General features: G+C 40.4%; 1 protein-coding gene and 2 long non-coding RNA genes across 4 annotated transcripts; 1 reads left to right on the top strand and 2 right to left on the bottom strand.

The window, feature by feature from the left end:
* Window positions 1-21,705: 21,705 nt before the first annotated feature.
* On the bottom strand, window positions 21,706-28,212 carry POU3F3 (POU class 3 homeobox 3). The gene is made up of 2 exons (XM_067563588.1): window positions 25,928-28,212; window positions 21,706-24,642 (listed from the first exon to the last, which is right to left on the bottom strand). Exons 1-2 carry the CDS (start codon window positions 26,966-26,968, stop codon window positions 24,580-24,582), a joined length of 1,104 nt encoding a protein of 367 aa, XP_067419689.1. The 5' UTR covers window positions 26,969-28,212; the 3' UTR covers window positions 21,706-24,579.
* A 3,487-nt stretch (window positions 28,213-31,699) lies between these two features.
* On the bottom strand, window positions 31,700-36,879 carry LOC137163354 (uncharacterized). Its single transcript, XR_010922694.1, has 3 exons — window positions 36,750-36,879; window positions 34,287-34,346; window positions 31,700-31,831 (listed from the first exon to the last, which is right to left on the bottom strand). It is a non-coding gene; the product is annotated as an uncharacterized lncRNA (long non-coding RNA).
* A 2,014-nt stretch (window positions 36,880-38,893) lies between these two features.
* LOC137163400 (uncharacterized) lies at window positions 38,894-61,433 on the top strand. Of its 2 annotated transcripts, none has more exons than XR_010922707.1 (3): window positions 38,894-38,956; window positions 39,242-39,285; window positions 55,419-61,433. It is a non-coding gene; the product is annotated as an uncharacterized lncRNA (long non-coding RNA). The 2 variants fall into 2 exon arrangements; XR_010922706.1 differs by lacking the exon at window positions 38,894-38,956 and adding an exon at window positions 42,014-42,626 and having other exon boundaries at window positions 39,149-39,285.
* Window positions 61,434-72,089: the final 10,656 nt, after the last annotated feature.

Here is a 72,089-nt window from a genome sequence, read left to right as displayed (position 1 = left end):
TATATACTTCCTAGCGTGGATGCAGCTTATACCAGAAAAAGAGTGCCTTTGCTGGCATAGCTCATATCAGTTCCCTGAACAAAATAAGCTATAGTAACAAAAGGACTTCCTTTCCTATATAAGCTGCGCCTACACGAGATCTTTTGCCAGCATAGCAGTTAGGGGTTTAATTTTTTTCACACTCTTATCCGACGTGGCTATGTGGCAAATTTTAAATTGTGTTGACCAGACCTCAGAAATCTTCAGGGTGAGCTGGCCCATACATTTCTGATTGTAGGAGTGGCCTAGTTGTCTCATTTAGCAACTTGTATGTAGAGGATGAAGTGTTGTTGTAACTATATCACTGGAGGTTTGAGGGAGCATATTTTGAAATTGTCCAGACTGACAGTTATTGCTGAACTTTCTTTAACAGCACTCAGTGAAAGAGAAGAGATGACGATATGAGAAATTCCCGCAATGTCAAAATAAAATATACTTTGATGGACTCAGTTAAGTATGACTGGATATTTGTAGGACTGATTGATGGGGAGGTTTGCGGAGGAGAGGATCACAAAAGTCTCCTTTCAAAATTCAACTTCTCTTCATCTGACCTTTTAGATGCTTGTCTGTCCCTAACTCAATTCCACACCTTTGCCAGCTTGCTCAACACTAATTGTAATATAAAGATCTGGGTGAAACAGAAAGTAGAAGACAAGCCATTAGTCATGGAAAAAGTCAAATGAAAATGTCTGTATGTTTATTTTTTTAGCATGAGTCAGTGACTCAAGCTATAGATTCTTTACATTCTTCCAAAAGAACTACTGCCATTTTCATGCAAATGCATGTTTTTATATTGTTGGAGTTTACGCTAGTTACTGGGATACAGCAATAAACATGTGATTCTGCAGATACCTTCTTTTGATCGTATATGAGTGAGCCATATGATTAACATTTGGACTGACAGAACCCCATGTACTCTTTAAAATAAAAACTACTCACTTTTTTCCACCTGCATTCCCATCACAGTAATAAAGTGATAGAGAGATGGCAGGAAGCTATCAAGTACATCCTCTTGCATCTTCACCCAGGAATGTTCTCATTTCACTATCTAAGCTTTCATTACATCTGCTTTTTAAAAAAAATTGCATTAACGTTCCAGAGACAACAGAAAACAGTTCTTGACAGACCTCTTCCAATAACCCTTAAACCTATGAAAAAATTTAGAATAAATGATGGTTTTTTACTTCTTGTGAAATAGTACAATAAAATGCTGTTCAAATGATATAAACTAATACATTTTCTTTGATTCATGCATGGAATTCTAGGACTTAACACTGGGCATTCCCCATTCGGCACACAAATATGGGTGTCCAGAGGGAACATATTCTCCTCTCACACTGTCCAAAATCAGGAGTAACTCTATTTGAGTCAGTTAAGTTACAATGACATAAAATTATTGTGAGTGAGAAGAGGATCAGGCCCCTACTTGCGTAATGGAGCGGTATAGTACTCTTCATGATTACATGCAGAGAAAAGACATACCCTGAAATATGAAAAAGAGCAAATATTGTTATGGAGGACAGAGGGGTGTGGTCCTAAACTGTTCATTGTTTGTACCATTGTTGGCAATGGAAGTTTGAAAACAAGAGGCTGTCTGATTCTTCTCTTACTTTTGCCTACTTTACACTCGTGTAACTCTGTGGACTTCAGTTGTGACATGGCCACATTTTGAAATGGCTCCAATTTGAGCAGGCAGATGGGAATGCAGTGTTGCTAGCACTGCACTTGCAATGCTATCATTGTGTCGGAATTTGGAGGTTGCTTGGAATATCACCAGATGACACAGGGTATTTTGCCTGAACCGCCTACAGTTTCCACCTTGGCTGATAGAGGCTGCCGTGCTTCTGGCAACCATAACAGCTTGCTTCTGCTCTGCCCGCTGAGTAGACAGCAGAGCTGACCCTCTGAGTTTCAGAGCTGGGGCCTTACCGCACCCTGCCTAGTACATGCAGGTGGAATTGGGAAGCCACTCCTCCCCCTACAGGCTGGAGACAGCTGCTGGAGCCTGCCAGAGGACTGGGGACTAGGGATTTGAAAGGGCTACAGGAGATTACTGAGGGGAAGTGGGCTGGGGAGGGGAGGAGGCAGGACCTTGCTGGGTGGGAGGGCACAGCTGCAGGAGCCTGCCAGATTGGGGAATTGGGGATGGCAGGAGCCTGTTGAGAGGAATGGAGGAATAGGGAGGGCAGTGGGTGGGAGGGGAAGAGTCAAGGAGAAGGTGCATGGGGTGCTGTGGCCTGCATTCTTGTGTGCGTACATTGAAAGTTGAATTGTCAACCTATGACTGTTTCACACACACTGGAAGTGAGGAGGGCAAGGTCAGAAGACAGAGAAGAAAGAAAGAAAATTAATGGAAAAAGCACAAATTATTTATTTTAAGCAAAACTCATGATTTTAGGCCAATCTCTTGATTTTGGGTTCTGGCTCATGATTTTTTAACTCATCAAGTTGGCCACACTAGGCATGTGAGCCATTTGCAAACACGCAAGTAGGAGATTCTTTGAAAATTTTCCCCTGAATGTGCTTTTGCTTTTGACAGAGCAGAAGTCAAATTTGTTTCCTTGTACTCCCTTGTCTGTCTGTATCCATCAGTTGTCTCCTGTTTAATACTTAGATTGTAAGGCAGGAATGGTTGTTTTGTTCTGTGTTTGTACAGCACCTAGTACCTGGGCTCCAGGTCTACGGTAGGTGCTCTGGCAATACAAATAACAATAAATAATAAAGGCTAGTAAGTGTGTGAGGGGCGGGGAGTTCCCAATATGAAACACATTGCCCCTCATTTCTAGAGATACTGAAAACCTGCAGCTCCCAGTGACTTCATTGGAGTTGTGTGTACTCAGCACGCTTGAAAAGCAAGCTGGTCATCCCAAGACTGAGACACCCCATTTCAGTAGCCAGTTTTCCAAATACTGGCCTTTATTTTTGCTGCCTTTTGAAACTGAAAAGAGAACATGGGTATATTATAGCTTTTGTGATAGCTAAGGGTTGGCCACAATTTTCTCCTGCTTCCATGTGCTCAGAACTTTCTTAAATATTCTCCTTGCCAGCTGAAATTTCCCATCGTGATGCCAGGAGATGAATATTTCTTTTAAACTTTGAGCTAAATCCATCCATCAATTTTTGAGTAATGAAAAGATGAAGAAAATGCACTTTTAAGTGCAATTTAAAACATTGTTTTGCTCACACATAGCTCAATAACAACTATACTTTACCATTTGAAATATTAAGACTGGATAAGCCATGCCTGGAGAAGTAGGTTGTTCCACTATTCCCCCCCCATTCCTCCCCCCCTCCACACACAGAGTGAAAGATAATGAATTTGTAAGTATTTAAACTTTGCTTTATGCTTAGGCAGCGCTAACTTTTGCCAGTGACTGGAGCTGTGATACTAACTGCAGAGCTATGGGCTTGGACCTGTTCCCATGGAAAGCGATAGGAAATCTCCCATTGACAGCTGGGAGTGAAGTGTATCCTAATCCTCAGGAAGCAGACCAAGATCTTCCTCAGAGCTGATCAGGTGGGCATTTTCTCCAACAATAATCAACTAGATTCTCTTTGGCTCTTGGAATCCAGTTCCCTTTGCCCCTTCCCCAGGAGGCTGAAGTACCATGGAGGAAATTTGTTGTAAAGCATAGAGGTGACAAGGTCTCTGAGATGTTCTGTTCACCAATCTAGTGAATGGTTATTTTGGTTTCCCTTGCACTACTGTTGTGCAAATCCGTCTCTTCATAAGCTTTGTGCTGGGCCTCTGCACTGGATGAATTTTATGATTTTAACACAAGTCTCGCTATATTTGGTGTTTTTCTTCAAGCCCAGCTCCTGGGACCATGTGAATTTGTGAAAATCTCAGCTTTCACTTTTTACAAAATGAAGTTTCTTGCCCTCAAGATTGTGGAGAAAAGCCTAAACACAAAACGCCCCTTAAAATTTCGGAAACCAGAAGGCAAATAAAAGAACCCCATGTTTATTATTATTTTTAAATGTAATGCTTTTTTAAGCCAGTGTCAGGATTTGGTGGGGGCTGACTTGTGATTTTTGATCACTTGGGTTGGCAATACTGTATGTTTAATAATTTGGGTTACATGACATGATACTGACCACAAATTTGCGTTCAGTGTCTACAAGGACAAATCATGTTCAGCTTCATGACAGCTAGTCATGATGAAACCTTGTCCTAGTTATGCTGAACACAACTTGTCCTTGTCTACATTGACTGGAAAGTCACAATCAGCATTGGGTCATATTTCCAAATGAAGACAGGGCTTTAAGAGAAAAGGCAACCTTTGCTTTTGTAACTTATTTCACAAATTGTTATTGTTAACCTTCTTTTGTTTCATGTCATTTTTTCCAAAATAGGTAGTCCTAAAAGGTGATATTGATATTTATTGTGAAATTATATGATTGCTAAATGAATATAATTCTTCAGCAAGGCTATTTTAACTGCCAGGTTATGTTTATAAAGAAGAAAAACATGTTGTATCAGTGCATCCATAACACAATGCACATGCTGTCTGTTGACTATCAAGATAGACAAGCTCTAAAAACAGGCTCCACTGGGTTAGATTTTTTTTTCATACCGAAGAAATAAAAACAGAAGGTTGTTCTTTATTAAAATCAGAATAGTCTTTTGTGCAGTGTATCTGATTCAAACCATATTGCTAGCAAGGTGGAACATTGAACTCATTAAGATTTTTCTGTGATAGAGGTTTAAGATTAGAGGGGCCTGAGGAAACAGAACACATGGGCCAAAATTTTCAAGCTTGTGTACCTAACGTTAATCACCTAAATCCATACATTGACATCTATATAAAAAGTGTCTGATTTCCAGAAGTAGTAAGCACCCACCACTCTCATTGCATCACTTGTTGCTGCAAGTCCTTAACACCTCTGAAAATCAACCCACTGTTATTCCAATGCCTAAATATGGATTTAGGTGGTTTACAAAGCTCTTATGATCCCCACCCTACTGTGTGGGGCTGAAATGTGGACAACATACAGGAGACATCTTAAAGCACTGGAGAAGTATCATCAACACTGTATGCATAAGATTCTTTGAATTAAATGGACTGACATCAGCATCCTCTTGCAAGCCGATATCACAAGCACTGAGGCAATGATTATCTATCATCACCTTTGCTGGGCGGGTTATGTTGTTTTGGATGTTTGGATTTTGGATGCCTGTTCTTAACTCAGGCAAGGTAAACATGCTAAAGGAGGGCAGAAAAATGCTACAGAGACATCCTCAAGGCTAATATGATGAAATGCAACACTAACATCAACTTGTGGGAATGTATAGCCCAGGACCAACAACAAATGAGGGAATTGCTTGAGGCAGGGAACTCAGCACTTTGAGATGCGACTATATGTAACAGAAAAACGGGAGTGACAAAAAGAATGTGCCATGGCTCGAACCAACATCCCAGGTTCACCCACCCTGCTCAGAAATATGTGTCTGCAATGTGACAGAGTCTGTGGCTCTAGAATAGACTCACAGGTAACCTGAAATGGACAAGCCATGAAAGACAATGAAATAGACAATCCTCAACTTGGGGGATCGCTGATGAGGTGTAGCAGTTGTAGCCATGGAGTTCAGAGCCTCTTTGGTCTGCTGGAGTGGCACCAAGAAACTACACTTGGGAGAACCTGTCCCCTAATCTTTCTGCAGGAAGGCAAGAAGGATAACGTACGTTTGTGGACGTTGACAGATTATTATTTCTCAACTCAAATATTAAATGAGCTCTAGAAAAAACCATAAGGACCAATCAGATACCTCAGCAACGGGCTCTATCAAAAGAACTTAAATAGAATAGAATCCTGTTGCCATCAACTTCAGTGTAATCTGGATCGGAGCCTTCAGATGTTCTAACCTAGGGATCGTAACAGTGTAAGGTTACCTTTGCTTTGACCTCCCCAGCTGATCCTGCTTGTCTCCCTTCTGGGACCAACTGGGATATCTAATCTGCCTTCAGTTTCCTTTAGGAGTTGCACTTATCTTCTGAGTATGTGAAAACCCACAATGTTGAAAGAATTTCTGAGCTGTATCTTAACTTGTTTCAGTGACAGAGAAAACACAGAAGTACATCAGATTATATGAGCAAAAGAAAATAGGTGGCATATTTTAGGTCAAGTTACAATTTTATTTCCTATCTGAGTAAAACAAAATACTCTCTGAATGGCTGCTTTACAGCTAAAAGTATCATGCCTGCACCAAGTTCAGGTTGGACCTTTCTTATTAAATTGGAAATTATGAGAAAGTCCATGCCAGTAGCCATCCTCCTGGATTCAGACTCTTAGAAAAGAGAAAACTGAAAAATAATTATAAGAAATGTGTGATTTGAACAACATGTGGATAGAGTATTTCTGGACAGCTTTCCTCATATTTATTCCTCATTTAAGAGAGCAAAAGATATATTTGTTTTACAATTTAAAAGATAACCTCATTTGAGATATGTAATATATATCTCACAATGGAGCTGGTACATTTTTAGAGAATTGTCTGGATCTTCAGGAATAAATTTCTGGTTCCTAATATTGGGATTCTAGGCACCTGTCAAAGCATGAACTTTTCAGACCAGGACAAAGGATGAAAAAATGTCATCTCCACACCAAAATAAATGTGAATTGTGGTTTAGCTTATGATAACTCATCATGTAAAACACTGGTAACATCATCTGCTGTCTAAGGGTTAGAATACATTACTAAAAGCCTGAACTCTCTTGTATGCCTCATTCTGCACTGATTCACTTAAGTGGCTTTGGATAAGTCACTAGCCTTCTTTGGACTAATTTTTCACAGTGACGAATGATTTGGGGAATCTCTGTTTTTTAGGGCCCCCTCTGAGACACCTTGAAGGAGCCTGGTTTTCAGAGGGTAGCTGCTCTGCAGTTGCTGAAAATCAGGCCTCTTTAAGGAGTCTCAGTTTGGGTACCCACAAACCCTGGTGTGAAAATCACTAGTCACTTTTGAAAATGTAGGCTCTGTCTCAATTTTCTCATCTATAAAATAGGATTAATAATAATACCTACTTATTTGGGTGCTGTGAAACTTCATTTATATTTGCAAGATTCAGTGAGATGCTGGGAGGAAAGGGGGAAGGCACATGCTTTGTTATTAGTCAGCAATGTCCGTAAAATATCAGAAGATCTCACAGAACGATGGTTGTTATAAATCACTCCTATACCTCTGATAGTGCAAACACCTTACATAAAATTTGGCCACACAACATGGAATGATTTGGTTGAGCAGTTATGATGATGATGAACTGTCTGTCTAATACAGTGCAGTCTGGAGTAGCATCATCAGAAGAGATGCACTTTTGATCATTTCCCTTTTAGTTGCTTATCTAGAGCATTACATTATATTGTCCTTTATCAATTCAATGATGGTTGTCCTCCTGGACACGATGTAAGACGTTTTAACTGTACATGATATAGCAGACAAGAACTCCACAAAGATCTGCTTCCAATTGTCACAGAAGTTCAGAGATGGACTCTAAGTAAATATGATTTGAAGAGTTAACTGATGTAAATACAATTCTTGATACTTTATGTTACAATGTCCAGGGTGTAAAATACCTCAGTGTGTGGAAAGAATACTTTCTGCCTTCCTTTAGGACTATATACACACACGCAGTAGATAGAGATGAATGCAGCAGAGTCCGTTTGTCTTACAGGACAGGTGACACTAGACCATTGTCTATGTTAAAGGTGGGCTTTTCAAGGATGCTGTGTTGACCTAACTCTTTACCTAAATGGGAGCAGAGTTAAGCTAACCCCGAATGCTTGTGAAAATCCCACCCTAAATTTCCTCTGGTGCTGCTACTTACTATTGGTTCAGCAGAAAATGCCCAGGGCTCAGCCACATCCAAAACCAAAAGGCCCTCTTGCTGCTGGTTTATATACCCAACATATAACTTAATCCTAAACACCAGCATTCATTCAGGCCAAGGTGGTATTTGTTCATTCCTCTTTTTTTACCTCAGGGAAGGAGCTGATCTGCCAGCTCTTCACAGCTGCAACTGGGAGAGGGAAAAAAAAGCTGAAGTTCTCATATAATCTGCTGGAAATTCCTGGGGTTTAAAGCCTCTACTAGGTTACAAAACACAGTTGGACCTTTGAGCAGATATTGTACAGAGGATTAACTCCCCTTCTCTTACTACAGATACCCCCTTCAATGTCAAGAACTTTGCTGTATAATATTTTCAAGTAACAATGATTCCTACATGTTTACCTCCCCCCAAAAGGATCCTGAAAGCCATTTCTTGTAGGTTAGAAGATCGCCTAACACTCACCCCAGTGTTATAACGCTCATTACTTTACCAGCACAGCTCAGTTTTCCACTCCTGAATCAGATTAAAGAGGGCTGGGGGAAGAAGAAAAGAAAAGTTTCAGACGCTTAATTACTTTATAATGTACCTGTTGAATTTAAGAAAAACATGTATCTTGTATGTTAAAAATGTACTGTACTTTGCATCCCACGCCAGCAAACGCTTTAAAGAAATCAGGCTACCATTAGGACTTGCTCCTGATATTTTCTTCCATAAAGGTGCAAGATTGTAGCTAATTTTCTGCATTCAGAGATCTCTAAAAGTAGAAGCAGGTGTCTCTTAGGCAAATGGATAGAACTAAAAAAAATTCAACTGAATAGGTACTGTTTGGAACAATTGAGTCCTGTTGGTTGTCTTTGGAGCAGTTTGCAATTCCATAAAGGGAATCAAGATAACACACTCCAGTATCTCGTAATAATTTGTATTTTAACAAATAAATAGGTAATTGGCAATTAGAAAATAGAAAATGAGCAGGAAAAACGGAGCAAAACTGAACAAACCGCTTATTAATTAGCCATATTCTCTGTGGAGCAGAAAGACTTATTGCTCCCGTTAGATGGCGCTAAAGACTTTACAACCACTTGTGAAAATATGCTGTTGTCCGAAACAAAAAGAAATGACACCTAAAAGGAGAGAGAAAATATCGGATCCTAAAACAGTAGATTGGAAGAGCTGAAGAAAAAGATGAACATGAGTGGTAGGGAAGATAGGGATCTCTCAGGCAGCGTTTATGTCTCATGTGGGGACTTCTAATATCAACATATCGCTGACTGAAATTGTCTAGCGAGAGCACTTTATTGCAGTGAGTTTGCAACATTGGGTGTGTGTGAGAGAGAGAGAGAGAGAGAGAGAGAGCACGAACTGCAGTCTTTACTCAGTCAGAACCGCTATTGACTTAAACCTGAGTAAGGCTTTCAGGATCGTGCTCTTAGTAAACACATCGGGGAAGATATGGCTCTAGATAAAAGTAAAACCACTTGTAAAAACTTCAACCTGTCCTAGATGTGCTGCCAATCCATTTCAGAGCTGTGCTTCCAGCTGAAAAAAAAAGTATAAGTTTGGCTAAATATTAATTGCAGAACTTCTGTGTGTGTGTGTGAGTGTGTGTGTGGGTGAGAGAGAGAGAAAGAGAGAGAGCGCGCATCAAAATGGAAAGTTTGATCAAACAAATATTCAACCCCCTTGTTCATCAGTGATCTCTCCATTCAAGAAGCTGCCAAGAAAGCACGCACTTGTATGGATTTTCTTTTCCATTTCTAAGGTTACATTTTGCTCTCATCTAGAATCGGATGTTTTAGAAACCTGGTATTTGTAAACAAATAACGACATGGCAGCAGCGGGAGGGTGCTAAGGCTGAGACCGTGGGATTCCCGTAGGTGCACAGAAAGTCTCGTGCCCCTCAGACCTCTCTCAGCAACTCAGGGCGCTCCCTGGAGTGAAAATATGGATGCGTTTAAATGAAACTCAAATTCTAATGTTCGCTTTTTGATTGTTTCCCCCACCCAGGCTACATTAATCAGAAGTAGAAAGGGAGGATGATCTGTGCAGCTCTGTGGGCCGGCTGCGTATTTAAATTAACACTTGAGGAAAGTATTAGAGCTCTGCAGATGAAAACGAAAACCCAGCACGTCTCTGTTCCTACCGTTTGGCTGTGAACTTTCTGTCCGGGTAAGTTCTCCTTTAAGAAATGCACTGTTCCCTATGCATATTGAACGCTGTTTCTCTGCAGTATCCAGATGACGCGGGGCTGGAGCCTCACATGCAGGACCTGAATGATAGTGGAGTAAATCAGCCACCGTTTAAACGCACTCTCAGCAATGGCTCTAGTTGTGAGCCAGTTGCTACTACTATAAACTTACGTAAGTCAAAACAGGGGAGGAGGGGTGAATCCTAGTCTTGGGGATGAGTAGGATATTTTGTTCATTTCCATGACAGACCTGATAACACAGCTGGAAGCAGGATTTCTTGTCCTGGTACCCTTTTTTTTTCTTCTTCTTCTAGACTCAGAGCTCTGAGCCCTATGTGTATGCGTTTATCTTGTGCAGATAAAATGTTGATTTCAGATTTTCCTTTAAATGTGACCGATTTCCTGTGTGTGTGTATGTGTGTGTGGAGTGGAGAGCAGAGGACCACCGCCAGGGTAAGTGAACCGCTTGTTTCTGGGGTGGAGGATGGAGGGGAGGATGAGGAGACTATAATCACACATTCATCAGAAGGCTAGTCCACTACGGTCGTGGTATGATCTGGCAAATCATGTTTAATATGAACGTGTTGTAAACCGAGACACTTAACTACAATGCGCTTGTGTTGGAAAAATCAGCAACTTGGCAAAGTGTTCATGTATACAGAGAGAAACGTGAAGCCTTCCTCTGTAGATCTTCAAGTGGGAGGGAGAAACTACTCTTAGCGGTTTCCTGGCTTTAAAGTTAACTTGTTCAAGTGTGTTATTCAAAATGTGGTCCAATAGCTATGCCTTCAGATTCAGTTGCTTTTCGGTCCTCGCTGTGAATAGCAGACATGTGTCTTCAGCTGTACTCTGTGTATGTGTACATATATATAGAGGCATTTTATGATTCCATGTGGTGAAATTCAAAGCCCAGAGCTATAATGTTTATTCTTACATAGTTTACCAAAAAAAAAAAAAAAAAAAAGTGTGTGGGGGGAGACCGGGGAGAATGTGTGAAACTCGACTCCAAATAGAACCCAAGTGCTTTCCCTTTTGGTTGAAAAGTTACATGCAAACGGCTTTATTTTAACATTATCCACATTGTACTTTTCAGGAAAGCTTTAAATGGAGCTAGTGATGAAGCATCAGTTTTATGTATTAATGAATTCATTATTATTATCGGTGCTGAATTGACCTGATGTGCTTTGGAGGCCAAACAACTTCATGTGAATCAGTTACAATTAATTTCTTTTCAGGTGTTGTTTTAAATACAGTGGGGCGGGCGGGGGAGGAGGACCTGGAAAAGGAAGGGAATGAATTTCCAAAGGTGTTCCCACCAGGTACCGTCAGTGTAAACATATTACTTTTTCTATATGTTTGCTGTTACTTTGCATAAACAAACGAAATTTAGCTGCTTCTCTGTTAGTGTCAGGTCACACAAAGGTGTCGATGGCAAGTTTAGTTACAACTTGTGTTTCTCATTCCTAATCTGCTAACATTAGGATTTTAATAAACGAGTTTTGCAATTAATCTGCCTGGGAGCCCTGATGAGCTGGTTTTGCAATGTATTTTGTGCTATGAACAGGCCAGCTGCCTTTGTTCGTTGGTAAAGACAAAGAGGCATCAGTGGGAAGTTAGGCTCAAGTGTTCTTTGCAGGCTGCTCTGACTAGTGTTAATTCCCCTCCCAAGTACCCCCAAGTACCATGCAGGCCATACCCAGTATTAGGAGGGGTGTGTGTGTATATAAGGAACAGTAGCTGGGTAGCTGCTGGACTCTGGAGAGGACTTTGCATGCCAGGAAGCCAGGGGCAGCTCCCAGAGGCCTGCAAGAGTCACTCTGAAACAAGCAATGGGCAAAATGGGCGTTCAGAAAAGAAGCCGAAAGATCCATGGGGCTGAGGTCAGCTCTGCACTTCACATCTCAGCACTCCACAGCTGGCTTCTTAGGCCATGGAATGCGGTGGGGGCAAGGCACCCACAGTTGTTGCGCTGTATCCAAATCTTCTGCGCCAGAGACACGTCAGGTCTCCTTGATTGTTGTTTATGTGTTTAGCTGACTGCAATAAAAATGGCCAGGCTGAAATGCAGAAATACATATCGGGACCTAAGTCCAGAGATTTGTTAAGCTGTGGGAAAGTTTAGGTAGTTTGACAAACTCTGGGAAATCTTCCCATGGCCAAATACTCCGAAGTGCGATCATGATGATTTCAAGACTGGCTGTAGCTGCATAATATTAACGTGTCATGCATCTATCACAGTAAAATGCAAGCAGCGCAATACAATATCTACTGGTAGATAGTGATCTATTTACAGCCGAGTTGTATCAGTTCCCATCAAATTCACTTTTGTATGTGAAATTTGAGATAAAAATTGTTCTCTCACACACTATAGAGCGTGTGTGCACACACAGTATTTATATCCTTTAAGTGATGAGCTAGCCCTCATACAGAGTAATATCTTCCACAAAGGTGTGAGAATCGCACTCCAGGTGTGAGCATACCATGTTATTTTAATACTTTGCAAAACCAACCCCCAAAACAGCGCCTCCAAATGTAACGCTTTCTCCCTTCTTTGGAAAGCACGGGCCTGTGCCCCCTGGGACTGACGCACACTCGCCGGAACCCCATACAAAAAAGCCCCCATCTCTGGGAAAAAATCGACAAAATACCTAATCATTTTTTACACCTGAAGTTTTCAAAATTGAAGACTCAGTGAAGAAGGCTGGAGGGCGTGCTTTTGTTTTGTTTGTGATTACTTGACTCATACATTGTCCCGCTTGGCTACCCACTTGTGGTGTATATAGTCATAGCAAACTCTTAAGTCCAATAATACTTTAGTCACCATCACATGCCATCTTTCTCTGCGTGCGTATACACAGATTGCATGTGTGCATATTTCCCCGGTAATCAATTACACTAAGTATTTAGAAAAGGACAGTGGGTGTTTATTTTTTTTTAAAGGACTGCTATTGTTAAAGTGTTCATGTTTTACATTTTATAAGACCAACACCTTTTTCTCTCTTTTATATTTCCTCCTTAGACTATAACGTAGCGGGTAAGAAACGAAACACCCATTTATCCTTACTGAGGAAACACTTTTTGCTTATGTATGTGTCTCACAGAAACCGTCTTCCCTTTGCCACCATGTTGCCTCTCTCACCTTTTGGTTAAAGGTGTTTTACTCATGCAAAACCAGGCAACCATGCTTTATTATGAAGGGCCCCTGCAAAAATCAGCCTTTGTCTGGAAAGGAAGATAATGTACAAAATTAAACACATCTCTGCATCAGAGCCTGACACAATTCAATGAAACTTGAGGCCAGATTGTTTCAATTTAATTTGATGGGGAACAGAAGAAATAATATTTCGCTGGGATCCCAAGCACACAAGAAACACGTATCTTGCCCATCTTGCGTGGAATCCTTTTGTCCAGTTGGACCTGAGTTGGCATTCCCGCCATGGTATCAGGAGGCAAATTAAAAAGGTTGGTCTGCTGCTACCAAAATAGGAAGTCTGAATGGATTTAATAAGCCATGCTTCTTAACCAGCTATTTGCCATGTGTACTTGTTCTACATGGATGAGGAACCTAGGTGGGAAAAATACCGTTTAATAGGGGGAGGGACATTATCGTCTGGACAACACACTCTTTGTCACTGGCGAAGATTTGTATATACAGCTGCAAAACCACAACTCACTGCACACACCGAGCCAAGTCTAGTTCACCATACGCGCAAAGGGAACCCCATTAACTTCGGGGTGGAAACTGATGGGTGGGAGAGCACTTCCACCGGGGGAGGCTGCTCCCGGAAGGGGGAAGGGAGGAATGCGGGCAGAATTGAGCTGGGTTCCCCATTGAAGTCGATTGGTGCGTTGTCACTGTTTTAACCTGGGGGGAGATCGCGCCCAGACGATGATGTCCTGAGTCTAACTTGAACTTGAAGAAGGTATCTGACATTGGGTTGTAGCCTGCAGCTCTCTGGAAAGCTGTCTGAACTCGTTTTTGTCAGAGCTGTAGCTCGATCGTCTGTAGGGGTAGATCTACAATCCCTGCTAGAAAGAAATGCAATCAGATCTGATGATTTCACTTGCCACCTTAAAAAACAACAACAACAACAACAAAAGAAGCTTCTAGTGTAAATGTGCCGCGGAAAGAGAAACGGAGGCGGATTCCCAAACTTGCCATTTTCAGGGCTTTGAAATTGCCAATGTTTGTGAATTGTTTTTCTCTTCAACCTCAAAGTATAATTGGCCAGCGTTTGAGGAGAAAGCCCTGGCCCTTTGAAGCAGAAACTTTAGGCTTAGAGCACTTCCCTTCATCTCCATCCCTCACCAGCCTAGTTCTCAGCCTGGATTCGGATGCATCTGGTATTGATGCCTCTGTTTCCTCAGAGGTTTTTGTACCTCGGGCTATGCCACCAGAGCCCCTTAATCTTCTCCTGGAGAGCCAGGCAAGGGTCGGGGGAACCAGCAAGGCGGGGTTTTTCCTGTCTTGAACTCCAGCAAAGCGGAGCCCAAACGTAAACAAAAGATGGCCCTAGAATAAGAGCTGAGAGACAGTGGGCTGGGTACCACACCACGCCAGCCGCAGCTGTTTTGTTGTTTTTGTTTTACAGAGTCACTCTCCCTTGTGCAGAACGGAGCAAATGAGCGACTTGAAAACTTGCGTGCTGGCAGCTTTCAGTGGGTGAAACGCTCGTTCCCGTCCAACTCGATAATAGGGAGCAAGGAGAAAAATCGACCACGATGGGACCTTGGCAGAGAACAGACACGTGCAGTCCGCGTCCGATGCTTTGGCCGGATGACACTGATCTGCGTGTAGTTGGCACCGAATTGCTACGGCTGGTGGCAGGCCCTGGGGCAAGTTCTGGCTTCTCTGCGCGGCCCGCGACTCCCCCGCCGAGGCGGCCGAAGCGGGTCGTTCGTGCGCAGCGATGCGCCTGGGGAGGGAGGGTCAGCGGTCACCGTGTCCTCCCCCCGCGCCCCTCTCTCTCGCTGTCTCTCTCGGGACGTAGCAAAGAGGCCCCTCCCAAGAAGAGCTAGCCCTCGAGGATGGAAGAGCGAGCATCCCCCATCATCCAGGCCCCTGTCCCCCGAGGGACTCAGTCTCCAGGTGCTTTCGCCACCCCTGCACCCGTGAGACCAGCTCTCCTAAGACAGCCCTGCAAGACCAGCAGAGCCACCCCCGCTCACCTTCTCTCCCCCCCCCCCCCAAACAACACGTCACTCTGCCATTGTTAGACTGCAAGGGGGCCGCGGTCTGTGGCTGCCCAAAAGGGAGAGTCACCAAATCCTATCCATGGGCGGGCAAGGTCGGCAGAGACGACGCTGCCAGGCCCCCGGCTCCGTGCCTTCAGGTGTGAGCAAGCACCGCTGCCATAGCCGGGGAGTTCGCTGCTGGGGAAGGCTGGCTGGAAAGGCAGCTGCCAGCAGAGGCACGCAGGAAGAGGCCCCCCTCCATGCACTGTCTCTCACTTGATTGAAATCCTCAACCTGGGGCCAGCCTGATGCCCCAGATAAGCCATTCCTTATTAACGCCTTCAGAGAGAGCTTTCTGCGAGCCCTAATTAGGGTCCAGCTGCAAGTGCACAGTGCTGCATTCTCCCAGTCTTTACACTCCTGCTGCCCACGTGCAGTGGCGTCTATTAAAGAGATAACGCGATAACCCTTCCAGCAGCCACCGGCGTTGCTGCACGGCAGAGCGTGGTACCCGCCGGCCCACGAGTCTGCTGAGGAAGTCAGACGCATGCCCCATGCCCAAGTTTTCTTCCCCTCAAGCTGTGAAACCGGAGTCTCAGGCTGGGGAGCAGAGAGCTAGGCAGGCTCAGCTATTGTACGCGAAACGGGGGAAAGGCTGGTCTAAAACGTGCCGTGGTTCTGAGAGAATCGGTACAAAATATGTGCAAAAACTCTACTAGATGGCAAAACAACTCAGAACAGAGTTACAGGGTGAGGGTTTTTAGGGGACTTGTGCCAACAGTTTGGAATGGGTTATTCATTCCCGTAGGGCACTGTTTTCCCACATGGGCTCTAAGGTGAAGTGCAAGGCTCAGGAACAAAGCGGGCATCTAATGTCAAGGTAACTGTTCCCTCTTCTTTCTTCACTCTTTTGTTAACAACAGGATTCTGCTCTAGAGAGGTTGGCATGCTGACCTTCCTTCGCTATACTTGACAATTTAAAAAACCCCCATACAAACCCAACCAGCTTGTACTTCAGGTAAATATGTGTCGTGTGTTCTACTTAGAATGACATTCCTCATTTCGCCCAGCACTCAAAAAATAATAAAACAACAACCCCAAAAAACAACAATACACAGGCACCACTAGTAGTATTTAAATCGTCATTTCAGCTATTAATAATTACTAGATGCACTCTAACCCTCTAGTTTTAGTTTCAAATAAAAAGGGGGGGGGGGAAGGCAATCTTTTCAAGTACACTGTAACAAGCTAAAGAGAGTCCTGGCTAAAAAACTATGGTTTTTTTAAATAAACAAAATAACTTTTAATCACAGATGTAAAGCGGTGAGCGTATCAGGAAACTGAATGTTTATTTATTTTCTTCTTTTGAGGGACCGATAGTATTTAATCTTCGACATTTCATTTAGCTACACGCTTAATTTAATTTCACTGATAGGAGATTTTAGCATATGGAATTAATAAATTTTGTACACATCTATCTATCTATCTATCTATCATGTTAGTCAGGCCGGCAGGATTTGTGTGTACATATTTTACTGTTTTATAAATAAACTGAAGTGTATGGTGTGTGTGTGTGTGTGTGTGTGTGTGTGTGTGTGTGTGTGTAAGAAAGAGAGAGAGCGAGAGAGAGCGAGAGAGCCTGACACCTTACATTTCATGTATGGCTTTTAGTGTGGACTCTGAAACGATAATCTATTAGATTTCATTGAGCAATGTCCCAGTCGGTTAGATGGGCCTCTCTTTTGAATGAGAGTCCTAGAGGACGAAACAAATGTATGTTATTCCAGCACAATTCTTTACCAACCCTTTTTCCCCCCTCTCCCTCCTCCCTCCCCCTTTAGAAAGATTAGTTTCAGCTCTGCTTTTCTGGGACCATTCTCTGTCAGTTTAGGGATATAATAATGATAAATGCTCAGCAGCTCTCATTTCTTTCGTGCTTTAGAAGCATTCTGTATGTCTGAAACTTGAAAAAAGTCCCACAAAGTATAATTTAATATTTCTCCTGTCCCCTTGCTCGTGACTTATCTATTTAATTCACACGGGAAAACATGCACTTGAGTTTTGTACCTTTGCTCTCTAAGTAAGTGGTCTACAGAAAGCTACCTGGATTGGTGCGACTCTCAGTTAAAGTATACATGAGTGCTCTAGTTGGAAATGAAGCTTGGAGTTGTTGAGCAAACAATTTACTTTCTACTGCGTTGCATACTGAATGCTGTATAGTGAGCCCTATGGAGCGCTGGCAGGAAAGCACCACCAAGTATGTCCAAAGCTAATAACAAAAAGGTTACTATATATAAAACGTTTATACATCCAAAATTGCCTCAAGTTGTTTAAATTTCGGTTTTGTGCACATAAATATAGCAGCCATGCGGTTCCCCATATCCCAGGTCCTGCTTTTTTTAATCAATTCATTTCAATTTGAAAGGAAGGCCCCAGACACAAGTCACAATCAAGAATCGCTTAGCTTTTTAACACTAAACACGCACCTTATAAAGAAACGGTATTGGTCTATGTCGTCTCAAATACATATCTCGTTAGCTGATGTTGTTTTTAAGAAATGGTCAAATCAGTGAAACAATCTCCATTTGTTTTCCTTTATAATACAGCTATTTTTTCAGCATTCTTTTTAAAAGAGAAGGGAGAATTAATTCTGCACATGAACTATGACAGAACTTTTGCGAGCATAGTATAGTAGTATGATCCCAAACTGTGATATCTGTAAATAAAACTCTTCCTATATATTATGTGCATTACAATAAACCTTAAAGTACTGTATGTGGACACTTGAAATGGACAGATATATGCTACTAAGGAATTTGAATGTATTTAACAATACTGTCATGAAAGTTATTTCCATATCTAAAACTTTATGTTGGTATTCAATACTGGAATGAAATTGATTTAAAATCACCGAAATATATAATAAACATGTCTACTGTGGTCTATTGTCTTGTCAGCGAGATTGTTTTGTAAAAGTTATTGATTTTGTATTTTAAATATAAGAAATGATGTAGTGTTATATTTCCCAATCATTAAAATATGCTATAGAACTATTCAGAAAAGTTATTAAACTTTTCGTTTTAGTAAAAAACAAACAAAAATCAAAACAAGCAAACAAAAATCCACCTTTTCTAAATACACCTGTTCTGGAATTACAATTTTCAGCACATAGTTAGAAAATATATTCTGGTACAATTTTCAACTGCTGTGCGAGGACTGCATTTGAACGCTGGTTTTTAATCTCAATTAATTTTTACTAGCGATACGTGTAAACTAGAAGGAAATTTGATTATTTAAACCTGATGTTCATCCTATTATGGCTGCAGAAAGAAACAAAGCAAAGGACAAAGATCTTGTAGAAAGAAGCAAAGCAATGGACAAAGATCTTGGGTGGTTTTGGGTTTCATTAGGACTACAGTCTTCACATATAAGTCAGATTCTCACCTCACTGCCTTTCCTACCTAGATATTTGTTGTATGTTTTTGTTTGTTTGTTTGTTTTAAAGTGAATGGAAACTAAATCTTATTGAAGGACAGAGATCTCTTCATTCACATACAGAGTGAAAGTGGTTTTTGACTAAGAGGACCTCCCACTTCAAGCACTCTCTGTAATAATAAATAATAATTAATAATAAAAATCGGGCCTTTAGTGAAGAGGATTTGGGAAATTCGGACAGAATTCAAAGTTTCCCTTCCTTCTTTTATACACATACCCTGTGAAAAATACTGCCAAGCACTTTTATGTTGCTTGTTTTACTCTTAATTTTTAATTGCAGCACTTTCATTGCAAAACATTTTTAACGATTTGTTGATTAAAACTAAACAAAGCAAAAGAAACAAGTAAAAATAAAACAATCTTCCCCCCCTCCTCCCCTCTCCCGAACAACCATCCTTTTCCGCAACGAAGCTAAATGCATTATACAAAATAGCAAGGGGGAAAGAAAAAAAGAAGGTCCAAATTATTAGCAATGTCTTCGTATGCTAAGTACCGTGCACAAATGATCAGGGCCTGTACTGCCCTACCCTTGAGAGAGGGGCCACCCTAACTCCAGATGCTGTAGAATAATTCTCCCTTGCCGGTACCACTGAATGCTGACAGGAAACTTTCTGGTAATGTAAATATATATCTTCTATCCAGCTATAGATGTAACAACAACAAAAAAGTAAATTTTAATAGGCGTGGAAATGGAATTTTTGAGGCAAACATTCAACAAAGTGTCATTAAGACTTATAACCATCGGTTTTTTTCTTTAGTAAGTACTTGCTCACTTAAGCTAAACAGAACAACTTTAAAAGAAAAAGAAAACCCAAACTTTACAGAGTTGAATGTATTTTATTTTTTAGTTTGACTGCTGCTGCCTACTGAAGTTTTTTCATCTCTGGAGAGATGTTTGCTTCTCCATCATTCTGCCTCAATTGCTGTTTAATCTCTGTGGTTGCAAATGTCTTAATGTTTTCTGATTTCAAGGAACTAAAAATGGGGAAAAGATGATACTTGAATATGTGCCTCAAAAAGGTTTCAGTTTACAGCTATCAGTAACACCAAGAGACAGCTCCATTAAAAAAAAGTAGTTTTCCACTACTCTTGAAAAGCCGTTATTTTTTACATCGCTTTTAGGAAGATAGATTAACAAAACATCACATTTCAAGCCACTCTGATCTGTAATTAAATGGAGGAGCCGGGTTGTATTCTCCTATGGCTTTTACAGAAGTTGCAGTGATCCAAAGTCAGGTTGCTGTGTCAGAGTGGCATTTTTATTAATGAGAATACAAAAAGCCTGCATATTCTTAGCCCAGCTTGAATTTAGTTGCTAAGCAACCGGTGTATGGTAATTCATCCGCGAAATTTAAATCTTTGAGAAAGGATCGTGTGTTTTGCTGAATGGTCGCCACGAGGAAAACAACTTGTGGGATCTGCAGCAGCTGCCGCTGCAGAGCAGCCCTGGCCGGCAGCAGGGATCAGAGCAGGAGCCCGTCCTCCCTGCGGGTCTCGTTGTCCGCAGCCTGAGGCAGCTCTGCCTGCTCTCAAACACACTGAATACGGCTGGCGCACCCACACAGGCAAGGGCTGCGTCCTACCGCCACTGCTCAGCTTCCACCTCTCTGTTTATTGCGTGGGAAGGCCTATTTTATCCTGAAACATGCACTTACATCCACCTGAAACGAGCCACACGTTAGTCAAACCGATGAGACATTGTGGGAGGTTATTCTCTCTCTCTGGACCCGCTCCCCTCCAGCGCACTCTCTCTCTCTCTCTGACACGCACATACACACACACTATCCTCGTTTCTCTCTCACTCAGAAATGTTCATATCCCTTGGCAACGAAAACATCTAGGGAAAGTCCAGGAGATCATTAGTTCTGCTGACAAACTGGACCTAGTGCTCTCATTGCAACAGCCCCACAAACAGCCCATATTCTGCAGCAGAAATGCTCCAAAGAACGACTCCGAGGATTTAGGATACACCACAACATGTGCTAATAACTATCTATTGAATACAACCTGCGCCCAGCTAAGAGAATCAAAGTTTCCGATGAAACAGCATATCCCTCCTGTGAATTTTCCTTTCCCAGGGTGACAGGCTAGGTTAAAGATTAAAGAACGCAGCACCCTTATTTCCTTACTGAAGTCAAGGTCAAGCCCCTGATGCAGAACTAGTGGGCGTGACGTCACGGGAGTGACTTTCAGCCGCAGGTTAACAACAGCCCCTAGGGGCTGAAATGGCCAACTATCCCCCAAGCTACACCCAGCGCCACTGCACCCCCTCTGTGGGCCAAAGGCTGCAGGCTTCACTTAGGCAAAGTTCCCATTGACTTCAACGAGAGTTTTGCCCCTGTGTAAGGAATAAGAGCCCTATTTGCTCTTTTCTTTCTTCCCTCCCCCCCCCCACTACCCAGCCTGCCACTCCAAAGATAGTCGCTTACTGTTACTTTGGTACTGAAGAAGATGGGGGGTTTCCTGTAATTCTTCACTGTATGTTAACCTTTTAGCTTTTTGATTAACAAAATGATTGTCAGCCAAAAAGCTTCCTACTGCTGTGTCATTGATATCAAGGTGTCTCCCCCTCCCCACCGAAGACCTTATCATTCAAGTATTTCAGACTACAACAGCAAAATATATGTTTTACCTGTATATCTCATCAATTCATTTGATCCCTCCATCATGTTCAAGAAGACCAATTTCCTTGCAGTATCTATATTCCTGAGCTTATAAAAATCAGTCCATATCCTACATAATTCCAAGCCTGCATCCAGGGCCAATACTTGTTGCGCCTCTTTTAGAGTTTGATTAATTACCCTGGAACTTAGGCAAACTAAACTACATATGGCAAGAAGATCATCTCTACAATTTTGTCTTGAAAATTGCCAGTTGTAGATGTATTTTCTTCTATTTACATCCAAATTGGAACAAATATATCTGTATCTTAAAAGGTATATCTATATAAATATATAGAAGTGTCAATTTTTCTTTAGCTTGAAGATGTTGATCATTTATTACAAAAATAAACGAATAAATACAACAATATATTGTTGTTTTCAACAGGATAAATATTTTACAAATATATAATTAAAAAAACAAATTTAATTGTTAAAATTATTTAAAATATTACACTTATTGATAAAATTATCAATAGTATATACTGCATTTCATATTAGAACCAATTATTCTCTAAACGTTCCATTTAAAACCATTCATACAAAACAAATTATGAGCAATGTAATGTGCAAACACCAGTCACTACATTAAAGCATAAAGAATCTTTAAAGTTCATTTCAGATATGAACCGTTGTATTTTTAAACCAAGGTTTAGTTCTTTGCTAAGTTCCGAAAATATGTGGATCAACAGCAGTGAGGTGACTATTTTAAATACACCTGAAAATGCTTTCTAGTACACAGACTAGCCGGGGAAAAGATGGGATGTCAGTGAGAAAACTAGGGCGCAGTAGAGGACTGCAGAATATGAAAATGTAAACTAAAAATAATCACATCTCGGGATTACCCAGACTGATCAAACATAACTTTGTAAAACATTTGGCTTTCCTTTAAGTAGAAAAATAACAATAAGGAAAAATTATGAAGACTCAATTACCAAACACAGAACACTGATATTATAAATGAATACAATTGCTAAATTCATTAAGAGATCTAGCGATATATAACAATATTTTCATTATTTACATGTGTAACAATATAACCCTTAACACAAAACCTCTCACGTATTATCTACCTCTTATTATCCCATAGACTCACAACCCTGAAGTTCCTAAGTACATTCAAAGGATTCAATTTCTTATTGGGGGAAAAAAACATGGCCTCACTTTTTGCGCATAATAAGTGCACAGAATGGACAGATTTTGCACGTCCCTATTACCAAATGTTACTCCTCTACCCTAAAAATCAGCCCTTCTTATGCAGAAATCCGCAAAGATTGCCTTTTAATAGAAACCAGTGTGAAGCCTAATGTTAGCTCTTTGTTGTCATCCAAATCCAGTAACCAAATACCACTAAGAAATTTAAATAGACCTACTCCATGTCTAATAAGCCACCACCCTTCATGTGTGAAAAATAGGATTCCACCTCACGTGTTAATAGTATCCATCACATAAAAACAAACCCACTGCTTCCAAACTGAAAGTCCATTCTGATTTCCCTTGTATGTAGCAAAACTGATTATTCCTCCTCGTCTTCCCTCCCCCCTCCCACTTATAAAATTACTCGGAAGCTCTTAAACTAAACAAAGAGAAGAAATGAAATTGTCTTGTATCCTTTCACTTTTTCTTTTTCTAATATGGCCTTTCCGGATTTCACAAATCAACACGAGTGTGATATTTACTACGATCTGGTGTTAAAATAATGCATCCCAGTACACGGCTATCTGGTTGGATTTGATTTATGAAAGTGACACAAGGCCTATCTGAAAGGAATAAATGTATGTTGTTTCTACAGCAGTTTTCTGGGGTTTTAACCCCTGCATCAATATCACATAGCGAGAAAGAAGGAAGGGGGAAGAACATTGGTGAACGGGGGAAACCAGAGACTACTGAAAGCTTACATTAATAAAAAAAATAAAATATTTATCTAGAATATGTTTTAAGGGGTACATAGAGGCATTACATTTAGATCTGTAGTTTTCACAACTTTACCAACTCAAAATTAAGAGTTGAAATATTCATTCACTTGTGTGTATATTGCAATAAATTTAGCAGATAAATATGACAGCCTGTCTAGTGCATCTATTGGCATCTTTGACATTACTTATACACACATTTGTTGTAAAGAAGGAATGGCAACACTATTGTCGAGTGAAGGAAAAACTGTACTACACCACTTCACACCCCGTACAAAAGGCCTAAAGCAACAACAACAGAAATGGTAAACTATGCGGACCGTAGGTAGGATTTTGAAAGTATAATTATCTATATTTTTTGAAAAAGTACCTTTCTTTAAATTATAAAGATAAATTAAATACAAATATTATACAGACATAAAATGTGTCAAAATAATTTAAACTTTAAAAGCCCCTATCCTTCTTTTTCAGTTTGAAAACAGAGAAAAGAGACTAAACTTTTAAAAACATAACTGCTGTCAGTATTAGCCATTAATTATCAGTCGATACACTTAGACATCTACTGCACTGAAGTTTAATCTTAAAATAAAATAAACATTTTAAAGAATGCGGCCTTTTATTCTCTACTCTTACCATATTATCCCATAACACAGGGATATTTATGAAAAACTCTATGGAAATTTACTCTATGCGAATTTATAAGGAATGCCTACTGTACTAAAATGCTAACAGCATGAATACTGGAACTCTACATTTCCAGATATCTTAAGTGATGTACAGAAAGCAGGTTATCCTTAATTCTATCACTTAAGTATTTGCAATATTTCCTTAAGAGAACTTTTTCGACACAGTGTTTATGCATCAGACACAGACTATTTCATTCTAACAAATTTATTTTCTCAATCAGCTCTTACGGAATCACTACTCAAATTAAATTACAATCAAATTATCACATCAAAAGATACCCTTATTACCTAACAACTGTCCATATTTTCATTTCATTTTGATTTGTGCTCGTCTGAAAAAAACACGTAATACAAGATCTGGGGAAAAATAAATTACCGTTTTGCAGCAGTTCATAGGTATTCTGAATAAAATATTAAAAGAAGTCATTTAATGAAAATATAAAGCAAATATTTTTAGATCAACAACGGATCTAACAATTCTATATTGCCGTCTTTTTGAAAAGTCTGTTTATTAAAACCTACCAAAAACACTGCTTGGAAATGGCAGTATTATATAATCACATCCACAGCACCCATTCAATCAAAGTTGGCAACGGATTTAGGAGAGGAGAAGTTCAGATAAGTGCAGCTGCAGATGCTCAGTCCTTCTAAATCCCTTTATCTGAATCAGTCCAGAAATAAAAATAAAAATATGAATAAAAAAAAATATTAGCAGTGGATTTTTTAAGGAATCTTCCATGATGATTGGCAGCCGTCAGGAGCACGACTTTGACAGCCCTAAAGTATTTCCCTTTCTCTAGCTGTTTCCCTTAATTCATGCAAAGTCTTTCTATAGGGCTCGAACTTTAGGGACCAACAACCTCTCCTCTTCCCCCCACTCTGTCTGTCTCTCACCCCTTTCTTTTCAGGGTCAGCTTTCGGTATGCGGATCTTTATTTCCATATTTTTGTTATATATATATATATATAAAATATGGAAATAAATAAATATATTTTTGTTTCTCTATACAATTTGCTTGTTTTTAGTGAAGTGTGCATATTTCCTATTTTTCCTCCCCCTGGAGAAAATGACTCTTTTAATTTTGCAGAATACTTTTTTTTTTTTTCTCAAAGGTGATATCTTGCACCAAAATGATGTGGTTTGGCCAAGAAAAACAGGGTCCTGGAATGCAGCAGGCACCTTCGGATCAGATTATTTTGCTTCCGCTTCCCCCCCCCCCTTTTTTTTTTTTTTTTGAATTGCTTCCTTTAAAAAAAAAAGAAAAGAAAAGTGTGTGTTGGAGAAAAAACTTTCCGTGATTCATACAAATCAGCCCTTCTAGGGGGCATTTTTTTTTGGGGGGGGGGGAAGAGTAGGGGGAGAGGAGGGTGTTGTTCATCGCTGCAATAGGGGATAATTTAGAAATGTTTACAAAAAAAAAAAAAAATCCAGAAAAAAACCCCAACACATCTGCAGTTTTGGTGCATTATGCATCTCCACCCCCTCCCCACCACAGTATAAATGCTAGCGCTCGGATGGACCTTTCCAAACGTTTCATATTCATATATTGTTTAGACTGATTTATATATTTATTTATATATATATATAAATCAGTCTAAACAAGTCTCGATTTTTGTGTGTGTGGTGGTCCCCCTCCCCCTTTCCCTTTCTCGCCTCTCTTCCTTTCCCTTACTGTATTGTGACTCTCACTGCACACTTGTTTGCAGTCCGTGGTGTGGGGGCGGCGTGTCGGAGTTCACGTTGCCGACCTGGGAGTAGACATCGTCGGGTGTCTGCTGCTGGATCCCCGGGGGGGTCATCCTTTTCTCTTTCTGCCTCCGATTGCAAAACCATACCCTGACCACCTCCTTTTCCAGCTGCAGACTGTCCGCTAGGTTCGTAATCTCCTGGGCGGAGGGCTTGGGGCATTTCAGAAAGTGACTCTCCAAGGCCCCCTTGACACTCACCTCGATGGAGGTCCGCTTCTTCCTCTTCCTGCCCTGGGCTGCGATCTTGTCGATGCTAGTGGGGCTGCCCGTGGAGGAGTCGGCTTCCTCCAGCCACTTGTTCAACAAAGGCTTGAGCTTGCACATGTTCTTGAAGCTGAGCTGCAGAGCCTCAAACCTGCAGATGGTGGTCTGGGAGAAGACGTTCCCGTACAGGGTGCCCAGGGCCAAGCCCACATCTGCCTGCGTGAAGCCCAGCTTTATCCGCCGCTGCTTGAACTGCTTGGCGAACTGCTCCAGGTCATCCGAAGTCGGCGTGTCTTCATCCGAGTGGGGGTCGTGGCTGTTGACCCCGCCGTGGTGCTGCTGGTGATGCTGGTGCTGGTGGTGGTGGTGATGATGGTGGCTGGGGTGATCCCCCAGCTCCGGCGTGTCTCCCCTCACCAGTCCCGGGTGCACTAAGCTCTGGCTGCCGGGGGGAGGGCTCAGCATCCCGTTCACCGTGAACCCCCCCGGCTGGGAATAGATGAGCGATTGCTGCTGCTGTCCCCCGGCCATGGACGGGAGGTGGGCGGCGGTGGTGGCTCCCCAAGCTCCCGGGTGGCCTTGGTGTGGGGGACCCAGGTGGGGTGGCCTGTGGTGCAGCGCCGTCCCGGCGTGCAGGTCGTCTCGGCCGGAGTTGCCTTTCACATCGGGCTGCTGCTGCTGCTGCTGCTGCTGGGGGCTCCCGGTCATCCCCACCGGGCTGGTGGACCAGGGCGAGCCGGCTTCCACGGCGGCGGCAGCGGCGGCGGCGGCGGCGGCGGCTGCATGAGGCAGGGCTGTCACCCACTGGTGGGCATGGCTCAGCATATGGCCGCCGTTGCTAGCAGCCATTGCTCCCTGCATGAAGTCACTTTGGACCATTTTGACGGAGGGGTCGCCCCGGTAGCCGCCGGAGACCGAGGTGACGGCGACGCTGCCCGGCTGCATGCCCCCGCCTCCGGAGTCCGAGTGCACGATGGAGCCGGCGGACAGGATGCTGTTGCTGGGTAGGTACGGGTTAGAAGCCGCGGTGGCCATTCCGCTCCCCTCCCCTCCCCCGCTGCCTGCTGGCGTGCCACCGATCCGCACAACCCGGGGGGCTCCTCGGCTCCCTTTGTCGGCACCCTCCGCCGGGATCCGGGAAGCGGGGCTGGGCTCCTGGCCGGGCTTTGGCTTTTGCCCCCCGATCTCCCGTCAGCTCCGTTCACCTGTTAGCGCCTCTTCTTCTTTTGGCAGGAAGGGGGGGGGTGGGGGAGATCAAACCCCAGGAAGGGGGTGGGGTGGGGGGACAAGAACGAGCCCCCTTGTCCTCGTCACTCCCTCAGGAGCGCATCTCGCCCTCGCCGCCTTCCCCTCCTCCCGGGAAACTTTTCTTTTCCCTTCCTCCTGGAAGGCGCTTTGTGCGCGCGGGCGGGCGGGCGGGCGGGTGTCTGTCTGTCTGTCGCTCTCTGTGCGTGTGTCCGTGTGTCTGTGTGTGTGTCTCTCTCTCTCTCTCTGTGTGTCTCTATTTCCCGGCTTCTCGGTCTCCTCTTCTCCCCTGGCCAAGTTCGGCGGGTGTCCTAGGAAAACTTCCTGGGCTGGCGGCGGTGCGGGGGATGCGGCATGGCTTCAAAGTTGGGCTCTCGCAGGAGCGCTGCGTTCCCTGGGCAAGGCAGGTCCCTCTGGAGCCTTCTCGCTGGAGTCACCGGCGGGATGAGACATCTTCCCTCCCCCTCCCCTTTTAGGCAGTTACCAAAAAAAAAAGAAAAAAAAAAAGAAAAAAAAAAGAAAGAGAAAGAGAGAGAGAGAGGTTGCAATGCTCTCCCCTTTCCCCGGCAGTTTTTGGCGTTTAATCCCAGCCGCTGGCTGCGGGAGGAGGAGCGCCCGGCCGGAGAGGTGTGCGGCTGTGTGTGTGCATCTAGGGGGATCCTTGAGACACTAACTCCGGTGGGGGCGGGGGGAGGCGGGGAGCGGGGGGAAGTGGGCTGCCAGGCTTGCAGAGCGTGCCCTGGTGGTGCTGGGAGGAGAGCGGCGCGGCTCGTCCCCACCGGCTCGCTCGCCCTGACAGCTCGCGCTCGCTCGCTCGCTCTCTCTCTCTCTCTCTCTTCCTCGCAGCGCGGGGACTGCCGAATGTTTACCCTCCGCCGAGCGCGCGCACCACCACCCCACACCACACTTTCCCAAATACGAGGAAGTCGAGCGCGAGGGCCCCCGCTGATTGGAGACCCGCTGAGTGATTGACAGAGCCGGAATGACTGGCTCCGGACGCGAGGCCCCCCCTTCCGGCCGTTCCGATTGGTTGCTTTTTAATTTAGGCAAAGTGGCGTAGACGCTGGAAATCTGCCCCCTCCCCCCCATCCTCCTCCTCCTCCAGCTCCCTTCCCGGCCCCTCCCTTCTGCTCCCCCTCAACATCTTAACTCTTCACGCCCAGCGAATAAATCTGACTTCTCCCAGCACACAGCAACTTGGGCGTGTGGGGGAGGGGGAGAGAGGGAGAATAAAAACGGATGGGGGGGGGGGTAGGGGTAGGGAGGAATGAAAAGAAAGGCGAGGGGAAGCGAGAACAACACTAGCTAATAATACATTTATTTTACTTGTATGCACATGAGTCTCCTCATGGGCGAATAATTCCCAGCATCTGTACGCAGCCATTGTATATAGGCTACAGTCTACATAAATCAAACAGTCACCACCTACAGAAGGAAGCGCCCTGTTCTGTTTCAAAGTTTTGCATTCCATTTATCTCTCTCTGCATATGTCAGAGAGGCAAGGAGGGTGAGGTAATATCTTTTGAGATTTACCAAGGTTTCTGGCCAGTCTCCACCGCGATGATCACTTACCAGATCTTAGACTGAAGCCAAAATGGCAAGTTGGTCCCTTAATTACGTGCAATCAGCCACACGCTTAATTGTTTTAGTTTCTGAGTTCCCCTGCATGCGTGAAAACTATAACGCAGCCTATATGTCTTTGGACCTCTGCACTGAACTGTTTAATATCTACCGTATTTGAGAGGGGGCACAATAAATTGACTGTACCAAACAGAACAAGTCCAGCTTCCGACCATGTGGGTTATTATAAAATATGTTACATAGGAATGTTTATCATTAAAAAAAATCCGAATTGATTCGGGCTCCAGCTCCAGCAAACGGTGTTCTGTCCCTGTTTCCTACTGTTATGTGTATATAATATGTTTTTTCCCCTAATATTTTTTTTCTTATTTTGCAAAGGATGGTATTTCACAGGAAACCGATCTGGTTGCATGAAACGTTTTATTATTTCTAGTCCAGCTGAAAGAGTTAAGGGGGGCGGGGGAAGGAGAAGGAGAGAGAGAGAGATGCGACCAAGCGGAAACGCTGCACACAGGCAACCTCAGTGAACCAAGAAAAAAGAGAAAGTGGCAACCAAAACAAGGGCAAATTGAACACTCCTCGGGGATTTCCAATGAAATAACACAATTCGGACATTCAAGGAACACATCTTTACTAATGATTGTGTTTGTGTTGTGCAATCCACACAGGCTGCTAAGCACACGTATCCATCATGTATAATGCATATATACATATAGTGTGTGTGCGCCTATAGATAGAAAAATGCATCATGTTTACATTAAAATGTGAAACATAACGCCCCCCTCTTTCAGTTAATAATTTCCACCAAAAAATTCAGCTAGTTGAATTCAGCTTCCAGCACATCCCCAACAGCAAGTATGCAGCAATTGCGTGATTTGAAGATTAACTGTAGACTAGCAGAATTTATTTAGGACCCTGTCCAACTCCTGCTTGCACGGTAAAAGATACCATCTTAGGTAGGTTTAGAAAAACCATTAATGTGAAGTATACAGATCTGAAGAGTAATGGTAACTAAACCCTAAACATAACGATTTTTTTTGTTCCCATGCGTCCTCCAAAGATTTAATTTTATATGTATAAAAGATCTAACACAGATTTCATTGAATAAATCTGAGATCTCCAGGTGCAGACGTTTGAATAGTCAGTGCCAGAACCCCATGTTTTCCTTTCCAGCCGATTTTGCTTGGATCAGGCTCAAAAACCGAGTGAGTCTCGTGGTTTTGTTTACACTGAATGGGGAGGATAGGAACGGTGCCATGGGGCCGTCTTTCATTAATATACAGTGAGGATTTTGTCTAAATTACTGCTATGAATTTCACAGTACAAGCTTTCAAAAGCCGTCTCAGGTGGCCTGATGAAACGTGATAGCGCCTCTGCAAACAAATCTACTTTCTTTAAAAAAAAATCATAAAAATATTGTATACACGTACAACAAAAAATAAGCTTGTGTTGGAGTTTTGTGTTTTATTAAAAAAAAAAACCCAAAACAAACAAAAAAACCCAACAACCAACAACTTAGTTCCCCAACTCTCGCCCACCCCCTCCCTTGCAGAGTGTGATTGTTTTGTCTGGAAAAAAAAATCCAAAGTATAACAAGGGGAGAACAGTTAGTGCTGATTTTCATTTGCATAAATTTTCATATATTTTGGTGAAAATAATAGACAAGTGGAGAGCTGGGCTTAGTGGAGTCAGTGCAAAGGAAAATCTTAGCATGGATCGTTTCGCTGGAGTTGAGAACATGATTTCCCCCCTGTCACCTTATTAAAATAAAAAAATACAAAATTATAAAAAACCCTCTAAATCTTGGAAGTCTGGTCGGTAAGTGTTTTAAATTTTTTTCTCTGTTTTTGTTTTCTTTAAAGTCTTGTGAATCGATTTGTAAAAGCTTAGGACAAGACAGGGAGCCCTTGGCAACTCTGTGGAAGAAAGCAAGCTTAATGAAAAAAAAAAAAAAAAAAAAAAAAAACACTGCCCCCTAAAAAAGTCTTAGTGAAATATTACATAAAAAGCTCATTCTAAAGCTGAGAGCAGTAAAGCAATTATTTAGTACTGGAAGTCTTCTGGTTACTACTTCACTTTTCTGGACACTGTTAATTATTGTAGCACTGGGAGGGGGGAGGGCGGTAGCCCTGGAAATTATTATAGATTCTAAAGACTGAAGGATTATAAATATTTATTGTTTTCAAATGTTTCTTCAGGACAATCTCTTCCGAGGACTGGGGAAAATCAGCTTTGAACAGCAATAGTGTGCTGAGGGGCAAGGCAAAAAGTAGAGAAGTGGACACCTGCTGAGAGATGGGGATTGAAATAAACCAGTCTGGTGCTGGGGGAGGAAGATGAAGAGGAGAAGGAGGAGGAGAGCGATGGTGCACATATAGGGTTAATATTGTAACTAGGGAACAGACGGTTAAGCACAACATCTAGAGCGCTGTAGTGAAAGTCCATCAGAAAGAGTATAATCAATCAAAACTAACCAGGACATCCCTTCATTTTATTCTCAAAGGAGATTGTGGCTTGAGCATTACAAACCAGATTTCACTTTGTTTCTCATTTCTGACAGTTTTTCTTGTCCCTAGATCCGCTTTCTCTGAATTCCCATCTAATTGAGAGGTATAGTCTAATGATCTGAAACTCTTTGATAGCGTTTAGGTCAGTGTGATAAATAATGTGATAAATAATGTAAGGTGAAATTAGTAGGCCAGATACTGCTACTGAAAACTTTACCTAGGCTTAAATATCCATTACATTACTTTCATTTATTTTAATTGTAATGTATTTTATTGTATTTGCACTTTTCTGCTCTTTTGGATACACAACAGCTCGTGATTATTGTAATTTCCTAGAATTAGTTACTTCTTTGGAAACGGTCGATACTCAAATCAATAAAATGACTTGTAAAACTAGGGAGGTATAGGTTTCAATTTTGGGGGAGAAGAATCGCTCATTTTCCACTTCTTGTTGACGTGCTCAGCGTCTCCTTTGACTGGGGTTAACTCTGTGTTCTCCATTGGAACAGATGCCGTATAGAGCTGCTCCCTCAAGATCATTTGTTTCCTTGATGGGGGAACATTTCTGAGCGGAACATATTGGTTGCCATAGAGAAAGAAATAAAAGGAAGAACACTAGTCACATTAAGCTATATGTTTGTGCACTGGGCTTTAGATAAAAGGACCCTAGTTCAGCCAAAGAGAACGAAGCCAAACCAGCGCTTTCTAGCTTCACTAAAACTAGCTTTATTTTGTTTTGGACTTTTACAGTTGAAACATATAAGATAATTTTATTGGTTGTCGTTAATTTTGTATGATACGGTTTACTGAGCAAAATAAACTTTTGAAGTGCTCTGTGCGAGCACAGATGGTCAGCAGGGGGCGCACTGATGCGGCTCAGAACCTGGTGAGTAAAACGCTGCTACATTGAATAATTCTGCTCCTCCAAAGTTGTCAGAGGAACAAATACCCTCTCCAAACTATATGTGTCTATGATATATTTCATATAGTTATATAAATGGTGACTTCAGAATAGTGAACTCGTGGGGTGGATAAAGAGGTTAGAGTAAATTCATGTCCTAAATACAACAGACTTAAGTCCAAATAGAGCTGTCACACCGCTAAGATAGAAACACAAGAGTCTACACTGGATTTTACAGTTTGACTAAGTTAAAAAGTCATCCTGAAAGTTATTAATTTGGTGCATTATCTTAAAATGAGCTAAGGCTCCAAGTAAGTGAAATCATTTAAATAAATAAAAACATTATTTCAGGGTAACCTAATGAATCACACAGACTTTGCCCAAATAAAGCTTTTAAACCGCTGCAGATATAACAAAGAGACCTAGGGTTTCTTTACATCATTTAATATTTAATGGCCATTTTAAACCACCAGAAGTATCTGAAATATTCCCAATAAAGTAGCCACTCACTCTCTTTCAATTACTTCACTAGCTCGAATGTAGCTACAAAATAACATTATGTTAACCATCTAGATCATCTGAAGTCCGCATCACTAAACACATGCAAAAGCTACACAAGAAGTTCTAGCCATAGATGTTTACAGACATTGAATAATAAAAAAAAAATCTTAACTTCAGTGTCTGCTCAGATTTTCTGTCGTTTTGGAAACGTATTGTATGTAGATAGTCTTAACACATTGCTCAAGGAGCCAATCCCTTTTAGTTATTTTTCTAGGTGGCTGGATGAGACGCAGAAGTAAGAAATCTACTTCTGTGTTTTATTGATAAATACATATATTTATTCTTACGAATGTCTCTCTATACATCTATATGCACATCAGCAGGTTAACATTCCTTTAACGCTAGCTAAACACCTGTAAAAGTGGGGCGGGAGCACATTTGATGCATGACCATTACAAACTCTGCAAGGCCGTAAAGACTCTCTAGAACTGGAGCTCCGTCAGTTTCAGTGTGACTGTGAAAGTTTTATTCTTTGTCTTTACAATGTAAAGACCAATTACGTCTTCGAAATAATGTTGTCCAGAAATGGGGTATCTCGTGGAAAGCTAACTCACTGATCAAAAACATAACACAGAGAAGTAAACAACAAGAGAAACAATGAAAAAAAAAAAGACATTTCTCTTTTTTCCATGTGCGAAATGTTCACATTCCTTCGCTTCTACAACTGAGTTAAGCCTGGCCATGCATTGACCATGACTGAAAACGCGTTGAGATATTTACATGACTAAAACTTTCCACCTTACCGCATTTGGCAACGTAAGCAATGACAATTTCCCAGGCTATTGGGATACATATCTAGAGTGCAATTTTCTTCACAAGCCTCATCACATAATCTTGGATTTACCACTGTTTAACAAACAATTTTTGGTCATATGACCATGGGATTTTGAGTTTAGAGAGACCAGTGATGGTTAATATCCCGTATTTGGAAAACATTGGATTTTCATGTAGTTTTTGCTGCCTTTTTCCCACCTCAAATGCAACTTGCATTTATAGTCTAAGAAAACAATTCTGTAGGTCAATGCCTCAGTCTTATTCTTGCATGAGTTACTGTCTGTATACATTAAAGAGAATAAAGGCAAATAGAAAACATGAACACTAAAACGAGCAACAAGTTAATTTGATAGAGCTACTTTCCATGCTATCTGTTAAAAATATTATTTGGATGTGATCGCCACGTTTATGCCTTAAGTACCAGGACGATTAAAACAAAGCTACAAAGAGGTTTTTTTTAATTATTTTGTCCGGATAGAATCCTTTGCAAAATGAAAAACATTGCCGAGGTATTGGGGGAATGCAAAGTGGCTTTTTACTGTATTTAGTATTCATCTACTTATATTCGAGAATGATTAGATGTGTAATAATATAATCGTGGAGAGCAACTGCCTATTTAGCATTTACAATTTAAAATGTTAAACAAAGACATATTAAATATACAGTATGCTATAGGTAAAATGTATTCCTTTATAATACAGCAGTCAGATGAAAAGGTATAGTTGACTGCATTCTAGATTTGTAGAATTCCTGGCTAATGTGATTTCCTGTTTTTAAACCTTACCCATACTGTAGTTCATATGACCACGTTGATAGCTGAACAAGAAATATTACACCAGCCAATCTGGAGAAAACATGAAAACATACATATTACTTTTAAAGGCTTACAGTAACAACGAGATGCACAATAGGCAGGCTGATCTTTTATCCAGACATTTAATTGTGCAGTCTGAATCTTATTTATTGTTTTAGGGTAATAAAGCATTTCTGAATCTGTAATAAATTAGAAAGATAACACAATGCTACACATACAAATAAAGATAGATTTGAAATATAGGTACGTTTAGAACTGCATATTTCTGACATTATACGCTCTATTGTGCATAGGGTGCACCTAACATGCACAGTAATGAAAGTTCTTAAATGAATGGAATATCTATTTGCTGACTTGAGTTCCATATAGACACACTGCATGTGAAACGTAATGTCACCATCTATCTTAAAATCCTGCGGATATATACTTACACCCTAGCTCCTCGAACATGTACATTTTTATTTATAAGAATAATTGTGCATGTAGCAACACGAAAAAGGATTTTACAAGTTAGCGTCTTTAAAAAGACTGTGGAAACCTCAGCCCTGCTTTTATTATACATATTATGATTTGCGTGCTGGCCATCTCAATCGCCTTTCACATGTTTAAAAAAAAAAAAATCCTTATGCATTATAAAGATTTTCTTTTTTGCGCATAGGACTGGCAGTCTCTTAGTGGATAAAAGGGTGAATAATTGTGGTACACCAGAAAACAGTTCGTGCAGTTTGGCAGCTCTGTTTTTTATTATTAGATTTTTTGACATTTGAACTTGTCTATTGTCTGAGGAGCTCAGTGCAGATTGCAGTAGGTCAAGCTTAAGGCTGCTCTTTTTGGCATTTCACACAAACATGCACATGCTGTCTTTTCTCCTTTAGTGAATGCAAGAGCTACAATTTTGCTCATGCTGTTGTTGTTGTATATCTACTTGGGAGATATAATCTAACTGATATTTTCATGATCGCGTGGTTATTTCCCTCCTCATTTTAGATCCATTCCTAATATACCTATATTTCTTGACGTTGGATACTTTTAAGGGCTCACTCGCTTTTACAGCAGTATGTCAGCCTCAAAATGTTTGAAAAAGGGACTTCAGTAGCTTTGGGATTAAATGATTTATTTCCCCGAAGCTTCACTCAACTCCAGCATGACTCCTACAGTCAAAAGTTGACATCATTCATCATTTCTTTGCACCCTCTTTCCCCTCTCCCCCAAAATTCAACCCTCCGATCTTACTTTTTTAAAATTCTTTTTGGTTGATGGGGCTGTGAAGGAGGAGAGCCTGAGCTCCTAATACGGATTTATAGACTTTCCACCACAATTTTGCAACCTCTGAAGCAAGGAACCTACCACAATAATAGTAGCGATAGTGAGTTTTGGGCTTTTTATACTGTTTGGTTGAAATGATCACACAAACAAACACGCCCAGGTAACAGTGGCTTATTAAAGATCCACTTATTACAATTAAAATGTAAAGAACAAATGTATATTGTTGGAGTGGGGGTGGGAAACAAACTGAGTCAATCCCAAAGAGGAAAGTCAATTTATACTATGAAAAAGACAGGAATTAATTCGAGGTAACTTTTCCCTGTTGTGATTTACGCTTTTTGACTGAGATTTTCTCCTAATCTGCTTAGGTGCATGGATTGAAGCGGAGCTGCAGCCGATCTAGTCCTATAGCTGCTTTTCATTTGCATGTCTTTCTTAAAAAATGCAGAATTTCTCTTTCAGCATTTCCTCCACCCTCTTTAACAAGCGTCTGATAAGGCGTTTAAAGCTTGTTATTCGAACGCTCGGATCAGCATGCAGAAACGTAATTGCATCGTTTTTCATCAGAAAAGAAGGGGGGGGGGGACTAAGAAACTGTAAATGCTGAGTCACTGTAATGCGGTCATTGGGTAAACATGAGCGAGATGCTGGCATCTTATTGAAAACCCTGGTGCAAATCGCATCCCCTATCTTTAGGCTTGAGAGCCCTCCTCCCTACCATAGATTTATTAATCCAGATTTGAATAAAGTGGCAGAACAGCAGCCAGAGCTCTCCTTTGTCACTGGATCTGCTCCTCAGGCACCATGAGACCTGCTTTGTTATGGTGGAATAAGATAAACACTACACTACCATTTCAGCTGGCCAGGATGAGGCTTCATAATGTGGGAGGAGTGCAGGCTAGTTCACCTACTGTTATAAAGGAAGGGAAAGCAGGTTTAGTTCTGGTCTTGGTTTGCTTATTTCATCAGGCCTTTTCAAACTATATTGCTCCGCACTGAGGGAGAAAAGCACTTTATAAAAACAAAAGAAAAAAATCTAGATATTTTAAAAAACAAAAGGTGGAAGGTTTTTCTTTCATGTAATAAGACCTTTTGTTTAAGGCTATTTTCTGGACCCCACTCTCTCCCTTTTGAACTGCTAAGAGCACTTTGTTGTGCTTTGCTTACCATTGCCCGGGTTTGAGAGGTATATGGCTTCAGGTATGTCTGACTGAGCCTCATGAAATAAAGCTTCACAGGCCTCTGGCTGCTGGTGGATTGAATGAGGAGAGTTGAAATCAGTTTGTAGCAAGGCCTGCAGTGGGAAACAAAGAGGCAGAAATGTTGAGAGACCAAAGAGAGGCAGAGATATTGAGATGCTTTTGCTTCTCTGTGGGGAACGGAGCTGCATCCTTTGGGCTGTCTTTAAGGTTGAGGGCTGGACTGGACAACCCACACTGAATCAGGGGCATTGAGAGTAAATTAATAAGAGTTCACATTGTTTTGAAACGCTGCTATTGTGTTCAGGAGGGCTGGATTTTTTTTTGTGCCTTCTAAAGGTGAGTGCAGTTTGCAATAGTTGCTGCTCTGTTTTTGTTTGTCAAATAGGGCTCGTCTCCTGGGAGAGGGGCATGTGGTGGATCCCAGCCCAGGATTACATTAATCAAAGCATTATTTCCCCAGGGATGCACAGCACAAATGATGGTAAATCCTAATAAAATTGGATCGCTGAGAAATTGAACGCTTAAAGTAATCTGCTCTGCCAGATAAAAACTTCAAATTTATAAAATATTGTGTCCCATGCCTCCAAACACCTAAGGTATCATCAGCGTGTGTGTATGAAATATTGTATATTATACATATATCTATAAAGACCAAGTAGTGTGCCGTCTGATAGCGTCTCATCGCCATATAACATATCAAAACAAAACAAAACAACCCCCCTACTATTTACAACATCAAGAGATTATTACCATACAGAATCGATATCACAAACTCATTTAGGTAGTGGATTTTCTCTCTTATTTATCCGAAGTAAAAATGGGCCCCAATATTAGATTCTCATGATCCGAATCTCATTAGGGGAAATGTACACTTTTAATATTGACACGATGGGAGGCGGGTGGTGGAAATACTTGAATGGTTGAAGCTGAGTTTAAACATCCTTAGAGAGGATCAGTTACAGAGGGAAACAATGCTGGGAAAAGCAGTCATTGGTGGAGGGAGGGGAATTGCTCCTGAGGCTGTTATTTTGTCTAAAATGTACGGCATGCTACACCCTCTGTCAGTTATAAACAGGCCCTGCAAACCGCTCCTTCGCCTCCGCGCTGGGGTCAGTGCAGCTGGAGGGTAGCCGCTGGGCAGTCACTACGTCCTCTGTGCAGCAGAAAAGTTTGCTGCTAGCTGAAGTAGGAGGAAATGACAGTACAGTAGGCTCAATGAACCCCACCGTGCAATGCAAAAGTGGACCAGCCCTTGAAAACCACACGCCTTGGGCACCAGGAGCTGGACAGGGAGCATCCTTCCCCCACCCCAGCAACTTTTGGAAAACCTGCGGTCTCCCCTGCTGCAATTAAAAGAGCAACCTCCAAGCAACCTTGAGTTCCCCTTTTAGTTTGCCGGGGTGTGGACGCCAAGCTGCAGGGACAAAACGTGCTGCGGGGATCCACTGCGCGAGCCATGGAGCAGGAGAAGCTTCCCGGCAGCTGGCAGCTCCTCGCGGCTGCACGCGCAGACCAGGCAGGCGTGAGGACAGCGGAAAGGCAAACGCAGCAGATGCGCCTTAATTGCTTTCAGCGGCTCGGCCTGACCCTTCCCGGAGCCTAGCGCGGCTACAAATGCACGGGGCTGGGCTCAGGCTTTCCTAGCCACCTACTGTGCGGGGTCCCCCCTCCCCCCCCCAGCCCGAGCCCTGCGGACGGACAAACCCCGACGCAGCAGCACCTGGATGGGGAGAGCGCACAGACTGGCAGGTAGATCACTCCGGCTCGGGGAAGGGAGACAGGGCTGGGGGGGGGGGGGGACCGCCCCGTAAATGACGCAACCGATTCTCCAGCCTCGGCTCCCACTTGGCTTGGTGCAGTTGCAGGAGCTCAATCGCCCCCCCCACCCCGCGTCTCCCTCCCCCCCCCCCCCCTCCTCTAGTGCATCTCCTCCGGATTAGGGGATGCTGCCGATTCCGGAATCGTCTCCATTGCAGAAGCAGGAGCTGCTGGCCGCGGTGAGAGGGGCGGGGGCGGAGGGCAGAGGGAGGCTGAAGGAGGGAGAGGCAGCCCGGGGCTCGCTCTCTTTCTCTCTCACACACACACTCAGGCCAGCGCCGCCCGCCTTCTGCACCCAGGGCTTGCGGGGCGGCTGGCGGCTGCCCTCGGATTCCCCCAGCCCGGCGCTCCCAGGTAGCTGCCGCTGCTTCTCCTCTGCCGGAGCTGGGCTGCCGCTTGCGCTTGTGGCTCCACGCCTGGCCCGCTGAGTCAACCCCCAGTACAGCAGAAGCGAGGGTGGGGTAGGAGAGGGCGTGGGGGGTGTCCAGAGTCATTCACTAATTATGGCTTTTAACCCCCCCTCTCCCCCCCGCAACTCATTGAGGTATAATTTGGTACTCAACTTTGATTTTTCTCTTGCATTCTCTTTACTTCCTTTCTACACCTCACCCCCATGAAATTGGATCAAAAATATCCAAGGGGCTCACACTTTAACCCAGTGTCTTCCTGCCAGCACTCATAAGGTAGGTATCATTGGGGGAGCAAATCCCTCACTCCCAGTGGTGCGTGTGTCCGTCCGTCTGTCTGTCTGTGTAAATAAATTCCCTTTCCTTAATTGGTTCTAGCTTGACGTGCACTTGCTTTTGTTTAGGCTCTTTTAATATTTTAGGTGGGCTAGAAAGGAAAGGAAGCATTTCACATTGTAGGTCTATATGGTGGTGTCTTACTTCTGGTGTTAAATTGTAGTTGGGGGGGGAGGGGTCTAGTTTGTATTTCAAAAGCCTGGCGTTTGAAGAATTGCTAGAAATAGAAGACTGTTCCATACTACAGAGCTGGAGACGCTCATGTTGTTCATTGTCATCCAAAACATCTTGTTGTGGTCACAAACGAGAGAGGTTGGTTTGTTTATTTATTTTAGAAGATTTGGATGAAGTTATTTTTTTAAATGTTCAGATTTGTTAAATACCAAAATTGACAGACGGCAGACATTCTACAAATATGGGAAACCTTACCTATACTACACTAAACTATGTAGCAAACTGAAAGTTGAGTGCATCTACTTTTCTAAAAAAAATTACGTTAATGCATCTTCCTTGAAGATGATTTATGAAAAGCCTTGGAATTGTATTTCAGGTACAGCAAAGTTTGATTTTGATATTGTTCAGAAAGAGTTGGGTAGATAACTAGCCATATATATTTTAACTCTTTAAATTTATTAAGTGATTTCACTACTGTTCACTATTCTGGCTCCAGTGCTTTGTAATTATTTCACTATTGAAGGGCATTTTATAGAAGTACTTGCTGATTCACACATTAAAGCTTTTCAGCATATCCAGGTATATTTTCCATTATATCTTTGGAGATATTTATGTAGCCATCTGATATTTATATGAAGAATATGAATGTTATAGGGTCATAAATTGGTTTTTTCACATCCAGCATTTTTGCCTTTCTTTGGATTTGATGAGGAAGCTGTTTACCTTTAGGCCTTTATATCAGGAAAATGCTCAATGCTCAGTCAGTTTACCTTTTATATATTTAAAACACGTGCTAGAACAGAAAATCTCTCTAACTTACTGAAAAAATATCAGTAACTGGATCTGTTGATGCTCCACCATAGTAACTGTAAACGAGACCAGCATGTTCAGAAAGAAGAACATGTACATGTAATTTACTGGAAGTTTCACTCTGAAAAATCCACTTAACTGATAGAATGTATAATATATATCCACATGCACTCTCATCTCAGCATATGAATATACCTGTTTCTAAAACTAACTAATCAGGTCTATGTACTGCAGCTGAAAAACACACTACCAAGATAAGACCATATAAAATAGTAATGGAAAATGAAATTTTATATAATGTCAACAACTTCAGCATGATTTTTGGCATAAGTAATTTAGTGCAATTCTGCTTGCCTGAACTAGAGTGATATTACAAAGTGAATTAATAGAACATTAGTATGGAAAAAACAAACAATTCTTTCTTTGAAATATGAAGTGTCACTAACTTGAGATGACACCTGGAAGTCTGTGAATAATACATGTGAAATATTAATATTTTAAATGCATCATATTTAAAATTACTGTGAACTTAAAAATTTGTTTCATATCAAGAAAACATAAATAGTTCATTTTAGATTTTAAATTTTAAATGCAACATTTTGTCAATGAAACAATTTTCTAAAGAACTGAAGTCAGATATCTAAACATATCTGGTAATTTTGCACATGAAATATTATCATTGTGGAATATGAATTTAATTTTGGACATTATAAAAAAGAACATTCGTTTTACTTTCCATCATACTGCAAGAAAAACACTTTCAGATAGTTGATTAATGAGATGAAATGAACTGACAGACTCCATAATTCTTGCATTTTTTAATACATTCTGAAACCAAAACCATAAGGGACATTTACAGAAAACATGAAGTCAGATAACAAAATAATAACCATATTTGATTTTAAAATTAATGCAGATCAGAATAGTAATCTATACAATATACTTGCTTTTGCTTAAAGCAAATCATGTAACATTGAGCATTAGATCTTTGAAAAATACTACAGTATTAAAATTATCACAATGAAAGTTATTGGTAGGATTGTATGAGGATCAAATTCTGCACTCCAGCTCCAAATTGTGGTCCCATTGGATGTTTTGACATTTATTTCAGTGGGATGAAGATATGGCCCTCAGTCCTTCTTCATGAATAACTCCCTTTGATTTCAACACTTTCCGGTTTTGATCCAGAAAAAATGAGCATGTATAGCTAATTCTCCTAAAAACCAAACCCTATGTTCCTTGCCTAGGGCCAGATTCTGCTTACCATATTTATTGAAGCCTATGGGAGTTTTGCCTGAATAAAATGAGCAGGATCTGGCTCTTAGTCTTTACTTTGACATAAATGCCATTGACTGGAGTGAGGTCATAATATGTTTGGCATGAGGGCCATATCTTCAAATCTATAACAAGTGCTCTGGAGTAAGGACTGAGTGCCATATTGTGATCTCAGTTAAGTCAATGGTAATTATTCTGTCTTGAGAAATGAGGGCCATATCCTGCTCACTTTAATCAAGCAAAACTCCCTTTGGCTTCAACAACTAAGGCAAGTAGAATTTGTCCCTAAGTAAGGAATGCAGGGTTAGGCTTTTTAGAAGAGTTAGGTATACAGATTAATTTGTTCTGATTCATAGATCAGAAAGTGTTGTTAGATTCAGATGATTGTGAGTATTTTTCTACCTTACAGATTACCCAAGACACTAACAAGGACTAGGAAACACTGAAGTTTCCATTAGGAACAGAAAAACATAGGAATTACCATACTGGATAAGACCAAAGGTCCATGCAGTCAAATATCTTATCTCTGACAGTGGCCAACCAGATGCTTCAGAGAAAAGTGGAAGAACCCTGTGATAGGCAGATGTGGGGTAATCTGCTCCCACATTAGATCTCTTTCTGAACTTAAATAATTAGAGATGGTTATACATGAAGTATAATATCTCTTCCAGTTTTTTGTTATTAATTATGATAACCCCATTTGATGTCTTTTCTGTATAAATAGCCAATCTTTTTTTAAACCTTGCCATTTAGATTTTAAATTCCAATCTGTTCTGATAGAAAAAAAAATCCATTGTTAGTTTTGCTCTTTCCTCCATGTTTATTTAAATGTGAATTTCTTTGCTAGAAAATAATATTTTAGTTTCCACTGTTTTGTTTTTTAAATTTTGTTATAACCATCTGAATTATGATTGTTTATTCCAGAAGAAACTTTAAAACACTGGGACTTTCATGTCATGCTTAAAGGATAATTATTGAACCTGTCAGAATGAAAATCATACTAAATATACTCCCATGCAAAGGTTTGTGCCTAAACATTTTTTAAAAGCTTGGAATTAAAAAGTCAGACATGCTACAACAGAGAAAAAAATGACAAAATATATAGCATATAGTAAAATTATATATTCAGATGTAGACAAGAGTGCACCCACTTCCTCTTTGTTTGGTAGCATATCTCATGGTGAGATATGATTTTATTTTTATTCCTAATTTTTTCTTACAGTTCGGTAAAGATGCTGTTTTATATATATAGATATAATTTTCTGAGCAAAAATTCCATTCAAGTATGTAAAAGAAGCTTTTACATCAAGCCAATTAATGAAGTGGGGCTATGAATTCAAAACTGTAGTAGCTATAAAAGATATAAAAATAAGGAAGAGAAATGGTCACATTATGTATCTGGAGGGATAAATGCACAATAATCATGCAGTTTGAAAGCAAAAAGAATTACAATTTGACAATAAAGCCTACACTAAAAGACAGGCAGACACAGAATAGTTCCAGTGAGAAATATAGTAAGTAAAAGAAGAGAAGAAAAAAAAGATGATTTTCAAACTTACTATATCTAATTATGTGGCAGGTCTTTTCTAGCTTCATGTTGAAATGTTCCTTTATGTATTGTATTGGCAATAATACTGTTCGAGAACAAATTACTCGGACAAAATTGTTTTACATTGGTTTTAGATTTTCAGTATTCTTAAATCTAAAAGTTTAACCTGTTAGCAGTCGGTTGCAGTTTACAGTTTAGCACTACTTTGAGATTTGGTCCTGCAAGCCCTTACTGAGATGAGTAATCCCATTGACTATCTGAGTTAGAGTTTGCAGAATTATATTGTGCATCAAGGCCAACATTTTCAAACTTGGGTGCTCCTAAATCTATACCGAGGAACCCAACTAAATGCAAGTGGCCTGATTTTCAAAGGTGCTGAGCGCTTGCAGCTGCCATTGACTTCAGTGGGAATTGTGGGAGCTCAGCATGTCTGAAAATAAGGCCACAGGAAATGAAATACGCATTTAGGAACCTAGGTTTTGGTGCCCTGTTTGAAACTTTTGGCTAAACACTAAAAACATTTTGAAAAAAGGTGATATCAATGCTACAAATACTTTCATGCAATTAAAGACAGTGAGACTGGAAGCTGCGTGGTGAGTTTTGCTTTCAGTGCTGCCATTTTAAGTTTCACAAATGAGGATCTTAGTATTATATTCTTCCACAGATTTCGTGCTATGATTTGGAAATACTAAGGAATAAATTTTCACGGCCTCTTTAGGAAGGACAATTTTCTGAGTGTAATAAACTGTATTCTAACCACCAGTCTAAATTTTCTGTGCGGGGCAATAAATAAGAGTGAGGAAGAGGCGATCTCACATACTGTACCATTGTAATTAATCATGTAATATTAAAATGCTGACACTGTGGAATTTTGTTCAGTACAGTAGAATCAGAAGAACTAAAAAAGGTGATTGATCATTGGTCAAAGACCTTCAGTGACATGATTAACATTTGAAACAATTTTTGTCCGATATTGATGAATAGAAATTAGGGATGGGCCCAGGCAAGACCCCTGGGCCAAACAGCCCAAAGTTTTGGGAAACCGAGCTCTTAATTTGGATCTGAACTTCCTTATATCTATAACGAAGGATGAATATTAGCCCTTACAACTACAAACCTGCTCCCATCTCTGAGCTGTGGGATAGTTCTTTGGGAACTGAACTTTGTAAAACTTCCATCCAGATCTGGGTCTGATCTTTGCTACTTGGCTGATTTGTAATAAAATATTTTAAAAATATCTTTGATTCTTCTAAAAGAAATCAAGCTATATACAGCACGGACTGATGTTTAATGCTTAGAAATTCCTGGGAGACTTACATGTATATGTTTTATAAATAGCTAGCCAAAACATTAATAGGTTATATACTTACATTTTAAAAAGGGACACTGTCAGCTTATATAAATATTAAATATATGAGTTAAGTGTAGTTTCAGGTACTACATCAAACCTAAGTGTTCCTCCCAATTTCCACGTTTTTGGCATTCCCAAATTTTGTGCTTTTACAATTATTTTAAAAATGTTTTTTTTTCCCATGGTTGGAGACTGCACAAACGGGAAAGTGACCGACAACACAGGTTAAACTGACTATGTACAAATTGCTATAAAAAGCATACAGTAAACAAACTGAATAAAATATAGGATGATAGTTTCTCTTATCTCTTTTGTTGATAGTAATTGTAAGCATTACATCAACAGTCAGGGGAAAAAAATAAGACAAAAATGTGATTTTTAAGTTGACAGCGCCTCTTTAAATTATGCTTGAAGAACCATCTCAGGAAAAAAAAGACATATGACACTGTTCTGGATTTTATTTGTTTAAATGCAAATTTATGGAGCTGGCCGCACACCAAAAATCAGAGAGTTTGGTACTGCAGTAGCTTTAGTGTTTTTTCAGAATTGTAAGTACTACAGAAGGACAAAAGGGGAATATGAATATACGGCAGCTGATATTTAGATTTAGGGTTACATTTTTTGCTTGTAACAACTGTCATTCTCTTTTACGCTTTCGTTTTATCATTTTATTCTAGCATTACCAGGCACTGATTTATAAAAGCTGGAATTATTTACATGCAAAATTAAGAGTCTTTTTCATTCTACGTTTCCTATGTTAGCAACCCTTTAAATGTCCAGGAATCTTAGAATTCATGCAAAAACTGTCCCCCAGTATAGAATATATTACTAAAGAGTGAGTTTAAAGACAGACAAAAAGAAAATATTTATTCAAAATAATAAAAAGCATTCTATTCAATAAGATTTGTAGAAGCACACTAACCAATAATATCAGTATCCCTTTTGGAATATTTTCTTTCCAGAGTGTATCCCTGATTTTAGTCCACAGGTGCTGATCTTAGTAGTGGTATCCATTGCTCACTGTGCACACCAGTCAGCTGAATGGTATGCATATAATTTCTTTATCTATTACCTGAAAATTGCTCTGATGATTTTACTTTTCCAAAATAAGCATTCCCAGTGAATTGCACTCAATAAATGCATTTCACAGCATTAGTACAGAACCGAAATACAAAAGAATATTAATCTAATACATTCCAAAATTCAAATACTTGTGATTAATAAGCATTATTATCTATAAATAAGGCTCTAATGATACTTTGGCAGTGTTGTAAACACAAGAATCAAAAGCAATTATTGTCATTATTGTTCTGCAAGTACTTTCCATGAATACTAAATGGATATTGCTGTCCGGCTACTTGGCAAATATAAATCTCATAAAAAAAACAGATGTCAGCCAATCAGGTCTGGCTGCTATTAACTATATTTGTCTAATACACTGGGTACATAAAGAAGAGGCAACCAAGTTACTGGAAACAAGAAAACTATTGGTTAATAGTTTTTCCTGGGCTTTATTACCTGCCAACAAAAATACGTTAGAATAATTCTAAAGAGGAAGTTTTCAGCACTATGAGGTGAACTGGCCACAGTTGTGAATGGGAAATGGATGTCATGCACTGCACTGATAATTTACCCTTATGAAAGGGTCATTTCAGCATATATTAAATTTACTTGTCTTTAGTTTTTTTTATAGGCCCCATAGTTGAGACTCACTGCCGATCACCAGCCCCCCTCCCCGCCCCACTTGTTGTGACACTGTAGCATACATTCTGCTGGCAAAATCTCTATCATGTAACCTGTCCTCTTCAGGCAGCTCCAGTCCACCCCATTGTTCTGGGGTGAATGTCATGTTGCTCATAGGTAGGGATTTTGTTTTTTGGGATTTATTCATATTTTGAGGTTCATTTTTAGCAATTTTTGAGTTTATGTAGAAGTCCCAAAATTGGGGGTTTTTTTTTGGAGCTTCCCCTTTCTGTATATTGTAATGAGTAATGTATATACATTATATACACTATATACATTACTCAGTTCAGTATACAGAAAGAGGAAGCCCTGAAAACCCCCAATTTTTGGACTTCTACATAAAACTCAAAAATTGCTAAATGTAAACCTCAATACATGAAATTAATAAACCCCAGTAAACAGAAGCTCTACCTACGAGCAACATGACATCCACCACAGAACACTGCTGTGGAATGGAGCTGTTTAAAGTTCCATGATACTATAATGAGTAATCTCTTTGTTATGTTCCCTAGTGCGTTTTAATGTAGTACTATTTCAAAAAGCATTATAGTTAAAGTGAACTAGGGAACCTTTACTACACACCAGTAGGGTGCACGCAGCCCAATTAATGCACAACGTCTTAGTGCGCTTTAGACATCACACCCCCAGTGTGCACATTACGGCTCCATATAGACGAGTCTTTAGATACAAATAGCCATTTCCAGTGGTTTTCTGGTGTTTATTGGATAAACACCGAGTTTTCTTTTTTTCTGTATCAAGGGAGTTTTTCGGTGTTTATCAGTTAAAATTGAAAACCAGAAGCCCGACTCTTAGGATTTATACTCGGGTGACATAATGATTGAGAGCACTGCAGGTTTGGACCTTAGGCTCTGTGGAAAGAAAAAGCAAACCAAAAGCTTTACATTCCTAATGTGCTGAGTTCTTTTTTCCTCTCCTTGGTGTTTGGGACATGCAAGCACCTTATACCAAGCAGTTTAACTTTTTGTCCTCTTTTTTTGTAGGTCAACAGTGCCACAATTAAAATTCAGCCTTTGTTCAGCCTGTTCTGGCTGGGTTTTGCAGCACGTGGGATATGAGCTGCTTTTTCACTGGCTAATTGGCCAAATCTTACTCTGTCTAAGTGTGTACAGAAACCAAACATCTATGACTGTCAGCCACTTACTTCACTTGTAGCTCACTGGTAAATAGGAGACAACTCCAGGTGCAGTGCCCAGCAATGAAAATAAAAGCAGTGGGTAAGCTAGCTATAATTCATTGATGTGGAAGGGGTAACATCCCATGAATAAGGACAGTGTGAAATCACAGTCATATCCAAATTACACACTCAGACACATGCTACTAAGGACATACAGCCTGATCCAATGCCCATTGAAGTCATTGGGGATCTTCCCATTGACTTCTATGGGCTTTGGATCAGGCCAATATTTGGGAATGGTCAGATGGAACACAGCACAGGCTTGCACTGAGGGGAAACACTGTCATCGGAAGGAAAAAGTACTGGTAGGATATTCTGCCCCCACACATGGAATCCCACATTCCACAAAGAGCTCGTTCCCATCAGCACATCTGTGTTTGCAGCTTGGGGGCTGGGGAAGGGAAATGCAGCATGCTACATACCATTCCACTTCCTTGTAACCCATCTTGTCCACTGAAGTAATGAGGGTGAAGAATCTCTTTTACCCCGACTTGGCTACTGGTTACCATGACGTGGGCTAGGTTGTGCAACTCTTCATGGCACAGTTTTTGTAGGTGCGCCCCAGCATGAGTGAGGCTTACACAATCTAGTCTTTGGTGTGGAGGATTTGCGGGCTAAAAGATTCTCTCCCCGGCCATATCCCATCTCCATCTAGAATATACCCTTTTAGGGGGTGTGAGCAACTTGCTAAGTGAGTAGAGGGCTGTTTGGCTAGTTATGGGCTGATGGCAGAGCCAAATGGGTAGTAGATTTTCTACATATGAATTAGACCACCTAAGTCTCTCCTGTGTGACATACTTGCCTTCATCAGTCCTAGATTGTTCCGGGCTCTACGTGTGCTGGCTGGAGGGTGGAAGGGCACGAGAAGACTTACGCCCCTCCCCTTGCATTCCTGGAACAAGAATTAGGGGCAATTACAGTCCCTTTACTCAGAGTCATACAGGAAATGTTCCTGCAGGTACAAATTTCCCTACATAGGTGAGACCATGCCTATAACTGCTAGCTGTAGAGAGAGGAGCATGCTCTGCAGCATCTCTTGGTGATGAATTGCCTCGCTGTGCTAGGAAACGGGGGAGACAATCCCTCCAAAAACTCCCTGTGGTGTAGTGCAGGTTGAATCATCTCTTAACTCAGGACCATGAGTAATTTGTACAGTCTGCCCTTCCGTGACTTATGTTAGATATTAGCCTGAGCAAGATTTGCTTCATCCATATCATTGCATCCCATCTTCAAATTTTGTGCACTAACCTTAAGTTTTGATAATTGGGTGCATTTCACTGACAAGAAGTTTTTATTTGTTAGCTATTCAGCATAGAAATTAAAATAATGGGAGTTATTACTAATACTTATGATATTAAGGATATTTAGGTATATAGGATAAAGTTAACCTACAACTCTGAGAGAATCTGAAGCCCCAGTCCTGCAGGTATATCCATGCATGCAGAACTCTGAGACTGACCAGAACCCCATCCACGGGGGTCTGCCTAGATGGATCCAGTTATAGGACTGAGGCCTGTGGGATCACATCAGGAAAGTTGTTGAAGTATTAGTAGAATGCAGGTCCCATCAGTTTTTGGCATGTTTGTTAATGGCAGGGAGAAGTCCCAGACAGGTCCAGATTAGGGTGAGATTGTGTTGAAGTGCAGCATGATATAAGATGTGGTTTGATTATGTTTGGGGACCAGGATTGGGGGAGAGAGAGTGAGTAACACAGTGATTCCTAAGAAGAGGAGTGAAAATATTAGTCTTGATTCTGTTCTCACTTATACTGGAAGAAGTTAGGAGTAACTCCAGTGAAATCTCTGGAGTTGTGTCAATGTAAAACTAATGCAAGTGAGAGGAGAATCAGGCCTCATACATCTATAAGTCTTACAGAGGTCATGTAATCTCTCTGTTCCTGTTTCTCTCTGTAAAATGGGAATAATATTTCATACCCATCTTTGAAAAGTGATAGGTATTATTATTATTATTTCTTACAGAAAGGACAAAAAGGGAACATTTTCCTGAAATATAAAACCAGGAGGGAAGTTCTGTGATGAGTAAGGGCTGGACCATGATACCATGACATGGTATAAGTATGGAAGTTCTGAGTGAGATATTTTCCTCCAGTTATTTAGATTAAGGAGATCAAGTTGCCATTTTCTGATGTTTAATGATAGTTTCCTTGTTTTGCCATGTAAAAGGTGTTAGGGTCATATAAGCATGAATTAAGGATGTAACATCTGACTTCATTTAAATTTAATCAAATGGTGGATTTTTATTTTATTTTTTTAAACCTAACTCTCTCTTTGTGTCTTAGTTTTTTGTTGATAATACTAGCAATGAAGCCTTTTGCCTATTGTTTCATTCTCCCCTTGTAACTTTTTCCATTTAATTATAAGGAAATATATAATTGGAAATAAGCAGCTTCACACTGGGCCCCATCCAAAGCCCTGTAAAGTCAACAGGAGTCTTTCCAACAACTCCAGTGGGCTTTGGATCAGAGGGATGAGAATATTTCTACTCTGTCTTGAACAACTACAAGCCTGGAAGAGTGTATGTTGGCTGTGTAAAATATTACAACTATTTTAAGAACTGCCTTGTTCTGGATGGATGGATTCTGCTACGGAAAACATGTCTATGACATATGTTACACATCTATGACATTGTGTTAAGGATAAAGGTTATTATTGCCTTAACATTGAATATATATATATAAAAAGAAGAAACAAATTAACTAAAAGATAAAATATATTGATGGAAGTATACAAGATGCTCTTTAACACGCGTATTATTGACTCAATAGATTTGTTACAGCTTCAGAGCTATTAGGGTTTGCTGTGTCAATGTGTACTTAGGGACTGTTTAATATGCAGATGCTTGACTTGACAGACCGCAGCCATTACGGTCTATCATGTCAGTAGGGATACATGCATACGCACTTTTCAAACCTACTGAAACTCCTTTTGAAGTGTAGTTATTGTGCATGCATAACTAACTTTTAGAAATAAAATCAGAAAGCTGTTTTAAAAAAAACAACCCACAATATGGATTACTCAGCAATAAAATGTATTTCCAAATTAAGCCATTTAAGTATAGAATGTACAGTCAGTGATCCAGAATGGAATCTTAGATATGCAGCTCCTAACAACCTTGTAACATTAGCTATTGCACTTGTGCGTGTGTGTAGGAGATCAGAATCTGACTCTCTGTGAGTGTCTGTTTGAAGAATATAGTTTTGTCTTCTTTGAGAGGTAAGGGAGAGTGTCATCTCTCTTTTTCATCCAAATAATCTTCAGTAGCAATTAAATAAGCTTATGCTAGCTAACAGATCAGCTAATACAAGATAAATAGCATGACAGTTTGGAAAAACTGAGTATGTCTTTGATTATTTACTAAGTTTTGATATCTGCTATTTGCCTCAAAATGCTAAAAAAGTGAAGTGTAAGATACAACATGAAAGACTCATTTGATCATCATAAGGAAAAGAATCAGTAGTTTTGCTTTTCTTTCCCCTAACAACTTATTTTTTATTAAAATAGCAAAGCCAAATGTGGTGTTTAATAAGATATACTTTTCCAATTTGAATATCAAATGTAAAAATACAATTAAAATATATCTAAAATGTGACATTAGTTGTAGGGTATATTTCAGTAATGTGCATTTCTAAAAAGTTTAGCATATACATTTTTTGAGCTTTTTAGATCATTCCATCAGATGCACAGACATCTAGCATTTTTCTACACATATTTCTGAATGGCAGTTTTCCAGTGATATTCTCATTCACAAGCCCATGAACTTGAGAATAAAAATAGTAGTGGGATGTTAAACTATTTCCAAAAATGCCAGGGTGCCATTATGCTTACTGACATGTGTCATATAGCTCAGTCTTTGAGCTGATTTGCCTGAGTGAGGGGCATAGCATAGTTCTAACATGAAACTTACAAGCAAATGGCATTCTAGCATTCAAATAATAGCGAATAGGTAACATTTTGAGACCTTTCCTCTTCTCTGAGATTTGGTAAGGTGCAAATTCTTAAAAGGGGAAAAAGGAATGTTAATAACAGGCAGATGACCCAGCATTAACTCACACTCTGTGCTCTGTGAGGAGTCACTCACAGGTAGACACCGACTGTGCTGTGGACAAGCCAGTACCACATCATCATTTGTCCCCAGTGTGATGCCATTGTTGAGGTGGGGGAGGCCAGGAACAGCACAAAGTCAATGGGCACAAACACACATGGCTGGAGATCTGCAGGGTCTGCACAGTCAGCATCCATGAATCTCCAGACTATGAGTAACTCTGACCACACTCCTTGCTTCTTCCACATGTCCACAAGTCTTCCCTTCCCTAAATGATACACATTTTTTAAAGTGAGTGCTCGCTTTCCACATCTTCCTACATAAGAATGGGAGGATATGGCTTAAAATGAGCTATCTACATATTATACTGAATTGGTGACCGCCCAGATTTTCACTGTGCTGCACACCATGATCACTCTGAGCTCCATGTTAGCAGGGGGACAAGTCAGATCCTGCTATTCAAACTGTACAGAATGCTACCATTTAAGTAACAAGAAATACTCCTTTAGCTCTTAGCAATATATGGCCTAAGACATATGGTTTAACAATTCTAATTCCATTCAGTAGAGGGCAACAGTGAACACACACACATGCGCGTGTTTGTATGCACAAGCCAGTCTGTTTAGAATACATTTGATTTCAAACTTAATGAAGAATATTCAGATTTATACGTTAAAGTTCACCTTGGGCAGCTTTAATTGGAACTGCGAACTCAGGACATCTATAGGATCACTTAATTGCAACCTTGCGATTACTGTAAATCCATTGATACAATTCCAGGAATCAGTTAATTTGCTGTTGCTATTGTTTTTATCTGATTATTTTTCAGCTAATGGACTATAACACCTGTATGTGTATGCATAGACATCAATTAAAAATTCACACACATAAAAACAGAGCACCAGAAATCGATAACATGAAAATATAGCCATTGACAGTACTTGTAATTTTGCCTGTTACAATGGCGTGCCAATTCTTTGAATACAACACACTATTATGCCCCATTAAAGCATGGCTGACATAGCTTTCAACTACTCACAAATGCTGAGATGTTGAAAAGCATAACATTTACAAGAGATACATCTGGTGCATATTTATAAGGCTCAGAATAAGGACTCATTTAAATAGTGCATGTGCTTTCACCAAATTAGGAGAAAAGTTACCACAGGCCCATATATGAAATCAATAGTGAAATGTGTGCTGACTTAAATTCCTGGTATATGATATTGTATGTCTCTGTGTTGGACATACTAGAACAATGCACGCCCTTCTCCAACTGAGCAGCATATGCGTGTCCAATAAATGTCAATGTGTGTAGTGTAAATCCACAAGGGCAGATGATGGTCTGTTGTTTTGAGGGGCAAATATTTAATGTTAGAATTTTATCTCTGACTTCTAATTAAAAATATGTCAGCATTTGTTCTGTCTGTTCCTCTTCAGAGAGAGAAGTGAGAACTAGCTGGAAATCAGGGAACAAAGTATGATGTGCTTTGTGATGTGAATGATGCATTAAATTAAACAGATGAGCAGGATGCAACAGCCTATTTTATGTCACATAACATGTCAAGGAGTAAAAATACTTTCTACCATTTCCCCCAATACAACATGGCACTTGAAATAAACCAGAAAGCCACATTTGAATTAATGTTTTGGGTCATGTTTTAACCAGATTGAGCTAGGAAAGTCTGTTTTTTTGGCCATATGAGCATGAATTAGGGAGGTAGCTTCAGACTTCATCACAATTTCTGAGAATCTAATTTAATTTAGCCTAATGTGGGTTATGGAACCCGGAACTGACATTATGTGGGTGCTAACAAAGTTATTTGAAGCAAAAGTCACTCTAGCAGGACTGTGACTTCCTTATGGCACTTGAATGAAATTAAAAAAAAATATATTACTTATCTTCAGTGGAGGAGTTGCCAGAGTATTTCCGTATTATGTTAGACACCCATACTTACAATGTTACAACAGACACTCATGCAATTTGCACAAATGCAGTTTTTGCACATACAATGTATCAAATTACCAAATTTGCCTGCACAAATTTAGGTTTGGGTTTAGTGTGGGCAAATTAGAGAGTGAGCACAATTTGTATATGCAAGTGTCGAGACACGGTTGAGTCCTTGGGTTCTCATAGATAAATAGTTCTGACCCAGAAGTGGAAGGTAACACCTTATAGCCTGATACTACATCCTTAATGCATGCATGTCAGTGACAAAGAGACTTGTCAATAAACCAAGGGGCCTTGCCATTAGGGACAACCGTCTTTGGAAGGTTTAGGGCTTTTGGTACCATCAGCTGAGGCTAACGTGGCTAACCAGTGGCTACCACCACTGGCTACCACCCTCACCACTGGTAACTGATTGAGCATGATGAGATTCTGGCTAAACCCTTCAGCACAATGCACAACAGCAGTACTAAATACACCTTTGTCCTGCGGTGGCTGAGAGAAGCTGATATGGGAATATATAATTAAGTCACAATATCCAACCACACTATTTCCCAAGATGTTCTATATGTATTATGGGATTCCAGTAATTATTACTGTTAATAATTAATAATAAATTTAATACTTATTTCTAAGGTGATAGAGTTTTTAGAGTCTACGTATTTTGATACTTGTACTGCTTTTGAAGAAGGATAAACTGTAAAGATGAGCTGACTTATTGTGCTATTTTTTTAATTGGTTAGATTCTTACAGTTCTTTTGTAGCCTTGACATGCTCTATCATGTCAGTCTGCCAGCCGTGCATGGGCATTATATCCACATGCCCAACAGGAGCCAGATATTAATCTCAGATACATGACATGCACTTCTTCCCTCACTGCTCATCTGTGAGAGAGCTGTTTTCAACAACCCCTCTATTAAACTACTTTATTTTAAGAAGAACTGTGTTCTCCTGTGGGTCCCCTTGATTTAAGTCTAGGTATGCAAGGACAGTAGAATGCATGGTCCCAGATGTATCTAGGTGTCATGCATGGGAGAGATCTGCAGGCTAAAAATCACTGTGACATTTTTCAATCTCAGTATCCTTGCCATTTTTATTTTAGGGTGTTTCCAACACACAAAATATAATTCACCCTTATTACAAACTCATCAGTTTTGTCAAATTTCATTTCTCTGTGATGCACTGTGCAAGAGAAAGCCTTCTCAATCCATAAACAATTTTTTGTACATCTTAAAAATTACCCAAAGTGATTTTTTTTTTCAAAAACTGAAAAATAAAATCATCCTGAGTTGAAATTTTATAAGCCAAGTTTCAACTAGGAACAGATTTTTGCTACCAATATATATAATAGGAGTTTGGAGAGATCCTTAGCTTCAATGCTATAGTAAAATAAAGTGTCACACCCTACACTGCATCATTCGTTAAACAATTAAGTTACTGATAGTCTTTTACATTTATTTACCTTGATGGAAAGATATGTTTACTCAAACTGAGTACAAATCAACATGAGGAGGCGGAAGTTCAGAGTAAATTTGACTAATGATGTTGTGTTTTCATCCTGGGAAGAAAGAAAAAAGCCTTTCTGCTTTTGATGCTATTTTATCTCCATTGGAGGGGATCTGAAATGATCCAAACTGTCATGTGAGAGTTCAGTTAAGCTCAGATCCTCTTTGATTGCATCTGAATGTCTCTCGCAGTTTGCTCATGCCTCCCTTATATGAATACAGCATACCACACTTCAGGAAGTTTATTAAATAGCACTTTAACTTTTCATATATTAATGTTCTCACACTTAAATGTTTAAGCAAAATATAGGAAGAAGCCTTTACCATTAAGAGAAAATTTAACACGGCCTCACTGTGGAAATGGCAATTAATTCCATTTGAGCATGACTTTTAAACTACACAACTGACTGTTATAAGTTATACTTCTGAATGAACCCTAATTATCTATTGTTTTCTTATAGGCCGCTACTACATTCGCCACCGTTGTCTATGTGGATTTCAAAAGCTCTGTATCTTCAAGTAACACTTCAGCGTCCTTTGTGATGGGATCTATTGTGTGTGAGCATCATCATCAGTCTCTAAGACTAGTTTTTTTAAAAACTTTCAATATTTGAGAAGAGATTGCTAGATATGGGGCCTCAATCTACTCCACTGAAGAGATTGGTGAGCAGCACAGCTTTAGAATCTGGCCCATGTTGATGGCAGGTGGTGTGTACTGAGGACTGGGTATTTAAACCAATCTACATTGTACTATAGCTGACAAAAGCACCTGCTGCCAGATTCTCAGCTGGTATAAATCAGCAGTCCTCCACTGAATTCACTGGAGCTGCAGGATGCTGATTTGCACCAGCTGATGATTTGGCCACTGAATTTTTTGAGTCCAGGGTCTGCAGCCATATGGTCATGATCTGACAACACTGTATTGCAACTTAAATATCATCACATCATGTCCAGAGAGTCCTGTGCTTTGGGACCCCATTTGCAAAGATGGGGAGAAGCTTGGATTCTTGTTATGATTCTTTATAGTTAGAAGATAAACTTTTCTTGCTACATGTGTGTGTAAATCTAGCCTTCCAAGCATAGGGCTAAATTCTGTGTTCCTTAATCAGATACAACTTCCATTGAGATTTACAGAATTAAGTGCCACAGAATTTGTCTAAGAGCTGTTTCAACATACCCCATTTTTGACCTCAAAACCTTTTACCTCATTTCTGGATTTCATCTTTGTAGAGATTGCCACCACCAAAATGTGTGAGGGTTTTGTGATGTGGAAAAATGTTTACTGGGATTAGTTTAAAATCACATATGATATTCCTTGCCTTGGTGATCTAAGCCAAATTTGAACCCAGGTGTTCATTCTTCATTTGAGCGCAGGCTTATCTCATTCTACAATCTAGCCATTTACACTCTTATAGAACTTGTGCTGGAAGCACACTATGGTATTTTGGCTCTGAAATGATTTCATTGTTAGGCTGAGTGTGACACAGATGGTATTCTTAAATATAAAATTCTTTTTATGATTTTTACAATTTCATACTTATTTTATTAGCTCATTATTTATATTAAAGGGACAGCATCACCTTGAAATCTGTTCAATTAAAAAAAAAAAAAAAAGGTTGAGTGTAGGTTCGGGTATCTACCTCACAATCTGCCAGTTGCGGTGGTTTCACTGCCACATTTTTCTATTTTAAAAATATTTTTGTGTCCCTAGCTTGTGTGTGACAGATTCACACAAACAAGGGGAAAGAGTCTCATTTAACTGATTATAGGAGAGAAGCAGTGAAACTGATTATGCACAAAGTGCTGCCAACTGCATAAAGTAAAGAAAATGAAAAAGATAAAAATATTTTCTTTTTGCCAGTCTCTTTTAGTTAGACTAATGTTAGGTGTTACTTGTAACAGCAGTAGGGAAACAATTTTCAGACAGAAATGTGATTTCTAAGCCAAGGGTGTCTCTTTGGTACACAAATATATTTATTAGATAAACATTAATTATTATAACTGCAATTACTCATTCAGATCAATAATCAGAACTGGGAGTGAATCAAACCATAGCAACTTTATTTGTCCATTAAATATGCTGTGATTTAAAATAAATTAAAATAGTCCTAATAATTAGCCCCATACCCTGGAAATGAAAAGTCACCTAAAATCAGATGCAGATTGTGAAAAAAAATTGAGAGAAGCAAAAGATAAAGCATATGAGGACAGATCCTCAGCTGTTGTAAATGAGTGCTGCTCTCTTGAAATCAACAGAGCTATGCTGATTTACCCCAGCTAAGGTTCTTTCTGACTTGTAATTTTTAGATAACAGGTGTTATGGTGAGTTTGTGCATGGGTTCGTACATTCATCCCATTCATTAAGGTAAAGCAGTGAATGTGATTGTTTCCCCCCTTTTAATCAGGAAAAAGGAAGTAAATGCTGTCAGGAAAAATCTAGTTTGAGGATTTTGTTTTCCTGGAAACTGAGGGCTGTTTGCCTGAATTGTATGGGGTTTTTGTTTTGTCCTGTCTGTGTTCAGTGGGCTGAATCCTCCCCTGACTGACATCCCTTGCAACCCCACTAATTTTGATGTCTGACAGGTCTGCTTTAATCTGTTTAATCTGTTGGAACTCCCACAGCAGGATCCGTGGAAGATTTTTCTGTCTGTCCTCTGTCTGAGGTGCTGACTTCATTCTCTGGGTGTTGGGGAGCAGGGTACCACTGGGTTAGAAAATTTTTGCTTCAGACCCAAGGAAAAAGTGATAAAGAATCAAAAGGGAGGGACTATCACTATGATTAGGACGGAATGCTGCTACTAGGGCACCCTATGCACTCAGCAAATATTTAGCCTCGTAGCAACAAGAAGCTTTTTTTTTCTTCTTCTTTCCAAAGTTAAAGGGTGGATTGTGTCTTCACTGCTCTCATTCAGTGGCTGGGAACAACTGTCCCTAACTCCTTTCTAGTGTTCCCGAGGCACTGGCTACCTCAAAAAGGAGGGGAATAGGGGAGATAGGGCTATGTTCCCCATCCCTGCACATTCATGTAAGCAATGGCACATTGCCTGCCTTGAAAGGCTGTAGCAGAGATATGCTCCCCACCCCCAGTACAACAATGGTGAGCTTTGCAAGGTGTTTTTCCTACCTAAAACACAATGCCTCTTGTGCTCTCCCTGGGGAAATGAAGCTGTGCACAGCCTTTTTGCTCAGGGTGATGCCTTTCTGGTCCAAAAGCACTCTAGGACATCACTGGAATGCACACTCACAAGAGGGCTGAACTCAAGTTGTGCTGGGTCAGCTGTAGCGTGGGTATTTCTTGGCGTTGCAGGGCTTTATTTTGAAACGTGGACATTCTTCTAACAGGTTTAAAAAAATGAATTATGTTGTTATACTTCCCCAACTGAATAGAGCGGAACCAAGACGGATCTAGCTTCTGGCTGAAGCTCAAAAGGCGGTTCAGTCTGGATGCACACACATATGTTTGGTTGCATATCTGAACCTTGTTTGAACTGTCCACACTGCTCGTGCTGTAAAAACTAGGCTATACGCCTTATGAGAATAGGCTTTTATGCAAGATGTTTAGTATTTCCTCCTCCCATTTGGGCCAGAAATATTGTAAATCCAGCCTATATGGCACTGCTGCCTTCAGTCTTCGTCTTGAGTGAAATTATGAAATATAGAGGTGAAGAAAATAAAAATAGCAGGTAAGTGAAGTGAAGTTAATCTAATTTTTTTCCAACCTCAGTAAAGGTTAGATTAGGGTTTAGTTTAAGATTTGGCTGAAATTTTAGTGGTAGTGGTGGTGGAGTAAAGAATGTTTTTGTTTTAGCTGAATTGGTTCATCCATTCTTGACATGCTTATGGTTAAGTGTGTGCCCACTTCTGTGATGAAATGTAAAAAAAATTTGTACTTCTTCTTTAAGAGTTTAAGAGTTCTGAGAAAATTAGGGTTGACTATAAAAACCTGGCTGGCTATATTGAATGCAAGAGAATCTGGCATAAAACCAGTGGGAAGAGAGATGATTTTTCCAAAGATGTGCTTCTGTGACTCTTGCTGCTTATTGTCATCAAAGGCAGGTGAATCATCTATGTCTGTTGCCTGGGTATGTTTCTGACTGTTAATTAAAAATATATTATTAATATACAAATACTGGGTGACACTGAATTTTAGCCAAGAATTCTATCCTTCCTTCTCATACTGGAGATTTCTTTTCTAGTACTCCTGATTCAGATTAGTTTATTTCTTAGTGACACCATAATCAATGGAATTAGTTCGGTTGTTAATTCCATTACAAAAGTTTCAGTATCAGTTAATAAGTGATCAGGAAATTAAGATCATGTTTATGGAACAAAATCCTCACTATTTTGTTGAATGGGAAATTAATAAACGGTAACTAATGGTAACTTATAATTGTAATCAATGGTAATGGTAATTAATGTTAAATTAAATTAGGGATCTAGCTAAAATATTGTAGCTAAAAATCTGGACTCCACCCTGGCCTGAATGGGCTTGGGAAATGTACAGTGGGCAGGTGGGGAGGAATTTTCCTCCCAGGCCAGGCAGCTACAGTTCCCCTGGCCTCACTCCATTCTCAGACTGTCCACACTTTGTCCACTCCCACTCCCTTCATGTTGCTGCACAGACAGTCTCTTGCCCCTATCCAGCTTGCCTTGAACAGCAGAATGATTCCACAGCACAGAGGCCCTTGGCAATTGTAGAAGAGAGGCCTGGATTTACCCATTAACATACTAAGGTCTAAATTCAGTCCTGATTTAAACACCCATCAAGCTTCACTGAAACCAGTGGGGTAGCATGGAATGACTATCAGGGCAGAATTTCCCCTAACAATCTGAATTACACATACACACGCTTTGATCTTCTCAAAGAGCATTTAGGTAAGAACTGATCTCTCTATGTCAGTTGTGAAAAAGCATATTGGCTGGGTTTAGGGAGGTGTACAGACTAGAAAGCTGGAATAGACAAATGTGTATTTTTTCCTAAGGACATATTTATAGCAGGAATTATACGCAGCATTATAGTTAGAAGAAATAGATGCTGTTATAGTGTTCAGAGGCAATATTTGTTAAGCTCCTTCCTGATGGATAATGGTGTGTGAGACTATCGATTTTTGTAGTAACCCAAAAACATTATTTCCACTGAAATGCCTGCTCTTGTGAAGTTGCAGTTCTTCATGTAGATGGTGCACAAATGACAGAGAAGGAGTTGTGTTGTGGCTCCTTTAAACTGTATTGAAGTGGCTGTAAAATAGGCACAAAGTCCCTCCATCTTTAAGAGTACCCCGGGTATACGGGGCCTCTCAGCCAGCCATAGAACCAGTATAGCCACTTCTTTGCCCTCTACAGGCAGGGAATTTCTGTGTCCCAGATATTCCCTGGTAGTGCCATAGCCCATGGGGCGACCTTAACAGCTGGAGCACTAGTTAAGGCAGCCTCCAGTAAAACTTGCTCAGTAGAACTTAAGCAGCAAATCGGAGCACTGAAGGCTGACGTGTCACCCAGCAGCTCCAGAAAAGGGGTGGTGCAAGCTGCCCTTCTCTTCATTGTATTTGTTTATGGCTTTTTAGAGGTGTATGGATATTAGGCAGGGCAAAACTGGTAAATGGAATCTGACCTGCTTTTGTGGTGGTAGTGAAAACCTTGGATGAACTTGAAGACACTCCTGTAGTTTTGTCATTTGTACTCACATTAAGTCACACTCCACAAGTAGTCCCATTGCTTTCAATAGGCTTGCTTGCAAAAATAGGCCCTGATCCTGCAAACATTTACACGAGTGCTTAACTTTGCTACATTCGCTGGGGCTAGACATATGCTGAAAACTAAAAGATGCATAAGTGTGTTTGTGGGATCAGAGCTTTAAAACTGACTCAAGCCTCAGTGGGAGAGAGGTTGGCGGAATGTGGTGGAGTGAGTGAGGTGGGGTAAGAACATTACAAAATCATGGTATTTACTCAGTTGATACATTTTCTATTTTTTTCATGAAAACCTGCATACAAAACAGGCACAAGTTGTTTTGCTAAGTAAGCCTTGAAAGTGAGTCTTCATAGCTGTCAAGTATCTTCTTTCTAGTATAGTATGTTGTCCTTAGAAGCTAATCAGTAAAACTCGCTTAGTAGAACTTAATCAGCAGAACTGAGCACATTGTCAGTGCTTAACAAATAATAATAACATGAACGCCTTTTGACACAACCTATCAGACTTTTGCTTTATTTTGAAGAGTGCTTTACTTGCCTCAAGTTAACTTAAGCATTAATATTTACTACAGCTCCATTTACGACAGCCAAGAGGAATTTGAGTAGGAAGGAAAATATTGATGAAAATGAAATTTTGACAAACATCAGAAATGAAAGTCAGAGAAAATTCTCATGCTGTTTCACCCATCTACCAGCAGTGCATTTAATATAAGGTTATCAAAGAACAGTAATTTTCACAGATGTATGTGTCCAAGTTGTTGGTAATAAAAATGGATCTGGACAATTGTTTGAAATGTAAAACAGTATATTTGTATGTGATTGTTATCAGAATTACTTTTGATCTCCTGCTGTTCTCTTCTTTAAAAGTTAGATATGTTAACTTTTCCTTAGAATGTTGTGACTGTATGAACCTTATATATATTATTAGAGAGGGATTGGAGCTCTCAGAGGATTGATAACAGATCCAGAACCTTTCACTTCTGCAACACTCCTCTAATTAGACCTAGCTTGGTAGTGACTGAAAGTCACTTAATCTAATAGATTTTGGGTATCTTATGTGAAATCAGTTGGTGATTTACATCCAGTTCCAACAGGACAAGAATCCATATTGTAAAGAAAATCTCTGGGCCAGATCCTCAGCTGCTGTTAATCATTGCATCTTGGGTGATTTTAATGGAGCAATGATAATTTACACCATTAAATGCCTGTCTCATAGCTGGCACAAGTTAACACGTGTGTTGTCAGGCTCAGTACAGATGCCAATGATTCAGTGAGGAGGGAGACTATGGACAGATCCTCAGCTGGTGTAAACCAGTGTCATACCAGTAAAGTCAAGGTAACTATGTTGATTTACCAGCTTAGGACCCAGTATTGAATGCCTATAGATGGACATGTCAGGTCAAGTTTGAGCCACGTTTACAGAATTACTTTCACCACTGATGTTGTGATATACCAGGTTTTTGAATATAAAGAGAATTTTAATATTCAGGGCTGTCCACGAGTGTTAACTTACATGCAACAAAATTTACTGGTTTATTTAAAATCTTGTGGAAAAAATCTAGGGACTAGTTCTACTCCCACTGAAGTCTGATCGGTATAAGATATTGTGGTGCGATTGGTAAAATATAAGTGAAAGTTCTAGGTAAGTGTTATGAGGTCTGTCCGTCTCTTGGTATGTGTGCATTGTTCTAACAGATACTCTAATGTGAATTGTATATGTGTGGCAAAGAAAGGAAAGGTTCCTGTGAGCACAAGTAAACTCTGCTCATGAAATGCAACAGTATTTTTTCAGTGGTACCCACAAATGCTGCAGTACCGTTCCCGGAGTGAACTGTAGGCTTTGAATCATGACTACAGAATACCGCAAAACTTTTCCTATAAAGACAACTCCATTTTGCACATATTTATTCAACGACCATTGAATGTGAAACAATATTGTTCCCTAGATGTTAAACTCTCCAACGAAGAGGCTTTGGTTCAGATTGTTAAAGATATTTAGGTGCCCAAATATGCAGATAGGCAGCTAATGGGATTTTCAAAGCAGGGTTGTTTGCTTCACAGCTGGGGAATATGGTCCCTTATCCCTTATACTCATATTTGTCTTTAAGGCACCTAGCACACATTTGTCGCTACCTAAACAATAAATAACAACAGGGATTATAAAAAGGACTATACAAGTAATCTAATAATGTGTGTACTACTGAGGACCCTAATAAAACAAAATTCTTATGAATGAATATTGTGCTGTAAAACGCTAACTGTATGGATTGTAAATTGAGACCTATGTAAACTATTCTTAGTGATGTCATTTCACTCATCCTGGGGTGGGAGAGGGAAAGATTGAAAATTTGGCCAGGAGTGCATGTGCTCTGAGCGTATCATAGTCCGTTCCCTTGTGGACTACCCATATGGCCAGGTTTTGATGATGGGTGTGGTTTTGGGAGGAAGAGCAGGAGTAGGGAGTAGTTGCAGTAACATAGAGTAGGTGTCGGTAGTGGATCTATCATTGTGTAGATTCATTGACCATTGATCCCTGAAGAATAAGGATACATCAGCAGCAGGGTTGGTGCTTCACAGCTGGGGACCAAGAGTGCTTTTCCCCACCCTCAGCTTCATCACCAAGCTAGGTTATTCAGATTTGGTACAGGAGAAAGGATTTGGTTCAGTAAGAGTAACCATATAAAGTGCTTCTCATGTAAAATATTAGCTTCATAGCCTAATAAAAATATAGTGATTTTAAGAAAAGTCAGTAAAAACATATCCTCAAAGGACATATCAACCTGAGGACTATTGGAGAGTTTAATTAAAATAGCAGGTAAGAAAAGTGTGATGCAATGTTATTATTTCCTAACATATCAACAAAGTACAAATGCCCATTTTAGTGCAATTTTCTAAATGAAAAAGTAAACATTAATATCTTCAGAGATCTTACTGATCTAGTATGATAATTTAGAAAAATATCTCTATTAGGGATAGTTATATATGCTTTTTGTTGGAAATGCAATCACAGAATGTGCACATAACTGCAATCTGTAGACAGATTAAGTAAATTAAATCACTCAATGTCTTTTTTCAATAGCTCTAAAGTTAAAAGTAATTTGCAAAGAAAATATTCAGTTTCAATTGGTTTGTAATATCTGCTAATGATCTTTGGAAAAATTTCTGATAACACACTGGAATTCCCTCAGGGACAGGATTGTGAATAAGTGGATTTTTTAAAAGTCTGAGATGTCATTAGCTAGTGATTTCTTTGAAGTAAAAAGCTGTTAAAGAATAAATTGCATAGGTATACAAGTGAACAGGACAATCATTTTTATGAATAATATGCATTTTCCCACTGTGCTTTCTGCCCCCAAAAGAAATAATTCAAAATCTAAGATGCTAACTGATATAAATATACAGGAATCACAACAGTGTATGCATTTTGTGCTTATTTTACACATGTATTAAATCTATACATATATTTAGAGACTGCTGGTGTAAAAGCTCTAATGTAGGGAACAGTTTCGATCCTTTTCACTGGTTTTATCTGGTAAATAGTTTCTTAAATGTAGAGGGTCAAATCACCTCCTTTCTTATTAGTGGTGGCTGCATAACTCCTCTGATCTGTGCCAATTCTGCAGTAGCCGGGCTCTGCAATTTCCCTGGTGACAGAGTATAAGACTCCTCCCCCAGTGCCATGTATGGTATATCATGTAGTTGTGGTTGCTGAGGAGTGTGGTCATGGGGAAATGGTGCCTCCTCTGATGTTCCTGCAGAGGGAGATGATCAGGGGACCCAAGCGGTCTTCCTCACTCAGCACCAGAATTTGCTGACATCTCCTAAACGATTTAGATGGGAATACTGGCCAGAAAAAAAGCCCTCCCCTGCAGACAGTTGGGGAAAGAGGAACTGCACAGGCACCATTGACTGTCCAGACCCCTCCCACTCACAAGCACTTGTTTCATCCAGGTGCTTCCTGAGTCCTCCTTCAGTCTTTGGTCCTATTTTTTTCTCCTGCCCTGAAATTCTTTGGGGGCTATTACAGCACCTAGATCGCTGCAGCCTCCGTGGCTCCTGTGCAGGAACAGAAAGGAGACAGGATCTGCACAACTCTGGGAATGGGGTGCAGAAACCTACTTTGCATAAGCTCCATATTCTTTTCTGGGACTCCTGTATTCAATGGCTCCACACCTGCACTAGCCTGACCATCTTTGGGTAGATCAGATGGCTGCTGACCTTCCATATATGGGACTTCTGGGCCATTTAGCATTTGCTTGAGGAATATTGGAACCTAGACATTGCTATACTTGAACAGACCAACGGTCCATCAAATGTGGTGTCTTGACTCTGACAAAGGCCAATTCCAAATGATTCAGAGGAAGAGCGTCCCCCCACATAATTCACCTAATTGTACTTTTATCATGAGGACAATGTCTTCCTGACCCCAACTTGTAACTAATTAGGCCATGAATCATTTAGATACCTAGCCACTATAATGTAAACCTAGCGAGTAAAACTTTCATAGATTTACAGGCCAGAAGGGACCATTATGCTCATCTAGTCTATTCTCCTGCATAACACATGCCATTTAACTTGACCCAGTTTCTGAAATTGTTTGTATTTCTATAAATGTCTACTCATTTAAACATCTTATCAAGCTATTTACCTCAGCAGCACTTCACAGCAGTGAGTTCCACAAATTAACCATGCATTTTTTAAACACGTAATACCTCTTATCCATTTTGCAAATTTGTCACCTTTTGATTTCATCTTGCAATATGGACAAGGTTTGAGGTTTTTTCTGTGCCTTTAACTGAGCTTGCTGATGATGAAGAATTAATTATATTATATTAGCGCCTAGAGACCCAAGCCAAGATCAGGGTCCCACTGTGCTAGGCACTGTGCAAACACATAGTGAGAGACAGTCTCAGCCCCCAAGAGCTTACAACTGAAATAGACAAAAGGTGGAATTTTCAAAAGAGCCCAAGTGACTAAGGAACACAAGACTCATTAAAAGGCAATGGAACTTGTGCTCTGAAGTCACTCACATTTTTTAAAATTCTGCCTGAAATGTGGAGGGAAAATAATGGCCCAGAGAGAAGTTACTTGCCCAGGATCACATACCATATTTGTGACAGAGTTGAGAAAAGAATCAAGGTCTTTTGAGTTGCAGCCTATCCATTAGACAATGCTGCCTTTTTTTATTCATGGCAGGGTCCCTGATGGATGAAAGTCATTAGAGTACCTGCTTTTATAGGGTGGGGCCCACAGCTGTCCAGAGCAGCCACAAGAATGACTAGGGCTCAGTGCACCTTGTAAGCTGTCTCTGGCAACAGAGGTTATGAAGTGCTGGCCACAAGCATTTCTCCAGATGGAGCTGGTTATGATGCAAATACTATTTGCACTCCCATGGGGGTAAATCTCCCCTGCAGCATAGGCCTCGTGTTTTTAATCTCTTCTCATGAAGTTCCCCTCCCCTGTGTCTTTCATCATTTTTATTGCCATTCTCTGGACTTTTTTTATTTCTGCTATCTCTTTTCAGGGACGAGGTGACCAGTCTTCAGTATTCAAAGTGAGGATGTGCCACTGATTTATATAATGGCATTTTAATATTTTCCATATTATTCTCTAAAACTGTTCTTCATACAACCCCCTTAAGATTCTCTTTTTAATTCTTTGAACGACACTGCCTTTTAACATCTGATCAGATTTTGACAAAAGAATAAAAGGCTCCATTTTTCGCATAGGATTTTATTTATTGTGTGAATTGTAGAGAAGAAATTGGTTAACTTACCATTTATAATTCATGGCAGTATAGTTACAGTTGAGCAAAGATTCATGATCAGCCCTTATTTTAGTGACATACATTTTTACAGAAAATGTATAAGCGAGGATGAAAGTTGGTATACAAGGTCTCCGCTCAAGAGTGTGTTTTGTGCATGTATATTTTGTGATACACATACATGACTTTTCTGCATGTAAATTAGGCCAGACTGAGTCCCTTGTATGTGCTTACTGTACTTATTGTTTTTAAAAAAGGTCTATACTACATATCTATTTATTCAGTTAACTATAAATATAGTAAAATCCTGATCAATGGATAAACTCATTGCAACAACATTTTATTTTTTCACCAGCTCCATTCCTGCTTTAAGAGGTATTCAGATTATGAAATATCTTTTGGTTTAATATGCAGAAAACATTCATTTAACTGTTCTGTAACTGAATCAATTTTCCACTGAAATGTATTTTTAGATGCATTGGAAGTTTCTTCTTTTTTGGTCTCTAGCTTCCTTACATGTATTTCTGAAAGTAAATGCTTTTTTACCTGAGAGGTTAAAAGCCCAAAAGTAAATGCATTTTTCCCTGCATGGGTTAAAATATCTGTACAGACCTGAGGAAGTTGTTCTGCTTTGTTGGGTAAGTAATACACTCATTCTAATCATTTGGGAATGATTGGATTTTTCCTTTTTAAAACATTTAAAACAGGAAACAAAGACATTGACACTGACAAAGACAGGGAGGCCTCATTCTAACTCCCACTGGAAACATCCATTGACTGTAATGGAAGTTGGATTGGGCCCAGGGAAAATAAATACATTCAAGTTAACAATGAGTTTGTGGCACAAGCCAGGAAAATTACAGAATCACATAAATTAGCAATGTACAAGCCTGTAGGTCATCCAGTCCAGCTCCTTGCCAATGCAAGATTGTGTCCTGTGGCATATTTTCTAGTGTTTTGTATGTCCAGATTAAATGTCCCACGTGATGGAGCTTCCCTAGGGAAACTATATCACTGCCTAATGGATCTTGCTGTCAAAATTTTTTTCCTTTCTTAATATCATCCCATTACTCCTAGTTATGTTCCCTTGTACCTCCTTAAATAATTCCTTTCCTTCCTTGGTGTTATTTCCTTCAAGTATCTTTAGACTATTATAGTGTTCCTCTTAGTTGTTAGTTAGCCAAGCTGTACATACATATTTAGCTCATTTAATCTTTGCTGATAAATCAAGCCCTTCTGCCCCTGGGTTATTTTTCTTGCTCTTCGCTTCTAGCTTGTCAGTGTCTTTTTCATGACGAGGTGTCATGAGGTGATGATACTGCTCTGAATTAAGGATTGATCTTGCACGGTGCTGAGTACTCTCAACTCTCTTTGATTCATACACTCTGACAGTTTGGTGGTAACTACACTAAAATTTCTACACAGGAAGACAGACTGACAGAGAACCCCTTGTGAGATCATTCCCTTAACTTCACTTTTTCTTATTCTGTTGATCACTCTAACCTATAGTAGTTGAAACAGTCAATCCAACTGGTTTTAAAAATAAATGCATGCCATTGTGAATTTCTTTTTTCCACCAAGGTGGGAGATAAAAATGACATGGACATGTTCATTTTTGAAAATATCCAGCTTTTGGTGGTTTATGTCAAAATCTACAACTATTGAATGTATTACCCTGTCTGATAAATATGTCCAAGTGCTAGTGTAGTATATCACAGAAAATAATTTTATTGTAAGTCACAAGCCTAACAGTTCACTTCAGGCAATAAATCCTGATCAACAAACAACACTTTGATGCTAAAAAAGATCTTGGTTGTAACTGAATGGCTTTATCTGAGTATTCTGTTGGAGAGGAGGAATATCATTTTCATCCACTCTCTTTAAACGTTCATTAAGGAAAGCTTCGGCTACCTGCAGCCTCATATGGTCACGTTTAATGAGATCTGCTAACTCCTTCTTTTTTGCACCAGCAGGGGCTTCTTTAAATTGGTCAGCTGTGTGGAACATTGTTTTCAAAAGTTAATATATTTTAAAATAATGGCTTTTAATAAGTTCATTTTACCTACAGCTTATTTACCTCCTTTAAGCAATTCAAACTGTTGTCAGCTTAGAATAAAATTACCAGTAAAAGTGATGATGGGTACACAACTTGTTTAACTTCACCCTGTTTCACCTAATATAATTCAGAGAGATATAGCATTGATGAGATGTTTCTGTTAGTTCATTATGCTGAAGCCATCTTTCTAAGAGATTGGGATGAATGTTCTTTACTGATCTGATTATGCTGCCTATTGCATTATATATTTTTCATAAAGTCTTTTTTCATGTGGGCACTCAGTGGCCCAAACCATTAAAAATATTCATATGTGACACACACAGTCCTGTGTTTTGTTTTGTTTTTTATTTACTCCTATGCAGGATGCGCACCTCCTATGGCTGATTTATTACATAATAAAAACTATTACGGTAAAACCCATGCTGGAGTTACCTGCAAACTCTGAGAATGTGCACATTTGTATGGAAAACATAGACACACTCCCATGCACACAGATCATTAAGAACAAATTAGGACATGGAATAAGTGGGTGCAACTCCCATTTGCATAAATGGGGACTCCATAGGCTTATGCCAGTGAAGAATGTGGCTCATAGAAGATAGGTGAGAACCTCTGGTCAGTCAACACTGACCGGCAACGATATGGCATGTCCAAGTAGTAGAGGCCACTCTTTATTACAGTTGGTTAACAACAGAGGTGGGCAACCCCTTTCCAGTTCAGTTCAAAACAGTTTTGTCAGCACTAAGGTAGGTTGGTTCTCAAGGGCAGACACTCAAAAAAGGTTTGCTTTGAAAGAACCCATTTCTTCATGTTTGAATCTCATTGCAAACATACAGATAAGATTAATTAATGTCTGGATTGCCAATGGGTTTCCTCAAGTTTATGAACATCTGCATGCATGGGCTCACTTATGAAATATACCAGGCCAGTGCCTGCAAGAAAGGCACAAAGATGAGGCCTCTCTGATTCACTGTTTGTGTGGGACTGCCTTTCTCAGTTTCTCCATTTCCTACCTGAATACACAAATAGAGATTCTTGCTGTGTGATAAGTAAAATGGGATAAAATGATACTTTAATCTATAAATGAATAGAAGAATTCAGCTAAACACAGACCCAGAGAGGAATGAACTGAAAATGTTTTATCTTAACCTCCCCTCTGCCCTATCATACAGACTATGCTCAACCAATCAGGGCCACAGGAAAAATAATGTGCTTTTACCTCTTGTGATCCTCCCCAAAGAACACACATTGAACTTGAAAGAAAGCAGCAGACAGCAGCTTCAGACTATTGCTGGAAATCCAAATAGAACAAAAGTGTTTGCATCCGAATTCAGTGAAAAATTAATGGACACAAAAAAACGGGGTTGGGTCAGGCAGGCCTTAAATTAAAATATGTCCAAAAGGGGCAAGTGAACTTTATCACACTGCTCTAGTTAACAATAAAACTTTGCACTCATATAGCATTTTTTATTCAAGCATCCCCAAATGCTTTACAAACATGAGTTAATTAATCCTTACAAAATGCTTATGATGTAGGTAAGTATCATAATCCAATTGATAGTGGACTACATTTAAGCGATTATTGCCATCTTTTTTGTTATTGATTATGTACAGGTCAGTGGTGTTGGGTGGGCACACACGGTGTGAAACTGGGGCAAATAATACGCATTTTTACTTAAAGTGCTACCTTGAGGGGAAAAAGAAACAACATTTGAAAAAAGAAGATAAACATTGGTAACGTCACCAGAGCGTTAAAAATACACAGCAGTACTCACTGCAGTTAGAAATGGGATCTACTTTATCCTTTCATCTGAGCATCCCAAAGGAATTCGGGCTAGATTTGCAAAGCTATTTAGGTGCCTAAAAGTACAGATAGATGCCTAGTGAGATTTATAAAAGGGCCTAGGTGCCCAACTCCCATTGAAATGAATGGGAGTTAGACAGCTGGGCATCCCACTGGGCACTTTCCTGCATCTTTAAACACCAAAACCCCTTTACAAATCTAGTCCTTAACCCTGCTTCGTTGCAAGTGCAGTGGAAGAAGCCTGCACCCACTTCGACACCTGGGGATGGGATAGAATAAAGGAGTAGGAGTAGGATGGGCTCACTTCTTCAAGAGGTGTTGCTCCCCAGTGGCAGCTCCATTTTCTCTCTTGGCACCACCTGATGCTCTCTCAGACACACCGGCTCCAGCACTGCCTCTACTGCCATCATGAGTCGAGCACTAGTGCTGGATGTGCCCCTCCCTGTTGGCATTTCCTCCATGTCTGAGCTCTTGACCAATTGTTGGAGAGTGGCCAAAAGCAACTCCCCATGGTGAACCTCTGTTGTGATGTCATCTTCCTCCTCTTGGCAACGAGTCTCCAGTGACTCGGCCATGGCCCTCTCTCACTCCTCAGTGCCTCAGCCAATGCCTTCATCTCTCCTAGCAGCTGGCCCCACTCTTCCTCTACAACTAGCTTCTACCCCCTGCTTTGGTTATTCATATTCAGTAGTGTTCAAAGATCCAAATCTGATCCCCACTGTTCAGGTACAAGCACCTCCTAATAAACAGACCTTGCCTTGAATAGCAGTTGTGCCAGAGGTGCAGCCACTGATCTGTATCATCCTGCACGCACTCATCACCTTGCTGTTGGTGAATGGCCATCTTGAGCTTACCTGATGTATCCACAAAAAGCCCTGGTCACCACTCAGCCACAGCTCACCTCTCTCTTTTCATGGATGCAGATGGCACCTTGTCTGTCAGCTACAATTTTAACAGTGCAGCACGGTCCAGAAAAGAATGGCTAACATCTGGAACCTTGTCATCCTTCTGACACCTCCCCTTCCCACCTTTTTCTTTCACCTTCTCTTCTCCATAGCCACTGAGATGAGGTGCAAGAAGGGGAGGGACACCAGAGTAAAGGAGGCTGTGGGAGAAGTTTTTCAGGGGTGCTGAGAGCCATTGAACAAAACAGTAAACCCTGTATATGTTGGAAACCACTTCACGTCATGGGGTGCTGTCGCACTCCTGGCACCCCTACTTCCAGCACCCTGCCTCATCTTTCCTCCCCTCATGCCTCCCTTAAAGACATGACACTGAAGCCTGAAGGAACCTTAACTCCTAAAACCTACAGTTTACAAAACTAACTAAAGTGCTATGACTAAAAAGAAACAAAACTGAATTAAACCAAGGGAAACATATAACGGGTATGAGTCTGTGTGTGTGTGTGTGTGTGTGTGTGTGTATGTGCATGTGAGAGAGTGGAGTTACACTGATTTACACTAGTTGAGGATTCTGGTCTAGTGCAAATGTAACTATCTATTTTTAAAAGCCCTCTTACAATCTGTCTTCAAAAATCACCACCAGTCTCTCAGCTAAAAGCCAGTCAAAGATGTCCCACTTCTTATATTTTGTCTAGTTGCAGCCTTGGTAGCATCTGAAAGCTGCCCAAACATAATGAACTCACAGGGGATATAGAGAGCTGAACAGTATTAACCTGTTTTGTCTGCTGAATGAACCCGAAACTTTAAGTGAAACTGAAGGGGTATCAAACCACGCAAATCCAAACCAACCAAAATATTTGTCAGAAACAGGGCTAACCAAAACCAACAAGACTCAGACTGCTCTGTTTCTCATAAT

Source organism: Emydura macquarii, unplaced genomic scaffold (assembly GCF_026122565.2).
Source record: "Emydura macquarii macquarii isolate MOO-44397 ecotype Brisbane River unplaced genomic scaffold, CSIRO-AGI_Emac_v2 contig_2531, whole genome shotgun sequence".
In the NCBI taxonomy this organism is placed as follows: Eukaryota; Metazoa; Chordata; order Testudines; family Chelidae; genus Emydura; species Emydura macquarii.
Note: the sequence above shows the minus strand (reverse complement) of the source record. Positions and strands in the feature narration are given on the sequence as shown.

Excerpts from the sequence above, each read along its gene's own strand:
- POU3F3 (XM_067563588.1), bottom strand. The coding sequence starts at position 26,968 with ATGGCCACCGCGGCTTCTAACCCGTACCTACCCAGCAACAGCATCCTG. Across the intron at positions 24,643-25,927 it reads AGAAGCGGACCTCCATCGAG|ATAAAGGGATTTAGAAGGAC; the intron begins GTGAGTGTCAAG and ends GGACTGATTCAG.